Raw genomic sequence first — 72,089 nt, forward strand, 5'->3', positions numbered from 1 at the left:
GCAATTTTCTATCTATCGTGAAAGCGCTTACTTTCAATAAATCTTTTATTGTTTTAAACAGCCGTGGTCAGTTTGCTTCTTCTTTTCTTTTTACTAAGAAAAAAATTCTGTTGGGAAGCTCAGAAAGACTTGCTAAGAGACACTGTGTCCCTAATGCATGGGATTATGCTTTGAGGTACCTTAAACTGTTTTGTCATTCTGCATGACTATTTGGGAAGAACCCAGTTTTTTTTTGTTTGTATTCAATAGAACCACATTGTTTTACAGATTGTACTCTCTGCTGCATTTATATGTTTCACATTTGTGGGTACAGCAGACACATTTTAGCATTTTGTTTTTTCATACTGAAATTCATGGGTTTAAATCCTTAATTGCCTACAAAAAGACAATTTGTTTGAGCATATTTTCCCCACCTTGAGGTACAGCATTCCTGTAGTGGATGTTATGAGCAGACCTAGTGGATCAAACTGATCCCATCTAAAGGTAAAGCAGTCTTGTGGTGTGTGCCAGGAGCAGTTGTGTGCCGTATTACTGTGCTTGTCTTTCTGCCAGTATAATTACTATGGAACAGCTGCTATGGACCATTAATGCTGGAGCCCAAAAATGGTAGCAGTTGCCAAATCAATTTTAATGCCAAAGACAGCTCCACCAATGAAATAACTAGCTGCTCAGCCCAGCAAATGAGGGAGCCTTTAAAATCCCTCATGGACATGGAAGAGACTAAATATGAGCACCATGAGAAAATTAAAAAAGTTATTGTTAACCAGAGCTTTTGTTACTTCTGATACACAAGCTCAAAAATTTCACGGTTGGACATTTTCTCCAAACAAAATTCTAAGATTTCAATTATGGAATTTAAACATATAATTAAATTGTATTCAGAACCTGAGAGTCAACAATCTAAAAGGGTCATTGCTGTAAGGGGTCAATAGGCCAGTTCACTTACCTGTGAACAAATAGTAAATAAATAAATAAGAAAAGTAAAATGTTAGCTACTGATAAATTTGAAAGAACTTTGTCTGCTACTTTAACAAAGTGGGTGCTTCAGATAGACCCTAGGAAGAGGAACACTGAATTGTTTGTTGTACTTGTAAAGATATTTATTTTAATTTTTTCATAACAGACCATGTAAAAAGAAAGGATTTACAAATCATCTTAATAACTAAACTGAATGTTACAATATGTAACCACCATGACAATTTCATTTTGATATTCATTGCTATCTGATTTATCAAAAAGATATTTTTAATCTCGTCTTAAAACCAGGTAAAATAGATTGTTATGTAATAAAACTATATTTAAAACTGGTCAGTTTAGATCTATGGTAAAGCCTGTGTCAAATTCTGGTTAAAAAGGAAAGTACCAACCGTAGACATATCCTGTTTTAAATTTAGAAAAAGGGGTCATATAGCTGGATTTTTTTACTACTAATAGTGTTACACCTTTGAAAACTATACTCACTGAAAATCCTGCTACTCATGATGTCTGTCTACGGAATTAGATGAATTGTCTGCAAGATGGTTGTGTCAGCCTTCTGCGGTTGTACTTCTACAAAGATAATTCACTGCAATTTCTTAATTGATGGTAGAAACTGAAGGGACTACTAGATTCAGATAGCATGGTCACTGTTATAAAATCACAGTATGTATGTAAGAAGACACTACAATGGCATCTGAAGTACTCGGTATTCATGGAGGGAGGAAAGAGTATCCAATTACTCAAGCAGAAATACAAATTGTGTTCAGAAAGGTAATTCATCCTGTTGCTGTAGTTTTCTCACGACATCATAAAAGGCAAAAATGTTACCCCACTTTAAAGATATGTGAAGCCAACAAGAAAAAGATAATCCTTTTGACAGACCTCTTATCAGTCTGGGAAGGGGAACCAGCAAGTAAATAAGCATATAGACACACCCTTTCCTAACATGGAAAAGAGGGAGAACCACCAGACACATTTGTATACATGTTTAAGAAAATATCAAGCAGCATTGTTAAAAAACTCCAAATGTATTGTATCTGACTAATAATACATAGAGGAGCAGAAACTATACATTCCCAAAAACTCATGTAAAGAGATGTACCAGTACATACAAAGAACAGAACAGCATGCAGGGAAAGAGACTGTTGAACAAAGACCATTATGTCATAAATATTGCAGTCTGAAATTGTTACAAAGTAACAAAGAATGAAATGTCACTGCAAGTGTTGCACAACAGGGACAATAAATTAATATTAAATCTAAACAGAAGGAATAACTCGCTGAAAGAGTGTATTCCAGAGAAATGACTAACATTAGTCGGGTCTCTCATACTTAGACAGGAGATGCACCTATAATGACTAAGATTAGTGGGGTCTGTCAGTACTTAGGAGATGTCAGACAGACCCCACTAATGTTAGTCATTATAGGCATATCTCCTGTCTATATGTGCCTATAATGACTAACATAAGTGGGGTCTGTCATACTTAGACAGGAGATGTGCCTAAAATGACTTACATTAGGGGGGTCTGATAGTACTTATGAGATGTGCCTATAATGACTAACATTACTGGGGTCTGTCAGTACTTAGGAGATGTGCCTATAATGACTAACATTAGTGGGGTTTGTCAGTAATTAGACAGGAGATGTGCGTATAATGAGTAACATTAGTGGGGTCTGTCAGTACTTAGGAGATGTGCCTATAATGACTAACATTAGTGGGGTCTGTCATACTTAGACGGAGATGCGCCTATAATGACTAACATTAGGTGGGACTGTCAGTACTTAGGAGATGTGCCTATAATGACTAACATTAGTGGAGTCTGTCAGTAATTAGACAGGAGATGCGCCTATAATGACTAACATTAGTGGGGTTGGTCAGTACTCAGACAGGAGATGCACCTATAATGGCTAACATTAGTAGGATCTGTCAATACCTAGACGGGAGATGCGCTTATAATGACTAACATTAGTGTGGTCTGTCAGTACTTTGGAGATGTGCCTATAATGACTAACATTAGTGGGGTCTATCAGTACTTAGGAGATGTGCCTAGAATGACTAACATTACTGGGTTCTGTCAGTACTCAGGGGATGTGTCTATAATGACTAACATTAGTGGGTTCTGTCAGTACTCAGGGGATGTGTCTATAATGACTAATATTAGTGGGGTCTGTCAGTACTTTGACAGGAGATGTGCCTATAATGACTAGCATTAGTGGGGTCTGTCAGTACTTATGAGATGTGCCTATAATGACTAACATTAGTGGGGTCTGTCAGTACTTAGGAGATGTGCCTATAATGACTAACATTAGTGGGGTCTGTCAGTAATTAGACAGGAGATGCGCCTATAATGACTAACATTTGTGGGGTCGGTCTGTACTTAGACAGGAGATGTGCCTATAATGACTAACATTAGTGGGATCTGTCAGTACCTAGACAGGAGATGCGCTTATAATGACTAATATTAGTGGGGTCTGTCAGTACTTTGGAGATGTGCTTATAATGACTAACATTAGTGGGGTCTGTCAGTACTTAGGAGATGTGCCTATAATGACTAACATTAGTGGGTTCTGTCAGTAGTTAGGGGATGTGCCTATAATGACTAACATTAGTGGGGTCTGTCAGTACTTAGGAGATGTGCATAGAATGACGAAAATTAGTGGGGTCTGTCAGTACTTAGTCAGGGAATGTGCATATAATGACTAACATTAGTTGGGTCTGTCAGTACTTAGGAGATGTGCCTATAATGTCTAATATTAGTGGGGTCTGTCAGTACTTAGGAGATGTGCCTGTAATGACTAACATTAGTGGGGTCTGTCAGTACTTAGGAGATATGCCTATAATGACTAAAATTAGTGGGGTCTGTCAGTAGTTAGATGGGAGATGTGCCTATAATGACTAACATTAGTGTGGTCTGTCAGTGCTTAGACATGAGATGTGCCTATAATGACTAACATTAGTGGGGTCTGTCAGTAATTAGACAGGAGATGTGCTTATAATGACTAACATTAGTGAGGTCTGTCACTTCACAGGCCACAATCTTGAAGAAAATGGTAACACATTTAAGTCATGTGGCGGGTGTCATGTGGTCCACACTGATGGGCATCCAGGTCACCATATACTGATGGCACCTATGTGAATGACATGCACAAGTGCTGTTTGGTGTGTGGAAAACATGCTGCCTGATTGCATGTAGCTGGTGCCACGCACATCTTACTCCATGATTGTGCTATAGGCTCTCAAGGAGCTGTGGCATGGCTTAACATACCCACATCCCTGCAAGGGTAAGTGACCTGCTTGAGGCAAATACAATGTGCTTTGCAATCTTTCATGCAGATGCACTTTAAGTTATGAGCGTTATTGTGCAGCCTTGCTCCAAAACATATTGCATAAAACATGCAGCTAGGAGACTGTAGTTAGTTAATTAGCATAATTTCCACCATATGAGCCTTGAAACTGTGCCAAAAACACAGCTGCAGCCATTTGTAGTACTCATCATGCTATAGAGGTTTGTAGCTAGAAAAGGAATTGGATGCTGCTGAAGAGGCACAGAGCAACAGCTGCTGTGGTAAATGTACCAGGGACAGTGATGTTGAGGGAATGTGTGGGTACCATTACTGCTGTTTTGCTGTTGTGGGGGGTTGCCCATCATTTACCTGCTGAGAGGGGGTAGGGGCATAAGAGGCTTTGTTATTGAGTTTTGCCATTTGTTTCCATGGTTCTTAACTTATTACAGAATATAATGTACCATAGATGGAGGCAGAACATATAAGCTATATACAGCGGGGAGGGGACTTTATGTTCTAAATATGTCTGTCTGTTTTTTAGTGGGGGTTGGGTAGGGCAATTATATGGACTGAGGGGTACTGCATTTCAAGCATATAGTTTTGGGAGCTGCAAAGGGATTATGTTAATGACATTAACATGTTCCATATTACCTGGGGTCAACTTCACAGGCTGCACATGACACGTTCAAAAATGCCATGCAGTAGGCCTCACTCTGCTGTTATGCTGAGTGCCTGCAAAGGCTAGGGTGCACACAACAGAGGACAATGGCCATAATGTTACCATTCCTGCCTATTTTAACCTTTTTTTTTTTCTTGAGTAGGTGGTAGGCAGGTACTTAGCTAACACATGTTGTAGACCACTGCTGAGGGGACAGACAGTACATTTGAGGAGAGCTGTAGCCATTTACATGTATGGTGGAAGCCAAATGTAGGATGGTATGGGGGCATACTACATGGATCACATGTATGAATGCAGTGGCGGCCACATACACACTTCCACTGCTGGTATCTCCAGGACATATTGGGCAGTGTAGAGCAGTTGAGGCATATCTGTGATCAGCATACTGGTAACTGCTCCATGACAGCATCCTGTGAAGGTGGCCTGTGCCTCTGGGTGGGTCAGGTGTTGCACAGTCTGTGCTCACTTTGAACAATTTGGACAGTAGAGTGGGAGGACTGTACTGTGGCTAAAGCAAATATCAGTGATCAATTATTTACCATATCATGTATTTACATTTACAAACTGAGATGGCTCCTAAGGAGAGAAAAAGAATGGGGAAGTTTTCCCATACAGATTCAGACATCCTGATGTAGACCCTTTCTGAACAAGAATAAATCCAAAAGGAGTGCAGTCCCTTTCTGAACAAGACTACTGGATCCTCCTAACTGAGAAGACCAACTAGGCATTCTGAGACTGTGTATGGTGCAACCTTGTTACAAATGTAAATCCTATTAGTGGCCATAATAGACTGGCATAACAAGTGCTCCATAGGGCTACTGACATGACCTACCATGTTCACAACAAGGCAATTATCTTTACACAGGAGAGGATAGCCAGGGGTGGATGGTCTACCTACACAGATATAATATTCATAGGCACAGAGAAGGTCCTAGGATCTCTGTCTGGGATGACAGACTGGTCCATCATACACAGTGGATGAGTGGACATCGTAGGAGAACTTCACCCATTACAACAGGTGCCTATGTGGGATACCCCAAGTAGGTATGCCCTTAAATATGCTTTCATTTAGTACAATATGCCAGAATCATAACCTCCCCAATGCTACAAATGGTCGTATCATCCCTACAGACACTTCAGGGTTTTAGCTGCCACATAAACCTGTGCAAGGTACCTGGGCTTATGTTCTTTGTGTACCATACAGTTGAACAGTTGTTGCAGCACTGGAATATGGGATTGCCAATACGTAGAAATGTTAAACTCAGTTTTTCCATCTGCTTTCACAAGTGATTTGGAGTGTGAGTCCTCTACCGTGGATGTTGGCCTCAGAGCCAGAGGAAAGTCATCTTACATCCTGTTCAGTTCTGCAGAGTGACACACCCTCAACCTAAAGTTGAGGAGAAAAAAATAAAAGCAATTTTCTCAAAGATGAAAAAAAAAGCTTTCCCATGATGTAAGTTTAGCGAGGTCCTTGCTACAAATGTACTTTGATGTAGTTGCAAGCATACAACCACAATATTCTCATGGCTTCTTAAATGAATGCCGGTACTGTATGCTGTACTCACATTTCATTAGTACCTGATGATCATGCCTACTAACAACTTGCACCTGGGGCAGCTGCCTCTTTCACGACACCCTAGTTGCCGTACTGGATGGCTTTCCTGATGTCAGAAAAACATCTGAGTCTGGCTTTACCAGAAAGGCTCATCCAGACTCTGCTACACTTTGCTGTGAAGGAAAGGTTAGTTTGCTTTTATTTTTTGTATTACTGTATTGCCTTTCTATATTTTGAATACTGTAGTTTGTTTTCTTTACCTTGTGTTTTGCTTGCATTCTGTTTTAACAGCATATTAAAACTTCAAAAGAGACCACAGCTCTCTCTGTTCTGAGTCAGGCAGAAATAAGAACTGATTAATTAAGGACTCATTCATAAGACAGAAGAGGTCACTTAAGGTTAATCACTTGTTAACAGAGGGGTGGAGCTAGGAACTAAATTTTCTATTTAAGGAGTAAACTAAAACATTTCAGAGCTTTACCAGAAAGGCTCATCCAGACTCTGCTACACTTTGCTGTGAAGGAAAGGTTAGTTTGCTTTTATTTTTGTATTACTGTATTGCCTTTCTATATTTTGAATACTGTAGTTTGTTTTCTTTACCTTGTGTTTTGCTTGCATTCTGTTTTAACAGCATATTAAAACTTCAAAAGAGACCACAGCTCTCTGTTCTGAGTCAGGCAGAAATAAGAACTGATTAATTAAGGACTCATTCATAAGACAGAAGAGGTCACTTAAGGTTAATCACTTGTTAACAGAGGGGGTGGAGCTAGGAACTAAATTTTCTATTTAAGGAGTAAACTAAAACATTTCAGAGCTTTACCAGAAAGGCTCATCCAGACTCTGCTACACTTTGCTGTGAAGGAAAGGTTAGTTTGCTTTTATTTTTTGTATTACTGTATTGCCTTTCTATATTTTGAATACTGTAGTTTGTTTTCTTTACCTTGTGTTTTTCTTGCATTCTGTTTTAACAGCATATTAAAACTTCAAAAGAGACCACAGCTCTCTCTGTTCTGAGTCAGGCAGAAATAAGAACTGATTAATTAAGGACTCATTCATAAGACAGAATAGGTCACTTAAGGTTAATCACTTGTTAACAGAGGGGGTGGCGCTAGGAACTAAATTTTCTATTTAAGGAGTAAACTAAAACATTTCAGAGCTTTACCAGAAAGGCTCATCCAGACTCTGCTACACTTTGCTGTGAAGGAAAGGTTAGTTTGCTTTTATTTTTTGTATTACTGTATTGCCTTTCTATATTTTGAATACTGTAGTTTGTTTTCTTTACCTTGTGTTTTGCTTGCATTCTGTTTTAACAGCATATTAAAACTTCAAAAGAGACCACAGCTCTCTGTTCTGAGTCAGGCAGAAATAAGAACTGATTAATTAAGGACTCATTCATAAGACAGAAGAGGTCACTTAAGGTTAATCACTTGTTAACAGAGGGGTGGAGCTAGGAACTAAAATTTCTATTTAAGGAGTAAACTAAAACATTTCAGAGCTTTACCAGAAAGGCTCATCCAGACTCTGCTACACTTTGCTGTGAAGGAAAGGTTAGTTTGCTTTTATTTTTGTATTACTGTATTGCCTTTCTATATTTTGAATACTGTAGTTTGTTTTCTTTACCTTGTGTTTTGCTTGCATTCTGTTTTAACAGCATATTAAAACTTCAAAAGAGACCACAGCTCTCTCTGTTCTGAGTCAGGCAGAAATAAGAACTGATTAATTAAGGACTCATTCATAAGACAGAAGAGGTCACTTAAGGTTAATCACTTGTTAACAGAGGGGCTGGAGCTAGGAACTAAATTTTCTATTTAAGGAGTAAACTAAAACATTTCAGAGCTTTACCAGAAAGGCTCATCCAGACTCTGCTACACTTTGCTGTGAAGGAAAGGTTAGTTTGCTTTTATTTTTGTATTACTGTATTGCCTTTCTATATTTTGAATACTGTAGTTTGTTTTCTTTACCTTGTGTTTTGCTTCCATTCTGTTTTAACAGCATATTAAAACTTCAAAAGAGACCACAGCTCTCTCTGTTCTGAGTCAGGCAGAAATAAGAACTGATTAATTAAGGACTCATTCATAAGACAGAAGAGGTCACTTAAGGTTAATCACTTGTTAACAGAGGGGGTGGAGCTAGGAACTAAAATTTCTATTTAAGGAGTAAACTAAAACATTTCAGAGCTTTACCAGAAAGGCTCATCCAGACTCTGCTACACTTTGCTGTGAAGGAAAGGTTAGTTTGCTTTTATTTTTTGTATTACTGTATTGCCTTTCTATATTTTGAATACTGTAGTTTGTTTTCTTTACCTTGTGTTTTGCTTGCATTCTGTTTTAACAGCATATTAAAACTTCAAAAGAGACCACAGCTCTCTCTGTTCTGAGTCAGGCAGAAATAAGAACTGATTAATTAAGGACTCATTCCTAAGACAGAAGAGGTCACTTAAGGTTAATCACTTGTTAACAGAGGGGGTGGATCTAGGAACTAAAATTTCTATTTAAGGAGTAAACTAAAACATTTCAGAGCTTTACCAGAAAGGCTCATCCAGACTCTGCTACACTTTGCTGTGAAGGAAAGGTTAGTTTGCTTTTATTTTTTGTATTACTGTATTGCCTTTCTATATTTTGAATACTGTAGTTTGTTTTCTTTACCTTGTGTTTTGCTTGCATTCTGTTTTAACAGCATATTAAAACTTCAAAAGAGACCACAGCTCTCTCTGTTCTGAGTCAGGCAGAAATAAGAACTGATTAATTAAGGACTCATTCATAAGACAGAAGAGGTCACTTAAGGTTAATCACTTGTTAACAGAGGTGGTGGAGCTAGCAACTAAATTTTCTATTTAAGGAGTAAACTAAAACATTTCAGAGCTTTACCAGAAAGGCTCATCCAGACTCTGCTACACTTTGCTGTGAAGGAAAGGTTAGTTTGCTTTTATTTTTTGTATTACTGTATTGCCTTTCTATATTTTGAATACTGTAGTTTGTTTTCTTTACCTTGTGTTTTGCTTGCATTCTGTTTTAACAGCATATTAAAACTTCAAAAGAGACCACAGCTCTCTCTGTTCTGAGTCAGGCAGAAATAAGAACTGATTAATTAAGGACTCATTCATAAGACAGAAGAGGTCACTTAAGGTTAATCACTTGTTAACAGAGGGGGTGGAGCTAGGAACTAAAATTTCTATTTAAGGAGTAAACTAAAACATTTCAGAGCTTTACCAGAAAGGCTCATCCAGACTCTGCTATACTTTGCTGTGAAGGAAAGTTTAGTTTGCTTTTATTTTTTGTATTACTGTATTGCCTTTCTATATTTTGAATACTGTAGTTTGTTTTCTTTACCTTGTGTTTTGCTTGCATTCTGTTTTAACAGCATATTAAAACTTCAAAAGAGACCACAGCTCTCTCTGTTCTGAGTCAGGCAGAAATAAGAACTGATTAATTAAGGACTCATTCATAAGACAGAAGAGGTCACTTAAGGTTAATCACTTGTTAACAGAGGGGGTGGAGCTAGTAACTAAATTTTCTATTTAAGGAGTAAACTAAAACATTTCAGAGCTTTACCAGAAAGGCTCATCCAGACTCTGCTACACTTTGCTGTGAAGGAAAGGTTAGTTTGCTTTTATTTTTGTATTACTGTATTGCCTTTCTATATTTTGAATACTGTAGTTTGTTTTCTTTACCTTGTGTTTTGCTTGCATTCTGTTTTAACAGCATATTAAAACTTCAAAAGAGACCACAGCTCTCTCTGTTCTGAGTCAGGCAGAAATAAGAACTGATTAATTAAGGACTCATTCATAAGACAGAAGAGGTCACTTAAGGTTAATCACTTGTTAACAGAGGGGTGGAGCTAGGAACTAAAATTTCTATTTAAGGAGTAAACTAAAACATTTCAGAGCTTTACCAGAAAGGCTCATCCAGACTCTGCTACACTTTGCTGTGAAGGAAAGGTTAGTTTGCTTTTATTTTTGTATTACTGTATTGCCTTTCTATATTTTGAATACTGTAGTTTGTTTTCTTTACCTTGTGTTTTGCTTGCATTCTGTTTTAACAGCATATTAAAACTTCAAAAGAGACCACAGCTCTCTCTGTTCTGAGTCAGGCAGAAATAAGAACTGATTAATTAAGGACTCATTCATAAGACAGAAGAGGTCACTTAAGGTTAATCACTTGTTAACAGAGGGGGTGGAGCTAGGAACTAAAATTTCTATTTAAGGAGTAAACTAAAACATTTCAGAGCTTTACCAGAAAGGCTCATCCAGACTCTGCTATACTTTGCTGTGAAGGAAAGTTTAGTTTGCTTTTATTTTTTGTATTACTGTATTGCCTTTCTATATTTTGAATACTGTAGTTTGTTTTCTTTACCTTGTGTTTTGCTTGCATTCTGTTTTAACAGCATATTAAAACTTCAAAAGAGACCACAGCTCTCTCTGTTCTGAGTCAGGCAGAAATAAGAACTGATTAATTAAGGACTCATTCATAAGACAGAAGAGGTCACTTAAGGTTAATCACTTGTTAACAGAGGGGGTGGAGCTAGTAACTAAATTTTCTATTTAAGGAGTAAACTAAAACATTTCAGAGCTTTACCAGAAAGGCTCATCCAGACTCTGCTACACTTTGCTGTGAAGGAAAGGTTAGTTTGCTTTTATTTTTGTATTACTGTATTGCCTTTCTATATTTTGAATACTGTAGTTTGTTTTCTTTACCTTGTGTTTTGCTTGCATTCTGTTTTAACAGCATATTAAAACTTCAAAAGAGACCACAGCTCTCTGTTCTGAGTCAGGCAGAAATAAGAACTGATTAATTAAGGACTCATTCATAAGACAGAAGAGGTCACTTAAGGTTAATCACTTGTTAACAGAGGGGTGGAGCTAGGAACTAAAATTTCTATTTAAGGAGTAAACTAAAACATTTCAGAGCTTTACCAGAAAGGCTCATCCAGACTCTGCTACACTTTTCTGTGAAGGAAAGGTTAGTTTGCTTTTATTTTTGTATTACTGTATTGCCTTTCTATATTTTGAATACTGTAGTTTGTTTTCTTTACCTTGTGTTTTGCTTGCATTCTGTTTTAACAGCATATTAAAACTTCAAAAGAGACCACAGCTCTCTGTTCTGAGTCAGGCAGAAATAAGAACTGATTAATTAAGGACTCATTCATAAGACAGAAGAGGTCACTTAAGGTTAATCACTTGTTAACAGAGGGGTGGAGCTAGGAACTAAAATTTCTATTTAAGGAGTAAACTAAAACATTTCAGAGCTTTACCAGAAAGGCTCATCCAGACTCTGCTACACTTTGCTGTGAAGGAAAGGTTAGTTTGCTTTTATTTTTTGTATTACTGTATTGCCTTTCTATATTTTGAATACTGTAGTTTGTTTTCTTTACCTTGTGTTTTGCTTGCATTCTGTTTTAACAGCATATTAAAACTTCAAAAGAGACCACAGCTCTCTCTGTTCTGAGTCGGGCAGAATTTTTACCCGCCCTCCCACCCATTTAAGTTGTCTTGTTAAATACCACTGTCTTTCTAGTTGCCCGCCTCTTATGTTAATCTGACCATATATCTCATTTCTCTCTACTTTCACTGGCTTATGTGAGTAATCACAAAATCATCATTTTTGAAATCCCACCCTTCAATTATTTAAATTTATTGGCCATCCTACAGTATTTCATAGTACCAAAATACAAAAGTGACCACCCCTTTCAATCAATCTTGCTGTTTTAAAAATAGTAACTCTCCACTAAACCTTAACTTTTTAAACAGGTAAAACTCAAGTTACCTACTTTCACATCTAACTTCTCTAGTGCACACTGCAGAGTGCATTCTTTTCAATCTTACCTTTAAGCATCCCTGTGACTAGCACTTTCTCTAATACCTGCTGGAAAGCACTAGGAAGCCTTAAACTCATACAAACACTGAACTCTCCTTGTTAACAAGGAGAAATTAATAGTAGGCACTAAACAGCCTATAATTGTAAAGTACCTTGCTAAGGAAACAGCTCCTATACTTTACAAAGAAAAAAAAAAGCCCCAAACCAGGCATGTCCAAGGGTCAGGTTCCGGTGATTTCTCCTGTCCACCTGGTGAATCTGGGCATACTGGGGCAATGCAGCAATTGCCTCATGTACACAGACAACCTTCTCCTCCTACCACCCAACACTACAACCTGTGAGAGATGCACTTACATAGCCAAAATGGAAGCAAAGCTCTCTCCACCCAAGATTGTGCTAAACAGTCAAGAGGAGAAGGTTAACACCCACACTACACCTCAAGCAACACATAGCCCTTCTAAACCCGCACCACCAACACCCACATATAGCAACACTAAATCCACATATGCAGAGGCCCTTAACTGTAACCTGCCCAAGCAACAAAGACCTCTGAAGCTGAAATGCAAACAAACACAAATCACAACCAGTGTGTCACATAGTTCACAACACTAGTGTGCCACACAGCAACAGCCCCTAAGGCAAGACAACGTACCTAACACTTTAGTCATAGGTGACTCTATAGTCCGGCATACTGATGTCCCTCTCACCAGGTTGAATAAGGAGAAAATTACAGTCAGCTGCCTGTCGGGTGCCAGGATCCGCCACATAACACATGCACTCAAGTCACTCCACAACAAGTACAAATATGACTCTGTCATTGTCCATGTTGGAGTGAATGACTTGAGACGTACCTCCCTGGACTACATGAAAAGAGACATGGAAGAGCTCTCGGATCATGTGGCCCAGGCAGGTATGACCCTAGCCCTGAGTAGCATCCTGCCTTCACCCAGAATGATACCACAATATAAGGATAAAATGATTGACTTCAACAATTGGCTAAGCTTATGGTATCATTCAAAGGGGATCCAGTATCTCTGCCTGGGATGACATGATTGACAGACCACGATGCTTTGCCAGAGATGGTCTGCACCTGTCGCCCTGGGATTCAGGTTACTGGCTAAGGCTCTTGCCACCCTATAGTGCCTTTTTAGGCAAACTTCAAAGGACAAAACCACCACTGTAACAGGTACAAGCATGCAAAATCTGAAGGTAATGCTACTCAATGCTAGAAGTCTAAACCTCAAAATGCACTCTCGAGGCACTCCTAAAAATGGAGAACATCGATATCTGTGCAGTAACTGAGACCTGGTTCAAGGCTCCAGAGAGCACCCCTGCAATACCAGGCTACAACTCTTACCACACTTTTCGGCCACCAAACCAGGACCGAAACACTAAAGGTGGAGGAGTGTCAATATTCACCAAGGATATTCACACCACCAGGCTAGTTAGCCAACACAATGTGTCTGAAATTCTCCAAGTGCAACTAACACTAGGTAAGACTGCAATCCAAATTGTAGCTTGCTACAGATCCCCCACCATACCCCAAGATTCTCACTACACCTTTCTAAACATACTGGAAAATATTAAGATAGAACCAAACACCCTAATACTGGGTGATTTTAACTACCCTGCCATTAACTGGGAAAACTACTCATGTCCCAACACCTTTGCGCAACGGTTCTTGGAATTCATAAATTCCAACGCCCTGGATCAACTAATCCATAGTCCCACCAGGGGCTCCAATATCCTAGACCTGGTCATTACCAACATGGGAAATCAATGCTCCATACCTATGGTCACCCCCTCGTTAGTTAGGTCTGACCATAAGCTAATCACCCTTAACATCAACATCCCACCCTCACCCCCCAGTAAAGAAACCACCATAAAAAACTTCTCCAAAGCCAACTTCATGCTACTCAAGTCAGAAGTGACAAACTTCATGACACCCATGCAGACGGGAACTGAAAGTTCAACTGCTGAATCCTACACTAAGGCACTGTACGATCACATCCACTCATGCATGAATCGTGCCATCCCAAATAGAACCAAAATGCTCTCATCCAAAAAAAGGAAGCCAATCTGGTGGTCCCCTGCCATAAACAAACTTTACAACAAAAGGAAGTAACTTTTGAAGAAAAGAGGAATATCCCAGGATGCAAAAAACTCCCTTACTAGCCTCAGTAAGAAACTGAGATGCCTCATAAAATCCTCCAAAGCTAGTTACGAAAATAAAATTGCCAAAGATTCCAAAGACAATCACAAAGCATTCTATAACTATGTCAAGAATCTAAATGGCAATGCTCAGATCTGCTCTGAGCTAAAACAGAATGGCATTAAATATACTGATCTGAAGGATATTGCCAATATCCTGGCAGATCGATTCAGTGCCATCTTCACCCCCCTCTCACCCCCTAAATGGCCCATCTCAATACCGGAAGATTGCCAAATTCCAGTAATAATGGTCACACAGGTACAAAACAGACTCTCTAAAGCCAAGAATACAGCATCCATGGGACCAGATGACATCCCGGGCTGTGTACTACATGAACTACAATATGAACTGGCACCTCACCTAAGTGTCATGTTTAATCATAGCCTCACCTCAGGTTTCGTGCCCACTGAGTGGCGCAGAGCTACAGTTATCCCAATCCACAAGGGGGGATCCACCTTGGATCCCGGAAACTACCGTCCCATCAGTCTGACAAGCCTTATCTGCAAGGTCATGGAGCGTATTATCATGGAACTTATAAACAAAGACATTGGCAACCTTCAAACACTGGACCCCACCCAGTTTGGGTTTGTGAAGGGCCGATCTTGTCTCCTGAACCTGATTGACTTCTTTGAATCAGTCTCCAGAGCCATGGACAAGGGTAAGGTGGTCCACACAGCCTATCTAGACCTTGCCAAGGCCTTTGACACCATCTCCCACTCTGGAATCATAGATAAACTTACTAAGTTGGGCATTAATCCCTATGTCACCCAATGGGTTGCTAAATGGCTTACTAATAGAACCCACACTGTAAAAGTAGCTGACTCCAAATCCAGCTCCAGACAAGTGACAAGTGGAGTACCTCAGGGTTCAGTCCTGGGGCCGCTCTTGTTTGGCATCTACTTCTCTGAAGTACAGGTCAACACTAAGGGACTCTGGCTAACAAAGTTTGCAGATGACTGCAAACTGGGAGCCATTATTGAATCCCCAAATGATGTGGATACTCTACAAAAGGGCCTTACAGAAACAGATGCTTGGTGCCAGAGCCATGGGCTCAAGCTCAATGCCAAGAAATGTATTGTTATCCCTTTGGGAAAAAACATGTATCCATGAATTACCATATAGGTGGCAGTACACTAAACACAGAAAGTGTGATAAGAGACTTAGGGACACAGGTGGACAGTGGTCTCACCTTCGATAACCACATCGCCACAACAGTCAGGAAATCCTTCTATGTGGCACACCTCATCATGAAGGGCTTTTCATCCAGAAAAAAGGAGGTCATTGTCCCACTGTACTCATCCCTCATTAGACCCATTATAGAATACAACGCCCCATTTGGTATGTACCTCTCAAGACATCTGCAACAACTGGAAAGGCCTCAGAAATACCTCACTAAAAGAATCACAGGCCTAAAGCAGATGCCCTACGCTGACCACCTTAAAAAACTCCAGCTATACTCTGTCACATATTGTCTACTCAGAGGCGATCTCTGCTTAACATACAAGGCCATGTCAAACCCAGAGCTGTTGGACATGCTACACTTAAAGAAATCCCAATCCCTCAGAGCTACACGCTCCAGGGATCTAAACCTTGTCATCACAATAAACAAAACATGCTGGAGGGATAGGTTCCTGACCCAGAGACTCCCCAGACTCTGGAATAGATTGCCCATACATGTCAAGCAGAGTGCCTCTTTGGACCTCTTCAAGAGGAACCTTGACGATTGGATGGGAGAAAGGAAATTCACCCCAGGGATCACGTCAGTCGCCCTGCTAGACATGGGTCCAGGAAAGTAAATAATGTGGGAAGAAATAGCCAGGGAATTGTTATAGCTAGGCTTGTATAGGCCCTAGGGCTGATAGCCTAGTACCAACCTATGAACCTATGAATCTATGAATCTATGAACAGTGATGGCAGACAAAGCATGGCACAGTCAGTGGCCATAATGACACTGTCAAGTAGGAGTACATTTGTGAGCACATTCCTCTCCCCCTCCACTGACACAGCTATATTGCCTGTATAACCCACCCCTCAATCTCAGGTGACCACTGTAGAACAGGAACTGATCAACACAACAGCCCAGAGTGTACCTTTAGGCCCTTTTCCTCAGGTAGCAGGGGGTACTGCAGACTACAGTGAGTATAGGGACAGCAATGTGAGCAGTATTCTAATAGCCAGGAATGTTGTGATTCCCACCCCACACTCAAGTGGAATGTCACCATGACCATTACATAATGGACAGGTAGGGAATTTATATAGGCACATGCTGTTGATTGATGTAGCTCATGGGCTGCAGGATGACATCAGAGAGAGCTTTGCCTATCTAGGTTGCATTTTTGAATTGCACTGGGGAGATTTGTACCTTCCAGGAACCTGTTTGCTGTCACATACCAGGACAATGCCATTCAGGTAGTCATCCCTCTTCCACCTCTATTGAAGAAACTCACCATGCGATAGCTAGGCCATGGTCAAGATCCCATAGGATGGACACACATGCATTCAAGATGAATGTACTAGACATCCTCATGGCATGTCCTGCTTTTCTCTCAAGCAAAGTACACCATCCTTTGTGCCAGTTAATAATTGTGCAAGCAACATTCTTCAGAAGGGATGCCCCATGTTGGCCCATGTACTTACTGAGGGTGCCCTGGACATGTCAAAGAAAAACATGCACAGTCATGTAACATCTGCAGGGGCTGTGTCCACCCACACACAATCTGGCCAACCTCCACCCAAATCTGAGCACCAACCCCATGCTAGAAGCCCTATCTATTCCCGGCACAGTCTTTCAAGCTTGACAAATTTACCAGGCCATAATGTAGATAAACACCCATATCATTAATCACCCCAACAGTGCCCATTTCCAACCCTTGTCACTTGGGCACTCCTCACCTGTGCATATGATGGCAACTGTGCCATGACCTTAGTGCTATGTTACCTGGTTAGCTTTGTCTGATGCACAGCAGGGCCAGCTCATGCTGTGTATAGCATAGCCTGGTTGTGTTAGTCTTTGTTATGTCTAATCTGGTTCATAGCTGGGAACCACACACTACCTCTTAACCCACCTTCACCTCTCACAATCATCTCCTGAAGGCTGGTCCTCCATAAATTCCACAGCTGCCCCTTCCTCCACTCTGGTTCTGCCAAACACTCCTCCAATGGCAATACCTTGCTATAGCTGTCTGCATATCAACATATTGAGCAACACTGTGCATGTGGCATACATCTTTCTGTTATTTATTTGAGCTTACTGAACTGTGCTACCAGAGGCAACTAAGCAGAAGATGTGAGCCCTTATCAGTCCAAATGCACTTTTAGAGATGTTGTGAGTCTGTAACAATGTGGTGTTGTATGCAGTCTCTGCTGTGGCCTGCTGGTTTTGTATGGGTGTCACTAGCTATGGCTCTACAGCATTTTTAGCATCATCAACAAGATGTCCCTAAGGGTAATCATCCAGCACAACTGCTAACATAAGTCTCATTTGTGCTCACTGTGGAACTTATAGGCACTGCATGGGTAGTGCACTGACAGTGTATATTAAACACAGAGCATTGCAAATCAATTGGCAGTTGATGGAATAGAATCCTTTATGGCTGATATACCATTATCCCTGTGTCCCTGGTGGGGCATTGATGGTGATGTGAAAGCAGTCAATGGCACCAAGTACCTCAGGGAAATGGGCTATGTCATAGAACACCTACAGTACATGAAAATCACATACAGTCCTCCACTTACTGTACCATGGTATCTAGAAATAGGTGTAGTATCCATGAGACAAATGCCTGGGAAACTCCCACTGTATTCCCAGTCAGGCACTGGATGGGCCCTGTGGCAAGAATTGTAAATGCTACACTTACCCTGGTATCCAAAAGAATAGGCATTTCATGCATCCCACCAGCCTGCATGTAAGAACAGCACATGTATACCAGCTACTATATGATGTCTCTGTCAACATGGTAGCTGTGTTCTATTTCTCTTGTAGAGTTTATGGAATGTTAGGCGTGGTCAGGTTCTTCAGTGGTGGACAGGATGATGACAAGCACCTTCATGGTTATTGGCTGAAAGGAAGGCCACAAACATGTACATTTCTGCTAATCTTGCTCTTGCCCGTAATATTGCAGCATGGTCTCTAGCCGATCTGTGGCACAGAGGGATATGGTCTCTGGCCAGTCAGTGGCACAGAGGGATATGGTTTCTGGCCAGTCTGTAGCACAGATGGATAAATCTCTGACTATGTTGCAAGTAACAAATGTTTGAATAGCAGTTTGGGTGCCTGTGGGAGGTGGCAGGGGTAGATGGCAGTGAATGATGACTGCTGGCTAACCCATCCTGGGGGAGGTACTTCTGGCTTGAAAGAAGGGTGACACCTTTTGGGAGCAATCTCTGTCTATGCTGTGGGGTCTGAGACTATATGTGTAAGATGCACTGTGAGCAGAGTGAAAATTAGAGTGCGAAGGCACACTTTCCATCAGACAGCAGCTATAACAGTGCTTGAAAGAACAGCTTCATGGGAGGGAGTGCTGCTCAATGGGGGTAGAGGGTTGGCCACTCCACCCCCACAGGAACAGCTGGCCCATTCCCTGCCTCTCAACTCTCACCACTAACAGATGAGCTCATCAGGGATTCCTCATCTGAAAAAAAATGAGATGGTGAGCTCTCACCTACACAGGAATCCTCAGCTCCCATGACTGCTGAATGAACGTGCCAGCTTGGTGTAGCAGAGGGTCCATCGGGCATCGTCCTGCGGAGATACAAAAACATCGTTGTATGGTCTCTATCCCTGTCCACCATGATTTTATAGTGTTCACCTACAATGGAGGTCATGGCTCATCTTGAAGTGTTTAACCATTTCTGAATATTTGTATCCTCATTTGCATTCACCATTGGCTTCATTTCACGGACTTGTGTGACCACGCTATGTCTGTGAATTGCCTCTATCCTGAGCACTGCTACTCATCATACAATTTTTCCTTACACATTGCACTATTTGTGAATCCCAGCTGCAGTCAGTGTGAGCCTTATTGAGATGTAAATACTTATGCTAAATAAAGTACTGACTTCTTTTATAAAAAAAAAAAAAAAAAAAAAAAAAACTTCTAAGACTGTTGTAAACTGGGAATTATTATTACTGTCTTTTCTAACTTGAAAAAAGTCCAATAAGCTCTCGGTTTAGTTCACTAATAAATTACTTTTCATATTAATACACAACTTATCAAAAAAATGTAAAAATGTTCATCTCAGCATGCGTTTGCAAGGATGTACAAATTATATTTACTTTTAAATTCCACATCTGTATTTCTGAGATGTCTGCTGCTGAAATGGTGCACTTCTTTCTGATCTATGGAATTGTATATGAGGTTATCAACAACAGAAAATGGTATTTTATTCACTTTCTCACTGCAAATGCACATCTACATAAGTGAAAACACAGACACAGCTCAGAAAAGCAATTTTCAAGTTGTTAAGGAGTGTCTGACCCATAGACTGAAATTCTGGATGCAGCTGTGAATAAACATAAATAAAAAAAATAGGTTATCCTTGAAAGAGTCATCCAGTCTTAATACGGCTATGTACTTATCAAAATTTAGATAGTTAAATGAATAATTTAACAGCATTGCTGTTTATCAGCGTATCAAAACAGTTATCATACACTGAACTATGCAATTCTTTCTGTTTTTTTTAATTCCTTTCTTCATTTTAGTAAACTACTTGCAATGGCCCATCTGTATTCAATTATTATCATCCCCTCATTACTTTATGGTGCTCCCATCCTTACTAAGCTTCAAGCATCACAAAAAGCAAAACTTGGACAATGCTATAATAAAGTAGCTAAATTTGCAACAAATACCCAATTCAGAACCTACCACTGTATAGCACTAAAAGGCATAAATTGGTTAGAACTACCTTAACAACTAAAATACATGGCTTCTTATCATCTATAAAATTATCCAGCATCCATCTGCTTGTCCAGCACTAAATACCATTCTATGCAATTATGTTCTAAATTGGACATTACAATCCGCTGACCAAAAACTCCTCTCTGTCCCCAAACCTATCATTGTCTGTTCCTGTACCATGTTACTCAGGCCTGGAACTCCTTACCTGTGTCCATCAGGTCAATACCCTCTCCCCATTCCTGTAAAAGCATTCTGAAAGCTTCCTAGCCAAACACTGGCTCTGTTCTTGCTCAGCCCAGGATAAACTATATCCCTAAATATGAAGAAGTACCTCTTCCTACTTTAGACCTCCTTAGAAAATGTGAGACCTGTAAGTCACCACTCTGATTGGAGAATGAACGTTCTCCAGCAGGGTGTTAATAGGCAGGTAACGCCCACTGAAAAACTAGTCTGCCGCTTCACAGCAGCACATTAAGCTGTTGTGGAGCTCGGACTGTAACAGAGCTGACGGCAAGCATTATTTTACACTCACTAAGCAACCCCTTTGCTGTATAGCAAGTGTAAAACTGAAAAAAAAAAAACTTAAAAAAATATAAAAGTGTGTGTGAGATATGTATGCATGAAAGTGAATGAGAGCAATCGAGGCATTATTTTACACTTGCTAAGCAACGCTTTTGCTGTTTAGTGAGTACAAAATTAAAACAAATGGATAATAAAAAAATTAGAAGAATGTGTGTTTGTGTGTGTATGTATGTAGGGATGCTTGTATGCATGAAAGTGGGAAGTTGGGAAGTGTGTGTGTGTGTGTGTGTGTGTGTGTGTGTGTGTGTGTGTGTGTGTGTGTGTGTGTGTGTGCGTGTGTGAGAGAGATCGCTTCATAGGTTCATAGGTAGGTACTAGGCTATCGGCCCAAGGGCATATGTAAGCCTAGCCAACAAGGTTCCCTGGCTTACGCCACCCAAGAAAGTTATTTTCCTGTGCCACTGTCGAGTAGAGACACAGAAGTGATCCCCGGGGTGTATTTCCTATTTCCCATCCACTCATCAAAATTTTTCTTGAAGAGTGCTAATGAAGAACTTTGCTTGACATAGATGGGTAGCCTGTTCCAGAGTATGGGAAGTCTCTGGGACAGGAATCTATCCCTCCAGCATGTCCTGTTTATTGTGATGACAAGGTTTAGGTCCCTAGAGTGTGTAGCTCGGAGGGATTGGGATTTCTTTAGGTGTAGCATGTCCAACAGCTCTGGGTTTGACATAGCTTTATATGTTAGGCAGAGATCACCTCGGAGTAGGCGATATGCTACGGAGTAAAGCTGGATTTTTTTGAGGTGGTCAGTGTAGGGTATTTGATTGAGGCCAGTAATCCTCTTTGTGAGATACTTCTGTGGCCTTTCCAGTTGCTGCAGATGTCTTGTGAGGTACATTCCAAAAGGGGCATTGTACTCTATAATGGGTCTAATGAGTGTTGAGTAGAGGGGAAAAAAATGACCTCTTTTTGTCCTGGATGAGAACCCTTTTATGATGAAGTGTGTCACGTAAAAGGACTTCCTGACTACTGTGGCAATGTGACTATCAAAGGAGAGACTACTGTCCACCTGGGTCCCAAGGTCTCTTACCACACATTCGGTGTTAAGTAGATTGCTGCCTCTGTGGTAGTTCACGGGTACAGAGTTTTTACCAAAGGGGATGACACTGCACTTTTTGGCATTGAGCTTGAGGCCATGGCTCTGAAACCAGGCATCTGTCTCAGCGAGGCCCTTCTGTAGGATGTCCACATCATTTGGGGACTTGACTATGGCTCCTAGTTTGCAGTCATCTGCGAACTTCATTAGCCAAAGGCCTTCTGTGTTAGCCTGTACTTCAGAGAAGTAGATACCAAACAGGAGAGGTCCCAGGACGGAACCCTGTGGTACTCCACTTGTCACTGCTTTGAGGTCAGATTTGGAGTCTGCAACTTTTACAGTTTGGGTTCTGTCAGTGAGCCAGTTGGAAACCCATCTTGTGATGTAGGGATTTATACCTAGTTTAGTGAGTTTAGCTATAATTCCAGAATGGGGGGTGGTGCTGAAAGCCTTGGCGAGGTCAAGATAGGCTGTGTGAACCACCTTACCCTCATCTACAGCTTTGGTGACTGCCTCAAAGAAGTCAATCAAGTTCAGGAGGCATGATCTGCCTTTCACAAACCCGAACTGGGAGGGATCCAGAGTTTGGAGGTTACCAATGTCTTTGTTTATGAGTTCCATGATGATACGTTCCATGGCCTTGCAGACTAGGCTTGTCAGGCTAATAGGTCGATAGTTCCGGGGATCAGTGGTGGCTCCCCCTTTGTGGAGTGGGATAACTGTTGCTGTGCGCCATTCAGTGGGCACAAAGCCTGATGTGAGGCTATTATTGAACATGGTGCTTAAGTGGGGAGCCAGTTTATTCTGAAGTTCATGTAAAACGCAGCCTGGGATGTTGTCCGGTCCCATGGATACTGTGTTTTTGGCTTTAGAGAGTGCAGCTTTTACCTGCATAGTTGTGATTACAGGGACTCTGCATTCTTCCTGTATAGATATGGGCCCTTTAGGGGGTGGGGGGGTAAAGTTAGCACTGAACCTGCCAGGATGTTGGCAATATCAGTTGGTTCTGTAATTTTCATGCCTTTGTGCTGTAACTCAGAGCAGGTCTGGGTGTTGTGTTAAATAAAAAATCAGAATTCAATACACAGGAGGTTCAGATTCAAAAGTTTACTAGTGTACACCAGGAGGCAAAAAAACATACAAGTACAGAATTTTGTCTGACATGAAGCAGGAAGCACACAATTTTATATAGGTTTAACATTTAGCTATGCCCACCTTACTGACATGATATGTCACAGGGCATCTACATCACTTTAGCTTACAAGCCTCTATTCTTTTAATCTGCTGATGCAGTATGTTTTTAAAAACTTTTCCTCTAGATACAATACGGCCTTGCTATCCAGCTGGTCAGTCATAATGTCGTTCTGTAAAGTTACTTATTCAAGGTTTCATATCAGTTCGAATACAATGGCAGCTTCAGTCTTTTAATGCATGTCTTTGTTCTGTTACACTTTCTCACACAGCTGCGTGATATCTAAGTAACACATATACAAGGCCATCTCATTCTTACAGGAGGAGCAGAAGATTATTATTTCACACATTTAATTTCCTGACCCAGCAGATAATCACTTGTGAAAAGCATAAACATTAAAACTTGCTAAGCTAGCATTCTGTCAGGGTCAGGGATCAGCTTTTGCTTCAAGCCACACTGCAGTTTCAAAACTACTTCACATTTAGACATGAATTAATTTTACTACTATATGATTAATAGAATAAAATGCATTATATACTACTTTGCTTTTAAACTAGCATTTCTCATGTATTCAAATACACATTTTTCTAACATTTTCCCCCTATTAATACTTTTTATTCTATTTTGAAGTATGCATAGTGTCATTTCATCTCCTAGCCTTTTCCACTCAGGATTTTCAGCTAGGTGAGTCATTTAATCTATACTTCAGAGAAAGTGTCATCTGAAATCAATCTTTCAATTTCAATATCTTGGTAGAAAGTTTCAGTAACAGATATATCAACAAAATCTTTGATTAATCTTTTCATGCAGGGAATTCCACAGCAAACACATGCTCCTATTAGGAGTATACCCACACAAATAGCAATTAGAATGTTCATTAGGATGGAACCCCACCCCCCAAACAGATTCTGGAAAAAGTCCATCAGTGGGTTTGGGCCTGGTTCAGTCATGGCTGATACTTGCTGAATTACCTCTAGGTGATTATTTATCTCGTGGCGATTGTCAGGGATAAAAGCACAGCATTCTTCTTTGATAAGTGCGCATGTACTACCTCTCGCCGCTAGGGTGAAGTCAAGAGCCATCCGATTTTGTAGCACAACAGTTCTCATTGCATTCAGTTCATCAGTCACTAGTTCTAGGGTGGAAAAAGTTGCATTACTCATTACTTCGAGAAGTTTCGACAACTTCCTCAGCTCCCAGATCGATTTGACTGCTCCATAGACTGGTAATATTCCTGCCCAGGATATAACACTGCCACTCAAGTCCATATGAGTCAATTCGCTTTTGTCTTTTACTGAATTATGGTCTTTCCAACCAGCTTCGATCTTCCCAACTGGATTCACAGGTTTCTTAACTGGACCTTCAGATTTTCGAGCTGTTTCCCTTACGTTTCGTATCTTACCCAAAGGTAACTCTGCAGTATGTCTTATTGCCGGAACCAAGTAACCCAAAAAACAACTGCCGGACCAATTCTCAGGTAACCATTTATATGCCTTTTTCCCACAAATAAAATAACAGTTTTCTACTTTAGTACTAATACGCATCAGCCCTGCATGAAACATTTTTGATCTATAACTGACAATTGTTTAAACAAAACTGGATTTTTTTGAATGTCACTCATAGTTGTTTTCAATGAGTTTAAATACGAGTCATAATTAGTATTGCAAAAAGTATTGCCATTACTATTCTTAATATAACATCGGTAAGATATGGTTATATTGCAATTGCTCCAGCCCACCTGGAGAGTGTCATTTTTATAGAAACATACAACTCCTTTTTGTGTGACAGGTAAAAATAAAGCTATTTTGTCCTGTGATCTCACAGTTCCTGTGTTGAAAAGTAAATTCTCCCAAGTCTCATTTATCCCCAAAGGGACAGCGGACATTACCAGTCCTCCATATGCTGTTGGTATAGCTGTACAAACCCAGCAATTTGAAATGTTCATAGTCTCTGCATACACACGTTTCATGGCCAGGTATGTATTAAAATTTGGATGCCAGTCTATAGACGTTTCATCACGCCTTCCCACTTTCACTTGTGTGGTTGTGTGTAGGATAAACCACAGCAAGAGGAAAATTGTCACAATTATAGTTAATAAATGTACACACAACAAAATGATTATGCAACATCTCTGGGGTTGATCTAAACTTCTATTCACTTTATTTTTGGCCATCTCGGTCTGGTTGTGTATCAGTCACAAAGTTTTTATCAAGTTGAAAGTTCTTTACCAGTTTACAATGCATTAAATGAACCCAGGACGTCCTCTCGGCCACTCTAACTGCAGTAGGCGTTGCCAACAAAACCTGGTACGGACCTTCCCACTTTGGACTCACCCAGTTTTTCCTTTTTGTCACTTTCAGCCACACCCAACTTCCAGGGCCCACGACTGCTTCCACCGGTCTGGTCTGTTCCTTATCTGAAAGAGAGTTAAACTGCAAAACAGACTTATTCATTAACAATTTCTTCATATACTCTGCTAACGAACTGTCAGCCTCTTGTTCTGCAGGCATGAGAGCTTTCCACTGAGGCACATAGTATGCTCTCCCAAAAATCATTTCAAAGGGAGTCAAACCCTTTGCATTTGGAACCGTTCTCATACTCAGCAATGCTAAAGGCAGACAGTATATCCAATTCTTTTGGGTCTTTTCTACTAGCTTCCTTAACTTGTTCTTTAGGGTACCATTGTACCTTTCCACCAGTCCTGCTGACTGTGGGTGGTAAGCACAATGGTTCTTCAAGGAGATACCAAAAAATCTCCCAAGCTGGTGAATCGTCTGATTCACAAAATGTGTGCCATTGTCACTATAAATCCTCTCCGGAATGCCAAATCTAGGGATTACTTCTTTTATCAGGGCTTTCGCCACTGTTGCTGCATCCGGGTTTTTGGTTGGAAAAGCTTCTACCCATTTAGAAAACATGTCTACAATAACTAAACAAAACTTCTTCCCTTCACATTTATTCAATTCTATGAAATCCATACAGATAGTATGGAACGGGTATGGTGGTATAGGAAAACTTCCTTGCTTGGTTTTAAATGCTCCTTGTGCATGATGCTTGTTACAAGTATGACAAGCTGCACAAAATTTTTTTGTGTAGTTTATGTATCCGTATGTTTGGAATATTCGATTTACTAACTGTACCATCCCCCCTGTTGAGACATGGCACTGCCCATGGCTCAACAAAGCTGCATATCTAAATAAATTAGACAGCAATATCGGTTTTCTTTCTTTGGAAATGTACAGTCCATTCTCAAGAATTGCACCTCGTTTTACCCATTTTGTTTTTCTGCTTTTGTAGTAAGCATCTGCATTGTTTTTAACATGTCTAAATCTAAAATCTCAGAGGGTTGTAATTCCTCATTTAAAAGTAAAGTTTCTGAGTCTGAGGCTGCTTGCTTTGCAGCTGCATCAGCTCGTGCATTGCCTTTCGAAATCTTATCTTGTTGTTTTGTATGAGCTACACATTTACAAATAGCTACTTTGGTAGGTAACTGAATAGATTCTAATAACTCCAAAATAAATTGCGCATGATTAATAGGTTTTCCACTAGATGTTATCATTCCTCTATTTTTCCATTGTTGTGCAAATACATGTACTGTAGAAAAAGCATACTGACTGTCAGTATATATGTTTACACACTTGTTTTTTGCTAAAGTACATGCTCTCGTCAAAGCTATCAACTCTGCTGCTTGTGCAGATAAGTTGTGTGGTAAGGATTGAGCTTCTAAAATTTCAGTGTCTGTAACTACTGCATATCCCACCAGATTCTTCCCTGTAGGACCCCTTCTGCATGAGCCGTCCATGTAATATGTCACCTCGGCATTATCCAAGGGCATATCTGTAAGATATTGTCTAGGTAAAGCTAACTGTTCAATTTCCTGAAGGCAGCTGTGTGGTGTGCCCTCCGCAGGAGTTGGAAGTAATGTTGATGGATTCAATGTCGTACATCGTTCAATTGTCATATGAGGTTGGCTCAGCAGTATAGTCATACATGAAAGATGTCTAGCAGGAGAAAGGTATGCCATTTTCTCTTGCAGTAAAATTATTGCAACTGCATGAGGTACTCTCAATGTGAGAGGGTGGAATAACACCACTGAGGCCGAAGCCTGCACTGCCATTGCGGCTGCAACTACTGCTTGTACACAGTGAGGCAAAGATTGCGCCACTGGGTCTAACTGTGATGAATAGTAGGCTATGGGGCGTTGCTTGTCCCCATGTTGTTGCGTCAATACTGACGTCATATATCCTTGCTTACAATCTATGGTCTGAAAGAACCGTTTGTGATAATTTGGAAGTCCTAAAACTAATGAAGAAGCTATCAACTGCTTCAACCTGCAGAAAGCCGTTTCCACTTCAGTTGTCCATTGTAAAATATCTTGTGCTGCCATTGGTGTCTTATATATCAAGTCAGTTAATGGAGCAGATTCCAAAGCATAATTTGGTATCCAGCTCCGACAAAAATTAGTTGTACCTAAGAAAGACATCATTTCTTTCTTGGTTGTTGGTTTGGGTGCTTGCAAAATTGCTGTTTTTCTTTCCTCATCTAGTATTCTACCTTCATTGGATATTACATATCCCAAGTATCTAACTTGTTTTCTCCAAAGTTGTAACTTATTTTTGTTTACTTTGTGTCCTTGTATTGCTAAAAATTTCAATAATGCTACTGTATCCTCCCTGCACTGTTGCTGGGTGGGGGCTGCTAGCAAGATGTCATCAACATAAAGTAGAATTTGACTACCTCCCGGTGGGGTAAATCCTGCCAGGTTGCTAGCCATTTCTTGTGAAAAATTTATTGGGCTCTCACAATATCCCTGCGGTAGCCGAGTATACGTATACCTTTTACCCTGAAATGTAAATGCAAACCAATATTGACTATCAGGATGTATAGGTATTGAAAAGAAAGCATTGCTAATATCTACCACAGAGAAATACTTCTGTTGCGGTTCTAAATCATTTAACAACGTATGTGGGTCTGGCACCGTGGGTGCTCTAGGTATTACTGCACTATTTACAGCTTGTAAATCTTGACCATCCGCCATTCCCCGTTTGCTTTTTTAACAGGAAATAGGGGTGTATTACATGGTGAATCAGGAGATTCTACCAGTATTCCTTCTTTGAGTAATGCTGCTATTATAGGCTTAATTCCTATTTCTGCATCCTTTCTCAAAGGGTATTGTCTTTTCTGTGGTCTGAAAGCTGACTTTGGGGTAATTGTAACTGGTCCTGCTGTTCGAATAAGTCCTACATCTGACTTGCCTGTTGACCAGAGAGTTGTTGGAATTTCACAGAAGGTCTTTTCTTCTTCTTCTAATAAAAATGCTAATCAGCTGTCCTCGCTAGATTGCAAGTGTACAGCTGGATGTGTCTGTGTCAACCAATTCAGTTTTTGTTTTTGTATCCCTTGTACTGATAGTTCTAAATCAGTCTGTTTCTCCCATCTTGTTACTTTTTCTCCTAAATCTGCCCATTTGACACTTTTGTTCTTTGTCAAGCTGACATGTGGCAACCGATTTGTTCTATACAATGCAAGGAATTCTTGAGGTAATGAACAGCTAACTACACTGTTCCCCTCAGTATCCCAGTACAAAATACGCAAAACCAATCTAGTTGCACGATTTCTGAACAGTTCTTGCTCATACTCTCTATCAGGTCCTGGTGTGGTACAGTAATATAGAGTACAGTGTAACAAATGCTGTTGATCAGTGTCAAGGGAGGGGGCTTTACTGATGGCTACATTCATCAGCTCCTCGGTCACTGCCCCTGGACCAGTCGTGACTAGGTCCTGGCTGTACCAATAAAAGGTTTCACCCTCCGATCGCACTACAAAGGTATCCATTTGTCTCTGTGCCTCCATACCTTGTACAGTTGGAACTACTGCTATGCCAAATATCTGCATAAGGTCCCTGCCCAATAGGTTTACTGGACAATTTGCAGACACAACTATTTTACTTCTCTGGGTCATACCTGAAACAGGGTCAGTTATTGCTATATCATGGGAAAGTGGTTCCCTGTATAGCTGTCCATTTGCAGCTTTTACTAGTATATAATCAGGTGATTCTGAATGTTCTGGAAACTTGGAGGGGTGTATCAAAGTCCGTGACGCTCCTGAGTCACACAGGAATTTGACTTCCCTTCCCTCCACCAGAAGTGTAACTTCCGGTTTCGTATCTGCCAAGTAGAGCTCTAAGCTCAACAATGCTAAGTCCAAAATTTCACTTTCTTCATCCTCCATATCTACTTGCACTTCCTCTACTCCTTCTATCACATTTACATTTGCTTTCTGTTTATTAAGTTTTCCTGATGATTTCTGACTTTCACTTGATGTATCCTCACTATCATATAGTCAGTCCTCATCTCCTTTATCTTCCGTAATTACCTTCTTGTTTTGCCTACAATCCCTTGCTAGATGCCCTTTTTTCCCGCATTTGAAGCATTCACCTCTCTTTTTCCTCTCTTCAAAATCTTCTGATCGTTTGTTAGACTGTTTGTTTCCCTGGGCATTCTTCTTGCCCTTTTTACCTGACTGTAATACAAATACTTCAGCTCCATCTTCAGCAGTTCTTTTTACTATTAAAATGTCTCTCAGCATGTCTAGCGTATTCGAGTAAGGCTTGTAGCCTCCCTGTTCGATGATCTATCATATGCTTCGTAATGAAGCTACTAATAGGTGCAATGCAACCTTTCAAAAATGCATTTTTTAATTGTTGTTCATACAGGGAATCATGCGTTTGGTTCTCAGGAACCGACATACCGCTATGATTATTAAAACATTCTAATAATCTAGCATAATATCCATCTATTGTCTCATTTTCCTGTTGTATGCATTGATTAATGCAAGTCCAGTCTGCTCTAGGTTTCCATTTCTCAGAGATTCGGTCTGTCAGACCTTTCACTCTGTTGTCTAACTCTGCGTCACTATGTGGGAGTGGTCTGAGCTCTGCATTACGAGGATTCCAGGCGCCACAAATCATGTGCCAATCTGGACCTATAATTTGTCTCACTACTTTTTCTACTTCTTCCCCATTCAAGTGGTAACTTAACCTCATGCCTTGTAAATCTTCTAAAAATTTCGTAAAATTAACTTTCGGATGGGGGATTCCCTCAGTAGCCTTCCGGATGTCTTCCGGTGTCCATGGTCTATATACTAAGAGTGTTGGATCCTGCTCTTCCTGTCCTGCCTGAGGATTTGGAACTTCTATAAGTGGGCATATTTCTTCCTCACTCTCATCCTGTAGATTTCTCTCTATTTGGTATGATTCTGTGTCCCTATGTGTTTTACGTGTTCAGGACCTAGTCTCAATAGGATCTCTAACAAATGGTTGTGGTCTTACTGAAACTTCAGGATAACGCGGAGGCGGACCAGCCTGTCCACTCGCTTCATATTTTGAAAAGGGTAAGGGAGGGGGTAAGGGAGGAGGAGGAGGAGCTGTAGCTATTACCAAGTTATTATCCTCTTTGTCTAAAAATAATGTTTTTGAATTTTTAAGCTTCTGTTCCCTACGATTTGCTTCCTCAATCCACCTGTGTGCTTGAGGAATGCCTAGTTGGCGTTGCCTTTTTGCCTGACCTCCTGCATCAGATTTAAGCTGTTTAAGGAGTTCAACTAGTGAAGGTTTATCTAGTTTACCATCAAATTCATATTTATTAACCCATTTCATATAATACCTAACGTTATCAGAACGCTGTAATTCCATGTATTTTGCGTCTTCGGTTAGGGGCGGATCTCGCGAGGTTTTAGTGCACTGATTACCCATGTCAAAGAAAATGTTACGTAACCCTTTTTTATCACGTGATATCAAATTCTTAATTCCTGTTTACAGTTTATCTAGAATAACTGTCTACCTTATTCTGTTACCCTGATCTATGACCAAATATACAGTACTTCCTTTTGTCCCTGATCTGCAAAACAAATCTTGACAACAATATACTGTACCCTAGTCCCTGATCTAAAACAGAAAAAAGGCAAATTCTTCCTACCTGAGCCTCCTGGTTTTGAAAAACGTTCAAATTCCGCTCTTCGGCCACAGATCAGAAAGTGGCCAGCCTCTTTACACACGACAATTCAGTTGGAGGTCTTTTCACTCAAGAAGAACCATTTCGGTAACTTCTCCTGCGCAGTATTCGACCACCGATACGCTCTGATCTGCAGCTTACCAAGGGAATTCCATCTCGAAAGGACCAAACTGTTAAATAAAAAATCAGAATTCAGTACACAGGAGGTTCAGATTCAAAAGTTTACTAGTGTACACCAGGAGGCAAAAAACCATACAAGTACAGAATTTTGTCTGACATGAAGCCGGAAGCACACAATTTTATATAGGTTTAACATTTAGCTATGCCCACCTTACTGACGTGATATGTCACAGGGCATCTACATCACTTTAGCTTACAAGCCTCTATTCTTTTAATCTGCTGATGCAGTATGTTTTAAAAAACTTTTCCTCTAGATACAATACGGCCTTGCTATCCAGCTGGTCAGTCATAATGTCTTTCTGTAAAGTTACTTATTCAAGGTTTCATATCAGTTCGAATACAATGGCAGCTTCAGTCTTTTAATGCATGTCTTTGTTCTGTTACACTTTCTCACACAGCTGCGTGATATCTAAGTAACACATATACAAGGCCATCTCATTCTTACAGGAAGAGCAGAAGATTATTATTTCACACATTTAATTTCCTGACCCAGCAGATAATCACTTGTGAAAAGCATAAACATTAAAACTTGCTAAGCTAGCATTCTGTCAGGGTCAGGGATCAGCTTTTGCTTCAAGCCACACTGCAGTTTCAAAACTACTTCACATTTAGACATGAATTAATTTTACTACTATATGATTAATAGAATAAAATGCATTATATACTACTTTGCTTTTAAACTAGCATTTCTCATGTATTCAAATACACATTTTGACATAGATGGGTAGCCTGTTCCAGAGTATGGGAAGTCTCTGGGACAGGAATCTATCCCTCCAGCATGTCCTGTTTATTGTGATGACAAGGTTTAGGTCCCTAGAGTGTGTAGCTCGGAGGGATTGGGATTTCTTTAGGTGTAGCATGTCCAACAGCTCTGGGTTTGACATAGCTTTATATGTTAGACAGAGATCACCTCGGAGTAGGCGATATGCTACGGAGTAAAGCTGGATTTTTTTGAGGTGGTCAGTGTAGGGTATTTGATTGAGGCCAGTAATCCTCTTTGTGAGGTACTTCTGTGGCCTTTCCAGTTGCTGCAGATGTCTTGTGAGGTACATTCCAAAAGGGGCATTGTACTCTATAATGGGTCTAATGAGTGTTGAGTAGAGGGGAAAAAAATGACCTCTTTTTGTCCTGGATGAGAACCCTTTTATAATGAAGTGTGTCACGTAAAAGGACTTCTTGACTACTGTGGCAATGTGACTATCAAAGGAGAGACTACTGTCCACTGGGTCCCAAGGTCTCTTACCACACATTCGGTGTTAAGTAGATTGCTGCCTCTGTGGTAGTTCATGGGTACAGAGTTTTTACCAAAGAGGATGACACTGAACTTTTTGGCATTGAGCTTGAGGCCATGGCTCTGAAACCAGGCATCTGTCTCAGCGAGGCCCTTCTGTAGGATGTCCACATCATTTGGGGACTTGACTATGGCTCCTAGTTTGCAGTCATCTGCAAACTTCATTAGCCAAAGGCCTTCTGTGTTAGCCTGTACTTCAGAGAAGTAGATACCAAACAGGAGAGGTCCCAGGACAGAACCCTGTGGTACTCCACTTGTCACTGCTTTGAGGTCAGATTTGGAGTCTGCAACTTTTACAGTTTGGGTTCTGTCAGTGATCCAGTTGGAAACCCATCTTGTGATGTAGGGATTTATACCTAGTTTAGTGAGTTTAGCTATAATTCCAGAATGGGGGTTGGTGCTGAAAGCCTTGGCGAGGTCAAGATAGGCTGTGTGAACCACCTTACCCTCATCTACGGCTTTGTTGACTGCCTCAAAGAAGTCAATCAGGTTCAGGAGGCATGATCTGCCTTTCACAAACCCGAACTGGGAGGGATCCAGAGTTTGGAGGTTACCAATGTCTTTGTTTATGAGTTCCATGATGATACGTTCCATGGCCTTGCAGACTAGACTTGTCAGGCTAATAGGTCAATAGTTCCGGGGATCAGTGGTGGCTCCCCCTTTGTGGAGTGGGATAACTGTTGCTGTGCACCATTCAGTGGGCACAAAGCCTGATGTGAGGATATTATTGAACATGGTGCTTAAGTGGGGAGCCAGTTTATTCTGAAGTTCATGTAAAACGCAGCCTGGGATGTTGTCCGGTCCCATGGATACTGTGTTTTTGGCTTTAGAGAGTGCAGCTTTTACCTGCGTAGTTGTGATTACAGGGACTCTGCATTCTTCCTGTATAGATATGGGCCCTTTAGGGGGTGGGGTGGGTGTAAAGTTAGCACTGAACCTGCCAGGATGTTGGCAATATCAGTTGGTTCTGTAATTTTCATGCCTTTGTGCTGTAACTCAGAGCAGGTCTGGGTGTTGCCATCGAGATTCTTGACATAGCTATAGAATGCTTTGTAGTTGTCCTTAGAATTAGTGGCGATTTTATTTTCGTAGCTAGCTTTGGAGGATTTTATAAGGGATCTCAGCTTCTTACTGAGGATTACCAGGGAGCTACTCCACTCATGGGATTTTACTCTCTTTTGCAACAGTTTCTTCCTTCTGTTGTACAGTTTGTTTATGGCAGGGGACCACCAGATTGGCTTCCTTTTTTGGAGGATAGCGTCTTGATTCTGTTTGAGATAGCACGATCCATGCACTCGTGTAAGTGCTTATAGAGTGCATTTGTGTAGGATTCAGCAGTTGTAATTGTATTGTCCATCTGCATGGTTTCATGAAGTTCACCACTTCTGTCTTAAGAAGCATGAGGTTGGCTTTGGAGAAATTTTTTACCATGGTTTCCTTAATGGGGGGGGGGGGGTCGGGGCAGGATGTGGATATCAAGGGTACAACTCTTTAAAAATTAAGAGGTATGCATACCACTCAACCTCTTAGCTCAAAAAATCCAGATAAAGCCTAAAATAATGGGGGATTAAAAATAGGGACAGATTTTAAATATTGCTCTTATAAAATTAGAATGTTGCTATAATAACCGGATTTGTGTTAAAGTGCATTTTCTGAAAGATATGACATCCTGATTTGGACTCACATTTTAGTTCTGCTTCCCAAAACTGGTTATTTGTGAGGAAAAGGTGGTGAAATACATTTAATTAACAATGACAATTAATAGAGTTATAAACTTTTTTACTTTTAAAAATTTGCATTCATTCACATTGTCTTATTCTGTCATTGTCTCACATTAACAGTACTAATATTTTTAAAATGACCCTGATTACGTCTGGATTTGTTCCTGATTAGTTGAGACCTATGATAAAGTCTGGCACTCAAATGTAACTCATTATTTAGCGACTTCAACCACCAATGATTTGCCAGCATATACTACAGCATGTTTGAAACAGTAGGTGGAGGAACTATTTTACATATATATATATATATATATATATATATAGTAGTTAAAAAAAAACAAACAAATATAAAACAGTTTTAACACACAGCCCATTCTCTAAGCCCAATAATGCCCTCCAAAGTGTGTGCGTTATTGTGTAAAAAAACGCCCTTCCAGGGGTGTAGAGGCCCTCCACCTGTGGCATCAGGCCTCAGAACAGCCCCGGGTGGGCGTTATTTACACAATAATACACACCCTGTCAGGCATTATTGCTTGTGTACTCCCTCTTCTTCACTCATTTCCTTACTTAAATCTATTTCTCTCCCCTGACATTCTGTCTAAATATGAAACAACCCTTTTTTTCTCCCACTTCAAATTGCATTTCCTGTTTCTATTATACTAACTTACCTTCAGTTTCTCTAAACTGGCTAAAATTTCTCTAAATATTAAATCATTGTCATATATGAGTTCTATCTATTCTAAACCAATATTTTCACATTATGCCTAATTTGGCATAAACTGTAGATGTTTTTATTGTATAATTTTTGAAGATTGTAAAATTATTGCTCTTTAAACATTTTGCAATTTGGAGCTTTTCTCCCTGGCTGTCTGCTAAAAATGGGCACCTACTCATTCAGACTTTCCCAGCAATCAAATGTCAATAAATAAATAATTATCTAATAGCCTCCCATCCTAAAAATTTGCTTGCATACATGTGGGCATGCATTCCCACACACGCAGATGCACACATGTACATACACACATGCACGCACACACACACACACACACACACACACACACACACACACACACACACACACACACACACACACACACACACACACACACACACACACACAATCAACATTAAGGAATCGTCAGGTCGCACTGTAGCAGTAATCGTAAATGAACTGCACATATTTTCTCATTCTTCGTCAAGAATTTACTATTTATATCTGTCTACCCATTGCAGAACGGATTGGGAATGTGAACAGGAATGTGTTTACGGGTGGCATATTACTGCAGTTCTTGCTGCTGTATCCATGCCTGAACCGTAACTGTGAAAGTAAGCAGGTCAAAGATTACAGGAAGGGCATTGCTGTACTGGAATTACTCCTTTGCTTGGCTCCTATGAATATCATAGATAAAAGAGACACATTTTTTATATCCCACCCTACCCTGGCCTGAACAAATACATTTTCCTCCTTTGGTGACTTTTCAGAGTTTATTTAAAAGGTTCACAGGCTATGTCTTTTTAATTACTAGAATTATGTGCATTCTTAGTGTCTGTATTATTTTTCATATCTACATTCATGCCGTTTTTCAGTTCAGAGTACTGCCTCACTGCTTCAAGTCCCAGGCGCCCCAACCTGTATAGATCACAAAATGAATAATTCATGAAAGGGCTTGCTCTTTTGGGAAGCAGGAAAAAGCCATTGAGCTGTAATGCCAGAAAACAAAAGTGGAGCCTGTCAGCAGTTGCAATGCAAGAGTCTCCTAGAATCCTCATTGGCTGGGGGAGGGGATATGGACATACGAAAGCAGAAAGTATTCATTTTTTTCTGCTTGTGTACAAAGACATGTATACCCCCTCCCCCTTTATTAAAACATCATGGGAAATATGTAAATTCCAACTAGACAATATATTTTATTTTTAAGCTAATGGTACTTTTGTTGTCAAATGATAAAAGCATGCAGAAGCAGTGTCTTAAAGTGTCAAAATGTCAAACAAGTTATTTACAATATGTGGAGTATGTAGCAGAGGCAAGCAAATATTCTCTTGAGAAAATGTTGCCACAGACTGATTAAGCCAAATATAATCTTGACACTTTAGGTAAAGATCACATTCTAAGGATCTAAATAAAGCTACAAGGACCTAAGAGCTAATCAGTGAGAAACTGTTCCATTTTGTAATTCTCAATCAACATCTCAACTTCAGTAATTCACCTCTTATTTCTCATAAGTACGTAAATGCTGATATTGAACAAGCCTACATGTGAAGCATCTTTCTGACCTGGTTAACTGTTATTTACTTATTTATGTTTATTTTTTTAACTAGGTTGCCCAGCTGAGCAATATTCATTTCTATGTGGGGGAGCATGGAAAGACGTTTGAACAGGTTACTTCAATATACTATACAATTTATGAGACAGTAAGGCATAACTTTCTTTTTTGCAGTAAAAGCATATAACAGATTAAAGACTGGTGATGTGAGAAGAACATTTCCTTTGCCCTTGTTTATTATATACATTAAATTAATCTTGTGTTTTTTGGGGGAACACCTAATGTTATTTCTCTACAGTGTTTCCCCTACACTTCAACAACGTTGTTGTTATTTATGTATGCATTTATTAATTATGAGATAACCTGCTTAATCCACTTCTGAAGCTTATGCCAGCACCTATTGGGTGCAAACCTGTGAAATGATTCTAAAGGGGGCAAAAATCTACAGCAGGATGCACAAATGCACACGCGCAAGCACCCACACACGCATACACACACACACACACACACACACACACACACACACACACACACACACACACACACACACACACACACACACAAACAATGGTAATTTGAAGAATTAACAATTCAGATGCACTACCTCTTTGGGATGTAGGAGGAAACTGGAGCACCCAACAAAACCTGACACTGCAACACAGTGGTTCTGCTGACACCATATTTTATCAAATTAGTGTGATGGATTTGATATTTTTATATCAAAACATTTCTTTTTATGATATAGATGTTAGATTTCAGGAAACATTTTTTAATGAATATTTGATTTGTGTTGTAGAGACTGTTTTAGTTGCTGTGTGGTTGATTTGTGGCTTGCATATTTCTTTGATGTAGTAATATTTTGATCAAAGGGCATTTTCTGTGGCTGAACATTTTTTCTCTCATCTGTTTTTAAGGTGTGTGTTTTAGATGAAGTGTAAGGAAGTGTGGTCAATTTTGTCTGGTATTTTTGCTTTTTACAGAGTCATAGAGATTACAAGGCAGAGTCAATCCATGGACCATATTGCAGCATGTCCAGAGCAGTAACATTTTTATATCAGAGCTTATGAAATCAGATATAATGCATTATGTGACACCCATGCCCTGGCCCAGCAATCAAGGAGCCTCAATCCTCACCACTAACACCAGTGAGGGGCATCCAGATAGGGAAAGGATAACTAATATTTACAGTAAAGTACAATTTCCCTTAAGAGCTCACAGTCAGTTTGGGGCTGGTTTCTCCTTTTGTCTCCAGGTCCCCAATAAGACTCCCCACTGGCACATCTATAGAGTCCAGATCTCACCCTAGTGGGCAAGCTAAAACCTCCAGCACCCTCTCTGTCCAACCAGTTCTTTGTGTCCTTGCCCAAGTAGTGGACACACACACACACTTTCAGATAAGAGTTATATACAACCACACAGACACTCCTGGGGAAGGCTGGCACACGTTCTCCAGCTGTGCCCCTTTTCTGCCCAGTCTAAAAGGTAGTACTAGCTTCCACCATCCACTAATATTTATCAGATACTCAAAGGCCCTTAAAAGGGTGTACAATTATTACTCTGCAATATTATTATCTAAATGGTAAGTGCAACCTAACAGTCAAGACTTATTTGGAGTGACTTGGTACAGTATCACTATATACGTGCAATGTAGTCTTAGAGCTTAAATTATCTCTACACAAAACAGCCACAGTTGAAAGGTTTAAAAATATTTAATAATAAATAATAAAATCACAAGACAATACTTACTACACAGTGCCAGTCAAGAGTTTAGAGATCACAGAAAAATACTTAAAATAATACCATAGAAAAGTTCTGACATCACAGAAAAAAAAATTAGTCTATTTCCTAACTATTTCTAAGAGAAAACACAGTTCTAAAATCCTACTGACATACAGAACAAGACAGTACTGGTGAGTTGGATGTTCCCAAGACAAATGCTCTCATTCTTTCTGTCCTTAAATTGATAACACAGCACCACTGATTCATTTCAGATTATATCATCTCTTTCTGGTTCCCAGGCTAACAGACTCTCAGAGGTTAATAGCCTCTTTGATCTTACAGCTGGTCAGGAACCAGGGCAATAAAAGAAATTATACATGCAAATTCTATCAATTAACTCTGGTTTCAAGACAATAGGCAGAATGCCTTTCTCTAAACATCTTGGCTCCAAATGTTGACATCAAAGACAGTCATAAAATGCTTGACTTGGCTTTCTACAGCAGAGTGCACTGTTGTTACATTTTTGCAGTCCCCATCTAACAGCATTTTTTACCATTTAAGAGAACAAGACTGTGGTTTATATTAATATTTACAAATTACATAATTATCTAGAAATTTCTATCTAGCTAGGCTGGCAACCTTTACCTATCTTCACACATTCCATGGCTTTGCAAATTAGGCTTTTTAGGCTGATTGGTCTGTAGTACCCATCCAAAGATCTGAGTTGGAACACCCTTTGTGGAGGGATATAATATCTGTTTTCCTTACCTTAAAAATATATCCTGTGGCTAAGCTTAAGTGCTGATTATGTAACTAGAGATGGCATGTGTGTGTGTGTGTGTGTGTGTGTGTGTGTGTGTGTGTGTGTGTGTGTGTGTGTGTGTGTGTGTGTGTGTGTGTATGTTTGTGTGTGTGTATGATATATATATATATATATATATATATATATATATATATATATATTTTTTTTTTTTTCATTTTTTTGTCACTGCTACCTGCTGATCACCAGTCATCCTCTATGCCAGACCCATTTGTTCTCTCATAACCAAAGATGAGAATCAGCCAAGAGAGGCCATCATTTAGGCAGTCATCAGGAGTGGGATAAGAGATTTTCTTTTTTCCATCAAAGCCAAATGCCTGGAAACAACCTATGGTTGGGATATGCAATGGGCATCAGAGATGTACTACTCCTCCCTTGTGAAAGGAGCTGATGTCAGCAGGACTGCCCCACTCACCCACAGGCAGCACTGCTTGGCTGTTTCCCCAGTCTCCACCAGGGAAATCAACCCAAGCTTGTGTGCTCTGAATGCACATGATGCCTCCCCCCCACCCAAACACACACACATACACACACACCTGCTCTGTTAAGCATCTGAACCACTATTCCAACTGAAGTTACTTGGGCCATAGTCAGAGCTTTATCCCCATAATGCCACCAGCACAGGCTTAGTGGTGGTAGTGGTGGTATTTTTACTTTTAGAGATTGCAGTTAGGACATGTTCCATAATAATCTTGCATGGAAGGAAGAACTTTGAAATTTCTAGAATTTCAGTTACTTTATCTGCATTATCTTTAGAATTGCAATGGTTGCTGAGTGCTATGTTTTAATTGTTGGATATAGTTAAAAAAAGATCAATGATTGTCTTTGACTTTGGATGCTAATTTCATTTTGTGTTCCATGCTGACATTTCCTTATGGCAACTTTCAGATTTTTTCTGATCTTCTTTATAGAGTATTTAATGCAGGTAGAATCTGATTGATTGTAGGACTTAATTTGTGTAATTATTTTTATATTAATGTTGCCATTTCAATATAGTGGTTTATTTTACATTTCTCAATATATTTGGTTCTGTTTGGGACCACTTGGTTTATGTTGCTTGTTACTTGGAAGTAAAATTCATTGGCCTAAGCAACAGCTGAGGCTACAAAGGAGCTGGAAAACTTTTCAGTTAATTACTAGAGCTTATCTTAAGAAGTGTGCCATTTTTAAACTCCTTGAATTCAGAGGTGTTCTTTGTGGTGGATTTAAATCCCTTAACGGAGAGGATCACTGATCTGTGATCACATCTGACCAGACATTACTATAGGAGTAGTCAAGTAGATGCAATGTTAGTGAGGATACAGTCAAGAAGATTTTGACGTATCAGATTTAGTTGAATTTTTTTCATTTACTATGTTCACAAATCTTTGACTGTAAATATTGTTGTGATTATTTTACAAATTGAAAATCCAATAAAAACTTAAAAAAAGAAGATTTTGACTCCTAGTGATTTGCTTAATGGGCAAGGGAGTTAACACATACTGAGTCTAGGAATCTTTGGGTGCACTCAACCTGTGTTGTATAGGCAGTCCAGATAGTCAGTGGGTTATCCATACATCAGAAAGGTATTCTTATGTATGGGTAGTTCAGTAAGCACATTTAGAAATCATGGGGACATGGAAGGTGACCTATAACAGGCTATGAATTAATAATTTGTCTTGTTTAGGGTAATTTGAATTTTAATAAATTCTGTTTGTGCATCATTGGGAATCTGTCTAGAGATAATTTAATCTCTGAAAATATTGATACTCAAGACTATTGTGCAGTGTAGGAGGAGTTTGAGATAAAAATGGTGATGTATAAATAATTAATGGGGAAGTCTTCGGAAACAGATGGCACTCTGTAGAAGTTTGGAAATTAGAAGGGAAGAAAATGAAAAAGATCTGGAAGGTTATTTTTTATAATATTTTGAAAAGAGGGCAGTACCATCATGGAAAACAGCTTCAGTGGCTGTACTACACAAAGAGGGCAAATATCCTTTAAATGCAACTTCATATAGACCAACTTCCACTTTGAGCCATGATTAATGCATTTATGTCTACACAAGCTAAGAGAATGGTTAAGGTGCTGCTAAAACTGACAGGTATGGATCAGTATGTGTTTTGTGGGGTAGCAAACATCTGACAACATTAACAGAATGATGATGATCCAGAGCAAAGGAGAATGCAAGAAGACTCACTATTTGGAGGAGTCTAGATTCAAAAAAGGCATTCAATGGAGTTTGTTGGGATTCATGAGTAGGGCAATGGCAGCATTTGTGGTTCGCGATAGAATAACAGGGTTAATTAGAAAGAGCTATGAAAGTCAGAGGTAGGAATCAAGATGGGAGGCTTCCCTCTGACAAGTTGTGCTTGAAGAGAGGAATCAGGAAGGGGTGTCACCATTCACCTTTATTATTTGCCTTATATTTAGAGCCATTGATGAAGAAAATATTGGGGTTCACAAATTCATTGACATAATTGGAACAGTAATCAAGAAAACGATCCTTATTTGGAGATGACATTATTTTGTATTGGATACTTCTGGTAAAGGCTATTTCAGTGCTGTGGAACACTATGAGACAGTTTCTAACTTTTGCTTTTCAGGATATAAAATGAATGAAGATAAAACAAAGGCTATAGCACTAAACTATGTTCCTACTCATGAATTGTTTGGAATAAAAATAGTCTAGTGGGACAACTAGGATATTTGAGAAGAGAATAACCAAAAGATAATATAAAAATTGAGAAGCTGGAAGCTCTTGGCTATAAATATGGATAGTAAGATACAAGTACTGAAAATGTTTCTATTCCCTTAAATATTGCATACAGTTCATGCATATTTTTATAAACCAGGAAGAAAATATTGGCTATAATTAATAAATAATTAAAGGATTTATATGGGCGGTGAAACAGGGCAATAGTAAATTGGAATAGGTTGTTTCCTCCCCACAGAACCACAGAAAAAATTGGTTCAGAATTATCAGATTTTAAGGGATACTTTAGAGTTATACAGATAGTCCTCATATCTTTTGTTCAAGACTCCGAGAGTGTGGACAGCTCCAAACTTTGAGATAAAAGCTTTTCATCAAAAGGGAAGATAAAGGTTTTTATTTAAATTCTGCTTAAATATTTTAAGTTGCATTTATAATGACTTGAGTGGTAATAATTTTTATATCATTCTACTTTTTATCCATGTTTTAGCCAAAAAGTTATCTGTTTGCATTTTTTAATTTGCTCTGGGACCTCAGTCTTGTAGCTTCATTTGCAGCTATGGGAAGATTCTGGATTACTGCAAGATGTAAAAAGTAGCTTTTTTATTTTTAACCCACTCTAATGCCTCAATGTTGTTACCTATATTCACAGTTATGGCAGGACTGTGATCAACAACCAGATATGAGCCTTATTTGGTTATTTATTACATTATTTTTCCATAAACAGCATTACTGGTAAATGACTGTATATTCTGCTGCTTTAATCTGAGGTGGGATTCTAGTATTTATTTTTATTTATTTATTTGACATTTCTTAACCGGGTTGGTCGAACTGAGCCAGTGGCCCATTTTCAGTGGAGACCTGAGGAGAAAAGCTCCAGAGATTTGAGAAGAGAATAGCCACAAGATAATATAAAAATTGAGAAGTTGGAAGCTCTTGACTATAAATATGGATAGTAATAACAGTATTCTGAATTCTGCACCAGGATTTGCACTTCAGTAATTTTTACAGATGTAATATATATATATATATATATATACATACATATATATATATATATATATATATATATATATATATATATATATATATATATATATGGGTCTATTTTACATGGTCGACTTTCATATGGCTGAGACCATATGATCGACTTTTCAAAAGCCGACCATGTAAAGTAAGCATAAAAACACAACACTTACCTTAAACTGTTAGCAGGGGGGCTACACACCCCTGCACCCCCTGTGGGGGCCATATTAAAGTCGACTTTATGAAAAGTTGACCATGTGAAAGGAACCCATATATATATATATATATATATATATATATATATATATATATATATACACACACACACACTTAAAGTTGCATTCCAGTGCCACCTTGTTACTGGCTTTTCCCCTCACTTCTTTGAATCTGCCCCAGCCCCCACTGAGACATTAAGCTAAATGTTTCTGAAATTCTAACTGTAAGACTTGCGTTCCAGTTCGAATTCATTTCTCAACCCTACCACCCTTATCCTGTTGTCATTTTAAAGGTCTGTGTCACTGGCCTCCACCTTTACTGGTAATCTGACTGACAAAGTCCTTCCCTTCTCTCTTTCATTGCTATTGCCTGTTGTGTACCCTATTTTAGAACTTGACAACCCATTTCCCACCCAGTAAACCAATATTGCACTTACGTAAACTTCCGTTACTACAAATCGTCTCCTGCTCATTTTCCCAGAGCTCCCATTTTCTTAGTGGCCTCACCACTCTCTGAGGGGGTCCTGATTTAATCCACTCTATCCTTGGCAGATAAGAAATTTATTTTACTGTTTTGCACTTCAGTTAACTATTTAGAGTGCTACTGCTTTATTTTTTTATTATTTGTTGATTTTGCCTTTAAAGCATTCTAAACACCCCTAATACATGAAACTGTCTTGTCAAAGTAGTGTGTTTAACTTGTTTTGTTGTAGCATTAACCTCACAAGCAATTTTTTGGTATTTTTACAACAAGAGGTTAGCAGTGCCCTGTACAGACACAAACACGCAGAAAGTAAATTTTATCTAGTATTATAACTGAAACCTTTAATTTACTGATGTTAAAACAATGCCATTGTGTAAAGGCAAGCTTAGATCGCATAGTTTGCACATTAAAGAACACTATCAAATCTAACCACAATCTAACATAGTCAAACCTCAGAGACACCCAAGAAGACCTCTGTATAACCAAATCCACAAGCTACAGTAGCCAACCCCAATACAGGTCTGGACAACATGGATATGCAATTTCTTAATGTCTCCATAATCAGCTCATTTGATATAGGCATCCTGTGAAAAAGTTGTCTCATGTTCACAGACATTTAATGGCTTTCTTTCTTTTTTACTTTGCTGCGGAATGTTCTACATTTCTGCTTCTGTTTGCACTGAGGTAAATGTTTATTTGGTAGCAGATGCTAGCAGTGTTTCCTGGGTTTGTTTTATTTTGTTTTATTTTTAACTTTCTGGAGGGTTGTTGATGTTAATGGGGCTGTGAATGTTCCCATCCAATCAGACAGGAGCTTGTACTACTTAAAATCTCTTGTCCGGGAAGAGCAGAAGCTTGCATCTTCGCAACACATGATTACTTGATTGAGTGAGGAACAAGGAAGGGGTACGCAAGTCTTAAGCTTTAAATCTGTCACACCTAATTTTACAAGGCATTTATGTACATACTGTATTTGTTAAACATTCAGCCAAATATGGATTCACTAAATTTATATGTTTTGGAATACCTCACAAAATTAAATTATATCAAAGAATGCTTGCATTGTGAAGTGTATTATAAGCAAAGTGAAGTTGATACTTGTTCAAATTGTACTAACCTACTGGAACTTTTGAAGGTCATTGATAGCAGGTCCTTTAGTGATAATAATAAAGATTCTTGTATGTGTCATTTTGGAAAAGCATTTAGTACGATTTCTGAATACTTAATTGATTGGAAATCGACTTATGAGTGCTTGGATTGCCATAAACAGAATGTTAATCAGAAATTACTTCTGGGTAACAGTGTGAATTGGGAGTTTAGTTAAGTTAAAGAAAGAAGCTAAGTGTAAGGAAAGGAACAAGGTGACAAGACACTGTTTTTCAAAAAAATAGTAAAAATACTGGATGTGATATGGCAGAGAAGCAGGTGGTGGATGTTATTTCTGAAGTCCAATTCATAGGATCATAGGAGGTTACTAGGCTAATGGCCCTAGGGCCCTTACAAGCCTATACAAGTACAACCCCTGTTCCCAAGAATATCAAGGTATTAAGCAGAACTGAGTCCACAGCTAATGCCCCTGTCCAAGAGGGATACAGGTAATACCCCCACAATGAATTTGCGGTTTCCTATATAATCATCCAAATTACACTTAAATAGGGTCAGCGAGAGGCTCTGCTTCATCTGAATTGGAAGTTTGTTCCAGAGGAGAGGTAACCTCTGTGAGACATATATGTCTCTTCAGAAAGTCCTGTTGATGTGACATACTAGGTTGAGTTCCGTAGAGCAAGTGCATCTTATGCCATTTGATTTATGAATGCGTAGCATTTCCATTACAACAGGATCTGAGATTGCTTTATATGGAAGACAGAGGTCACCTCTGAGCAGTCTGTTAAGACACAGAGTATAGTGACAGTGATTTCAGACATATGCTGAAGACCCTGAATTTTTTTCGTAAGAAACCTTTGAGGTCTTTCCAGTTGCAGTTGCTGCAGGAGCCTGTTAAGGTACATACCAAATGTAGCATTATATGCTATTATTGGCCTGATGAGTGAGGAGTACAGGGGAGTTATAACCTCTTTTGTTCTGGATGCAATGCCCTTACTTATGAGGTGGGCAATGTAGAAAGCCTTTCTTACCACTGTGGAGACATGGTGATCAAAGGAAAGGTTGCTGTCAACTTGTGTAACAAATCTCTCAGGACTGATTGCATGCTTAGGGTGTTGTTGTTAATTCAGTAATCTGCAGGGACATCATCCTTGCCGAAAGTGATGATAATGCATTTTTTTGCATTGAGTTTTAGCCCATGACTTTGGCACCAGTCATTTGCCTGTGTAAGCCCCTCCTGTAGAATGTTGACATCATTTGGGGAGTCTATGACTGTATCCAATTTACAATCATCAGCAAAATTTTTGTAAGCCATAGGCCTTTTGTTTTAGCCGGTGCATCCAAGAAGTAGATTCCAAACAATAGGAGCCCCAGCACAAATCCCTGTGGAACACCCCTAGTTACAGGTGTGATGCCCCTGTACAGGCCCAGTAATCAGGGAGCCTCAATCCTCACCATCAGCAACAGCGGGGAATGTACACACTGGGAGGATGACAAGTACACACACAGTAAAGTGCAATTTACCTTAAGAGCACACAAAATCCACAGTCAGTCTGAGGGTGGTTTCTCCCTCTTTCTCTAGATCCCCAATAAGACTCCCCACTGGCACAGCTATAGTGTTGAGTCTTTAGCCAGGGTTCCAAGCCAATTCCACCATTACTCTGTCTGTCCAACCAGTGCTTTGTGTCCCTGTCCACATAGCTGACACACACACTCATGGAGATTTGTTTTACACACACACACACACACACACACACACACACACACACACACACACACACACACACACACACCTGGGAAAGGCTGGCACAGGTTTACTAACTATGCCTCCTTCTGCCCAGACTATAAGGTCGTTACCACTGCCATCATAACCCCTTATCAACTACCTGAAGGCCCTTAGCAAATGGTTTCCAATCCTACTGCGTAATGTTACTATTAATTCAAATGGCAGTCTGACCAAATAGATATGCAAGTATCCTAAGAACTTAAATATCTCTAAACAGACCAGCCACAATTGAAAGGTTTAAGTATATTTAATAATAAATAATAAAATAACAATAAAATACTCAGTAAGTAATCAGTTACATTTGGAATTTATTCCAAACTGATAAGTACACTTTTTGCAACTTAATTTGCACTGTGCTGTATTTATACATTTGCTTATTATTTATATAGTTGCTGTACTGTTTTTTGTCCTTTGTTGTCTCCACTGTGTTTTTTTTCCTCAGGGTAGCTCAGAAGCTAGTTTCAGGTAGGCGGTTGTTGAGCCAGCTCACATCCTAGCTGTTAGTCATTTCCTGAGGTGTATTTTCTCTGTTGTAATTCCAGTACAGATTGTATTTCTGTGAATTTATGCCAAAGCTGATAGATCTCCTGGCTGTGAGCAGAGTTGGAATCTATTCCAAACTGATAAGTACACTTTTTGCAACTTAATTTGCACTGTGCTGTATTTATACATTTGCTTATTATTTATATTGGTGCTGTATTCCAACCTACCCTCCCTGTTGGTATCTTGTTCTTATACTTGGTGACTTTGCAGTTGCCCTCCCCTACTGTAAATTTCATTTGGAACACTCCCCCCAGTCTAGTGTCATTAGCTCATTTTACCTATTACAGAGAGAACATTTGAGAAGGCCAACCCACTTAGTTTGTTAAGCTTGAATTATCGTTTGCTCCTCCTTTCTCCCTTTCCACTTTACTAAAAAAAAAAAACTTTGCTAGAATCTCCCTGTGTTCTGACTGAGTGTGCTTCTCAGCTGATAAGTATATTTTTGGCACTTTTTAACTGTTAAGAGTTGAATAAAACACTAATTGAATTCAGTTCAGAATACATTTGAATAAATTGCATTTATTTAAACAGTATTTGCTTTAATACTGCTACACAATGAAGTGTGCTAGCTTGCACTGCACTTGAATTGTTTTAGTGCTGTTTTAGCTACTTTTCTGTTTCCCAGCTTTCCTGTAACTAGTGTAGTCCAGATACAGATTTGCTGTATCCAGGACTGCATGTAAGCTTCTGAGCCCCCCGAGCCTTAATGTGTTGGAGGGAAGCCTTCTAGCTTATCAGTGGGAGTGGTAAGCACTAGGTAGCCTATCTACCACAAGAGGAGTGGTTTCTGGCCCAGAAATTGTAGTTTATTGGCTGTCTGAGCAATTTTTCCATCTCTTTCAACTTCTGTTTTAAAAGCCCACATTTGCACTTGTTTCCCACCTTTCCAGTAACTAGTCTAGTCCAGATACAGATTTGCTGCATCCAGGATTGTTTGTAAGCTTCTGAGCCTCCCAGGCCTTTCTGTGTTGGAGGGAAGCCTGCTAGCATATCAGTGGGAGTGGTAAGCACTAGGTAACCTATCTACCACATAAGGTGTGGTTTCTGGCTCAGTAACTGTAGTTATTGGCCGTTTGAGCAGTTTTCCATCTCTCTCTCTCAACTTCCTGATTTAAAAGCCCGCATTTCCACTTGTTCCTCCCCTTCCAGTAACTAGTATAGTCCAGATAAATATTTGCTGTATCCAGGACTGTTTGTAAGCGCCTGAGCCCCACAAGCCTTTCTGTGTTGGAGGGAAGCCTGCTAGCGTATCAGTGGGAGTGGTAAGCACTAGGTAACCTATCTACCACATAAGGTGTGGTTTCTGGCTCAGTAATTGTAGTTATTGGCCGTTTGAGCAGTTTTCCATCTCTCTCTCAACTTCCTGATTTAAAAGCCCACATTTCCACTTGTTCCTCCCCTTCCAGTAACTAGTATAGTCCAGATAAATATTTGCTGTATCCAGGACTGTTTGTAAGCTCCTGAGCCCCACAAGCCTTTCTGTGTTGGAGGGAAGCCTTCTAGCTTATCAGTGGGAGTGGTAAGCACTAGGTAACCTATCTACCACATAAGGAGTGGTTTCTGGCCCAGAAATTGTAGTTATTGGCCGTTTGGGCAATTTTTCCATCTCTCTCAACTTTCTGATTTAAAAGCCCACATTTGCACTTGTTTTTTTCCTGTAACTAGTCTAGTCCAGATACAGATTCTTAGTTTTAGCACTTGAATTTGTTTATTCTTGCTCAGCACTTGTTCAGAAGTTGTTGTAAGCACTAAATAAGCTACAAATTACTACGTCACTCAACCTTCCTCATTACCTAGAAGAAAACAGTTTTTGCACTTATTTTCCTCACTTATCTAGAGGAAAATGGATTTTTATTCAGGCATGTCCATGGGTCAGCTCCTGGTGTTCTCTCCTATCTACCTGATGAATCTGGGCATCTTGGGGAAATGTAGAAATTGCCTCATGTACACAGACAACCCTCTCCTCCTACCACCCAACACTACAACCTGTGAGAGATGCACTTATCTAGACAAACTGGAGGTAAAGCTCTCTCCAACCAAGAATGAACTTGACAGTCAAGAGAAGAAGGTAAACACTTGCACCACACCACACTCATCATATAGTCCCACTAAACCTACACCACCAAAATCTACACATAGAAACACAAAAACATTCACAGAAGCTCTCAATAATAATCTGGCCAAGCAACAGAAACCTCCACAGCAGAAACAAAAGCAACCTCCACTCCTCAACACAACCCAAATGACACATAGCCCACAGACACGTGTCACTCAACCACAGCCCATAAGGCAAAACAACGTACCCAACACACTAGTCATAGGTGACTCTATAGTCAGGCACACTGATGTCCCACTCACCAGGCTAAACAAGGAGAAGGTTACTGTCAGCTGCCTGTCAGGTGCCAGGATCCGACACATAACCCACACACTCAGGTCACTCCATAACAAGTACAGATATGACTCTGTCATTGTCCGCGTTGGTGTGAATGACCTGAGATGTACCTCCCTGAACTACATGAAAAGAGACATGGAAGAGCTCTCCGATCTTGTAGCCCAGGCAGGTATGACCCTAGCCCTGAGTAGCATTCTGCCATCGCCCAGAATGATACCGCAGTACAAGGACAAAATGATTGACTTCAACAATTGGCTTAGCTGCTGGTGTCATTCTAAGAGGATCCAGTATCTGCCTGCCTGGGACAACATGGTCGACAGACCACGATGTTTTGCCAGATATGGCCTGCACCTTTCGCCCCTGGGATTCCCGATACTGGCTAAAGCTCTTGCTGCCCCTATAGTGCCTTTTTTAGGCAAGGTTCAAATGAAAAATTCACCACCATAATAGGAACAGGCAAGTAAAAACTGAGGATAATGTTACTCAATGCTAGAAGGCTAAATCTCAAAATGCACTCACTAAGGCACTCCTTAAAATGGAGAACATCGATATCTGTGCAGTGACTGAGACCTGGTTCAAGGCTCCAGAGAGCACCCCTGCACTACCAGGCTATAACTCATATCACACTTTTCGGCCATGTAACCTGGATTGAAACACCAAAGGCGGAGGTGTGTCCATATTCATTAAGGGTATCCACACCTCCAGGCTAGTTGCTCAGCATAATGCATCCAAGGCTATCCAAGTGCAACTAACTCTGGGCAAAACTGCAATCCAAATTGTAGCTTGCTACAGATCCCCCACCATGCCCCAGGATTGCCACTCCTCTTTTCTTGATATACTAGGAAATAAAAGGGTTCAACTAAACACCCTAATAATGGGTGATTTCAACTACCCCACCATTAACTAGGAAAACTACTCATGTACCAACTCCTTCGCTCAACGCTTTCTGGAATTCATAAATTCCAATGCCCTGGATCAACTTATCCACACCCCCACCAGGGGCAACAATATCCTAGACCTAGTCATTACCAACATGAGTGACCGGTGTTCCACACCTGAAATCAACTCCTTGTTGGTCTGATCCGACCATAAGTTAATCACCCTAGATATACACATTCCGCCCCCACCCCTCCTTAAGGAACCATGGTAAAAAATTTCTCTAAAGCCAACTTCATGCTTCTTAAGACAAAAGTGGTGAACTTCATGACACCCATGCAGATGGACAATCCAGTTATGACAGCTGAATCCTACACAAATGCTATAAGCACTTACACGAGTGCATTGATCGTGCTATCCCAAACAGAACCAAGATGCTATCCTCCAAAAAAAGAAAGCCAATCTGGTGGTCCCCTGCCATAAACAAACTGTACAACAGAAGGAAGAAACTGTTGCGAAAGAGAGTAAAATCCCATGAGTGGAGGAGCCCCCTGGTCAACTCAGTAAGAAGCTGAGATCCCTTATAAGATCCTCCAAAGCTAGCTATGAAAATAAAATCACCACTGATTTTAAGGACAACCACAAAGCATTTTATAGCTATGTCAAGAATCTCAAAGGCAACACCCAGATCTGCTCTGAGTTACAGCACAACGGCATGAAAAATTACAGAATCAATTAATATTGCCAACATCCTGGCAGATAGGTTCAGTGCTAACTTTACCTCCCTCTCATCCACTAAAGGGCCCATATCTATTTATTTTTTTTAATTTTTTTTATTTATTTAACATTTGTTGACCGGGAAAGTCCGACTAGGTTCCACAGAGCCTGTTTTCAGCGGAGGCCCGGGGAGAAATGCTCCAGATGCATGTCTTTAGAATGTGGGAGGAAACCGGAGTACCCGGAGGAAACCCACGCGAACACAGGGAGAACATGCAAACTCCACACAGAAGGCACCCCAGCCGAGAATTGAACCGGAGAACCTCTTGCTGTGAGGTGACAACGTTAACCGCTGCACCACTGCACCGCCCCAAGAATACAGCAAGAATGCAGAGTGCCTGTAATCACAACTACGCAGGTAAAAGCTGCACTCTCTAAAGCCAAAAACACAGCATCCATGGGACCAGACAACATCCCAGGCTGCGTTTTACACGAACTTCAGAATGAACTGGCTCCCCACCTAAGCACCATGTTTAATCATAGCCTCACATCAGGCTTTGTGCCCACTGAATGGCGCACAGCAACAGTTATCCCACTCCACAAAGGGGGAGCCACCACTGAACCCGGGAACTATCGCCCTATTAGCCTGACAAGCCTGGTCTGCAAGGCCATGGAACATATCATCATGGAACTCATAAACAAAGACATTGGTAACCTCCAACTCCAGACCCCACCCAGTTCGGGTTTGTGAAAGGCAGATCATGCCTCCTGAACCTGATCAACTTCTATGAGGCAGTCACCAAAGCCATAGACAAGCGTAACATGGTTCACACAGTATATCATGACCTCACCAAGGCTTTCGACACCATTCCCCATTCTGGAATTATAGCTAAACATACTAAACTAGGTATAAATCCCTACGTCACAAGATGGGTTGCCAACTGGCTCACTGACAGAACCCACAATGTAAAAGGTGCAGACTCCAAATCTGACTTCAAACCAGTGACAAGTGGAGTACCACAGGGTTCAGTCCTGGGACCTCTATTGTTTGATATCTACTTCTGTGAAGTATAAGCTAACACAGAAGGCCTCTGGCTAATGAAGTTCACAGATGACTGCAAACTAGGAGCCATAGATGAGTCCCCAAATGATGTGGACATCCTACAGAAGGGCCTTGCTGAGACAGATGCCTGGTGTCAGAGGCATGGCCTCAAGCTCAATGCCAAAAAGTGCATTGTCATCCCCTTTGGTAAAAACTCTGTTTAACTACCACATAGGCAGCAGTCTACTTAACACCGAATGTGTGATAAGAGACCTTGGGACCCAGGTGAACAGTAGTCTCTTCTTTGATAATCACATCACCACAGCAGTGAGGAATTCCTTCTACATGGCACACCTCATCACAAAACGGTTCTCATCTGGAAAAAAGAGGTCATTGTTCCTCTCTACTCGACATTCATTAGACCCATTATAGAGTACAATGCCCCTTTGGGAATGTACCTCACAAGATATCTGCAGCAGCTGGAAAGGCCACAGAAGTACCTCACAAAGAGGATTACTAGCCTCAAACAGATGCCCTACACTAACCATCTCAAAAAACTCCAGCTTTACTCCATAGCATATCGCCTACTCCGTGGTGATCTCTGCCTAACATATAAACCTATGTCAAACTCAGAGCTGCTGGACATGCTACACCTAAAGAAATCCCAATCCCTCTGAGCTACATGCTCTAGGGACCTAAACCTTGTCACCACAATAAACAGGACATGCTGGAGGGATAGATTCCTGTCCCAGAGACTTTCCATACTCTGGAACAAGCTACCCATCTATGTCAAGCAAAGTTCCTCATTAGCACTCTTCAAGAAAAATCTTAATGAGTGGATGGGAAATAGGAAATACACCCCAGGGATCACCTCTGTGGCTCTGCTCAACAGTGGCACAGGAAAATAACTTTATTGGGTGGCGTAAGCCAGGGAACCTTGTTCGCAAGGCTTACTTAGGCCCTTGGGCGGATAGCCTAGTACCTACCTATGAACCTATGAGTTTAAAATCACAGGAGATATTTAAAACAGCATTGCAGGACAGTCTCAAATAAAGAAAGAAAACATCTAAGCTATACTTTACTATATTCTTATCTGAATCTAAAAGAGTTACTATGCCCTAAAAACGTACTTACAGACCAACAAGCAAGCAGAAGTGGTGATGAGTGGATGTTGTCAGGTCAAAGACAAATACAAAATGCTCTGTTTCTCTCTCTCAGAGAGTTCTTTAATTAATATCAAATATTACTGCTGGGTTAGCTTGCATGACATCACTTTTTATCACCTGACTTTAGTTCCCATGCTAAACTACCATTGTCAGATAGTACAAGCATTATTATCATCTCCCTGTGTAAAATGCATATCTCTCAGATGTTTGCAGATCCTGGAAAGTCATAAAACAATAAAACATTTCTACATCCCAAACCTAGTAATTAATTATTTTTCAAGACAATAGAAAAAACTTCCAACTCTAGACATTGTATCTGCTACTGGACTGAAACTGAAAGATAACATCTCTTTTATTACGTGGTTATGAAACAATTTAATTTCAACTATTTTCTCTGAATTTTTTCAAGTTAACCACCTGTGTTCCAGTTTCCATTATACATGTACAGCTAAACAGTCATAATAGTGCAGGTACATTCCTGTTCTATTCCAATAGGGCATGTTGTGGTTACATTTTAGCTCAGTACTTTACACACACTTCTGTATAAATCATATCAATATTCACAAATGACATAGATTTATTTACAAAATTCCAGATAGCTAGGTTGGCAATATTTCCTTCTGTTACATTTCTATATAAATCATATTAATATTCATAAATGACATATAATTATTTATAAAATTCCAGCTAGCTAGGCTGGCAGTATTTCCCTTTTGTCACAACAGGTCTGCTGATAGAGGTAGTCACCTATTTTTTTTTTTTTCTTTTTTTTTTTCAAAACAAGTTTATTGTTTTAACATATAAGAGAAATATCATAACAATTTTATACAAATAATTAAAAATAGGTATTATTATAATATTCAACAAAACAACTAAAGTATTTACAAAGACATCCACTACAATCAGATCAATTAATTAAACTAAAATACTGTGCTATTGAAATTAGAATTTTTTTAACAAATTTTGTAAATTATCCCATACAATAAAATGTGATGTTTTTCTAGTTGTTCTCATTCTAATTGTGCTTATTTCCATATGACACATTATATTCATAACATTTTTAAATTCATTGAACGAAGGAGGTGTATCTGAAATCCAATTTCTAGTTATTATTTTCCTAGCCACTGCTAGGATAGACCATAACAAGGGAAGCTTAATCTTTTAACACATTGAGGTACCGTGTGTTGAATAATATAAGAGACTTAGAAATAATGAAATTATCTGTAAAAAGAGCCTGCAAAATTCATTAATTGACTTCCAGTATTCTTTCAACTTCATACAGTCATAAAACATATGAGCCCAGTCAGCATTAATTTCTACATTACATCTCTTACATAGATTATCTTTATTATTAATTTTATTCATCATCAAAGGTGTATAAAAAGATCTATGTAAAATGTCCATGTATAAAGTCTCCAGACAATGGAAGATGTAGTTCTATAAGCAGATTCCAATATATATTGTTTATCTTGTTGAGTTGGTGGGTCCCCATTAATAGAGGTGAAATAATTCCAGTATGAATCTACATTGTAAAAGTTTCTTGTCTGATAATTTTATGTATATATGAAAGTTTACCTTTATCAGAAACTTTATGCTGTAAATTTATTATCAAGTAATCAATCAGTTTTGGAATAGATTCTTTAACTGTTATAGACATTAGATCTATTCTATCAATGAGATGTTGTCTAAAGATCTGAACCTCTAACCAGCAAGTTTCTCTTAGATCAAATTCTTGTTTTAAGAAATCTAGATTTTTAACTTTATTATCAGATATCAGCTGATACCAGTACTTTAGATTATTATCTATAGCTAAATGAGCTCCTTCAGAAGTAGATGACATAAGCATACCCTGAGTATAAATTATAGGAATACAATAAAATTCCATTCCCTATACTTAGGGTGCATGAATATAAAGTTACGATAACTAATAATAATATTTAATGGGTAACAGACCATATGTTTAGGTGTAATAGGTGAAGTACAAAATTCCTTTAGCAACCACAACATGGAGTTATTTATAATCATATTTTTATGTGTTAAGGAGATTTTCATGAAGTGCATACTAATTAGCTCCCAATAATCTTTCCATTTTGCGACATATGACTGATCTATTCATAAAGTAATAACTTTTATAATAGAAGAGATAATATATAAATTAAAGTCTGGAAAAGAAATACCCCCTTGAGACCAGCTATTAGTATGTTTCTTTAATGCAATCCTAGGTCTATTAGGTGCCCATAAGAAATTTAACATTAGTGTATTCAGTTTCTTGATAGTTATTTTGTAGGTGAAAGTATTATTGATTGTATTAAGTATAAAATCTTGGGGAATATTATCATTTTAATAATTGTCAGTCTCTCCTCAATGAGTATACTCATATAATTCCAGGTATTAAAAAGATTTTGTATATTAAGAAAACAGGTATTATAGTTATTATATATAATAGATTTAATATCTTTAGATAGTATTATACCTAAATAAGTTATCTGACCTGAGTTGGGTACATATTTAGTAAAATCACTAATGAGAGTATTTTTTCGTATATATAGGTAGTATTTTAGTTTTTCTTCATTGAATATTAAACCAGAAATACTTTTAAAATTCATCATTTTATCAAATAAAGACTGCATAGAAGAATTAGATCCTGCTGATGTAATTAGAACATCATCTGCAAAAGTTGAATTTTTGATGTTGTATTTTCTTCTATTTCAAAACCCTCTATGTCAGTACTGTTTCTAATCAAATTAGCCCAAGGCTCCATTACTAAAGTGAATAATAGTGGAGAAAGTGGACATCCTTGCTTTGTACCTTTAAGAATGGGTATTTTTGTGAAACATATGTTCCTACCTTAATATAAGCCAGCGTTCCTTTGTATAAATGCTCAATTAAATTTACAAATGCATCAGAGAAATTTGTGCATTTCAGTAAGGTAAACAGATAGTCCCAACTTACTGAATCAAATGCTGAACCTATATCAAGACTAATAAGTGTTAAATCTTTCTTTTTCCTATTTGCAAAATCAATTAATGTTAAAGTTCTTCTTATATTATCAAAAGTATTTCTATTTAAAATGAAGCCCGTCTGATCTATGTCTATAATGCCGGGGATAATTGTCTTCAATCTATCAGCAAAAATACTCATAAACATTTTATAATCAACATTAAGTAATGAGATGGGTCGATATGAAGAACATCTAGTTGGATCTTTATTAGGCTTTAAAATTGGTGAAATAAATGTATATTGCCAAGATGGGGGGATTATTAACTCAGTTTGGGCCAGAATAAAAACCTTATGTATTAATGAATATGTAGTTTTAGAAAGGATTTTATATATCTCTGGTATAATACCATCATTACCGGGTGCTTTGTTTGATTTAAGCTTATTTATTTGTGTAATAACTTCTGTATATGAAATACTTCTGTCCAATAGTTTAATATGTTGTTTATTAAGCTTTTTATTCATGTTTGTGGTTATAAACTCCTTTATTTTATCTTTAGGTTCCATGTTAATGTTGTTATGGTTAATCTTGTGAAAGTGATTTCTAAATTCATCCAGTATTTCTGGTATACTAGAAACATTCTTCTTTTTCCTTAGAGAAAAGATTTCTTTGATATGGTTTTGTTTATTCAATCTTTTTGTTTTATTTTTAAGTCTATGTAAGTATTTGGGGCTTATTGAATAAGACAAAAACTTGTATTTCTCTAAAGTTATTTTAACTTTATGAGTTAAAATTTCTTTGTATTTCTCATTTAGTTTGTTTATTTCTTCAATAACTTTCTTGTCCATAATATTTTCTTTATTATTATGTTTATAAGAGTCTAGTTTACTTTGAATATCTAACAATTCCTTATCCCAAGATTTCCTTTTGTTATTATACCATCTGATACTTTGTCCATATAGATATGATTTTAAGGCATCCCAAACATAGACAATGGAGACTTCAGGAGTATTATTTATGTCTAGAAAATGTTGTACTTCTGAAAGTATATATTCTTTATAGTCTTTTAGCTGAGTTAAGTATGCTGGTATCCTTTTGATCTGAACATTATGAGTATTTTTATCATGAATTCAAAAACAATTGAGTTATGATCAGATATAGGACATGAAATGATTTTGGAATTAATTAAATCTGTTACCATCTGGTTAGAAATAAAGACCCTATCTATTTTTGAATAAGTTTTGTATCTGTTAGAAAAAAAGGTGTATGGTAATGATTTTGACTCTATCTGATTATTAATATCATTCAAATGATAAGAATTAGCAAAATCATTTAAATGTTTTGCATTAGATGTAATTCTTCTTTTCTTTATAGTGGTAGTATCACTTTCATGTAGTATACAATTAAAATCACCAGCTAAAATAATATCCCCTACAGAGAATGATATGATCTTATCAATATGATGTTTCACTGTATTAATACCAATTCCAGGTATCCAATATACATTAATTAAAGTGTAAGTCTTCCCATTAATTTGTATTGTAACCATACAAAACATTCCTTTGTCATCCTGATAAGACTTAATGGTTTTAGGAATGGGCATACTTTTATTCCATAAAATAGCCACTCCTCTTTTTTTCTGAGTGTGCTCTGAACTAACCAATACTGTATACTTATTAGTGGCTAGTTTATCAATATCTTTTTCAAGAGATGGGTTTCTTGCAGGAAGACTAGATTGGCCTTGTGTAGATTAATGTATCTTATTAGGCTTGCCCTTTTACACGGATTATTCAATCCATTAATGTTTAAAGAAATTCCTTTTAAAGATGTCATTTGGCATTTTTAAAACTCAAGAATCTTATGATCGAAATAACAAATAACAAGATAAATAATGTTACATCTCCTCTTTTAGGTGTACCTTTAAATATAGCTGTATTTATTAAATCTCTTATGGGATTTTGTATAGGATTCAATTTTGTTTGTAGTGACAATGAGTGTACAAAATATATTGTGGATGTCAAAACTATATACATATAACAATGAACAAGTGAAAATAATGTAAGGATTAAACCTTGCATCCCGCCTGGAGTTGAAAACTCCAACTTAGAGCAGTATTTACTACTCAAGTTAACCCCTACCCTAAGCAGCAGTACCTCAGCTACCACCTTATCAATTTAATACTAGTTATATTTAACTGAGGTTAACAGTTTTCAATTCAATTATCTATCAAGACAAAACTACACATTTGGTAAAACAGCATCATATAAACTAAAATAAACTTTTTTTTTTTTTTTTTTTTTTTTTAAACTGTTCATACTATTATATAGATCTATGTAATATATAACACTTGTATTCTAATAACATTCAAATAATCTTAATGTTAGAAATCAAGAGGAGAGAAAATTATGTTCTAACATTCATTTAAATCAAAAACTTTGGCTAATATGATTCAGACATTACATGCATTAAGATGCATCTATTTTCTGTCATGTGAATTCTATCAACAGCTTCCAAAAAAATCTTGAATTGTTTGTATATGAGCATTTACTTAAACTCATTATTGTCAATAGAGTAAAATATTGTATTCATAAAAATTATTATAAATCATATTGCATAGTTATGCAGATTCTCAGAAACACCTGTTATTACCTAAAAAAAAAAAGCCATCACACATAAACACAGACACACACACATACATATACACACACACATATACACACACACACATACCCACACACACACACACACACACACACACACACACACACACACACACACATACATATACACATACACATATATACATACATACACACACACACACACACACACACACACACACACACACACACACACACATATATATATATATATGATCTCACTGAGTTGTGTCTTTGTAGAGCACTATCCTACTTGCTGTCCCTAGAATAAATCTGTCTGCTTTATACAAAATAATGCACAGCAAACACATATTAGTAACCAGATTTTACAATCATGCTAACCTACTGCTTTAAAATATATCACATGACATTTCTTCCAGAATAGAGTTATAAGATTATTTATGCTTGTCAATCAGATGAATTAAATGAGTTATAGTAAAGTATATGTTTGGGACACAAGTGTTAACACAGATTATTATGCTACTGTTAAGTAGATTTTCAAAAACATTTAAATAAATGTTTCATTTTCTATGCCTTCTAAAATAAGATATTTACTTGCTACAAGAAACTACATCATCTAAACTCATCATAACTGACACATTTTATGAATAGAGTATTTTTCCTGAATCTGTGGTGTGTCAGTGTGATAACCTTGTCAATGTTTATACTAATTGCTTTCAGTTTCTCTGTGAAAATTCTGTGAGTGAAGCTTCTGAGGAAACTCATGGACACTGTGCATGAGACAGCCCACATCCCAGATTGTCTCCCTTAACATTTTGGCGGGAAACTTATTAAAACTTGTGGCAAACATTAATTTTGTCAATAGAGTAAAATATTGTATTCATAGAAATTATTATAAATCATATTGGATAGTTATGCAGAGTCTCAGAAAAAAGCCATCACACTCACACACACACACACATACATACACACACACACACACACACACACACACACATATATATATATATATATATATATATATATATATATATCTGATCTCACTGAGTTGTGTCTTTGTAGAGCACTATCCTACTTGCTGTCCCTAGAATAAATCTGTCTGCTTTATACAAAATAATGCACAGCAAACACATTCAGTTTCTCTGTGAGAATTCTGTGATTTGAAGATTCTAAGGTAACTCAAGGACATTGTGCATAAGACAACCCACATCCCAGATTGTCTCTCTTAACATTTTGGCGGGAAACTTATTAAAAACTAGTGACAAACATTCATTTAGCAGTGTAAATGCATCTAAACATGACAGAACCTCCACAATGTATTCCACAGATCATCACAGCCTCTATGCAAGTGAAATTAAACTCAAAATTACCAACAAGCAATAAACTCAGCATTCTTCTCCCAACTCAATTTTCATACAAATCCTATTATTCACTGTGCCCACACAGTCAAAAGCATTTCTATATATTAATAAAGAAAAGAAAAAGAGAGTAGAAAATAAAAGGGAGTGAGGCAGAAATAAAAAATGTAAGAGAAAGCTGTAAGAAGTATATACAATGGAATGTTACTTACTGTTTATATTAATAGAGTTAAAATAAAACATATTATTTACTCTTATTTAGTTCTGATTATTATTAGTTAAAGCATGACAGATTATTTACAAACAAGCATAAGCAGTATAATCAAGAAAGTATAATTAGAAATAGCATTTGAAGAACTTATAAACTTTTACAAGAAATAAATATGTTATTATTCTACTAATGATATTTTCATTACTGTTCTCTCCCTGCCCTCCCCCACCTTTTACCCACTACATAATCTAAACAGAATGTCATTGTTTAAACAAAGAAAATAATAAAAGAAGAAGGAAAAAAAGATAAAGATAAAAAAATGTATCAAATTACTAACCTTACTTTTTTCAGAAAGAAAAACAAATCGAGTCACAGCCTGCCATTAAATCCTCAGGCATTTTGACTGGTTATGAAACAAAACATTTCTTTGCACATAGAGAATAACTTTGATTAAATCTTTTCCAAAATATTTGTGGCTTTCTGGAAATGCAGGAACTATATTCAAAAAGATTAATAATGAACTAAAATTATGAGAGAGAAAAAAACATATAACAAATCATTTGTTTTTTAGTCTCTTCTTCTTCTCTGAAGTCTTCCAGGAAGCTTCAGTTGCCAATCTCTTTAATGAAGAACTAGCCCATTCCATTTCTTCTATTTTATCCAAAATCCTTTTTTCTTTGACAAACAGTAAAGCAGAGTCTAAATCATCGAAGACCTTAGGACCATCAGGATGGAAGATTTTAAGCTTGGCAGGAAACAGAAGGTATGTTTTAAACTGTGCTTTTTTGAGCTCCCTTATTAGTGGCAGAAAAACTTTTCTTTTAGTAATTACCATGGAAGAATAGTCATTGTCAAAACGCACAGTTGTCTCATTAAACTTAGCAGGAGCTTTACCCAAGCAGATTTAAGAACCATCTCTTTATCAAAAGATGATAGAAATCTAACTATAACTGATCTAGGATAGTTTTTGTTAGAGTTAGTATTAGCTATAGATCTATGTGCTCTTTCGATACCAAAAGAGAATGCTTCTGGTAAATCTAAAGTTTTAGGGAGCCATGTTGTTAAAAAAGAAGTAATATTGTTACCTTCAATATTTTCTGGCAGTCCAAAAATCCTAATGTTATTGCGCCTAGATCTATTTTCCAGGTCATCCAGCTTTGTTTGTAAATGTGTATTTTGTTTCAGCAGAAACTCAATGTTGATTTCCTCTTCTTGTATTTTATTTTCCATGTCATTCACAGCTTCTTCTATGCCTGTCATCTGGATCTTCTGTTGTTGCAGGTCCATATGTAACAAGTCTATTTGTTTTGTAGTTTTTCTATGAAAGTGTCTATTTTAGTATCCATTTTATCCATCTTAGCAGTAAGTTGCTGGACTATAATTATCAGAGACTGAAGTTCTTTCTTGATGCTGGAGTCTTGAGAATTTGTCTTACTGGAACTCATTTCAGACTGATAAACTGACAGGAAAATTTCCAAAGTAATTTCTGACAGGAATATTATTAAGATTTCCTTTCTTTTTTAGATATAGTTCAAGAACTATATAAAACAAACATATTTAGAAAGAAAATTACTTCAAGAATTAATTTTTTAAATAATTAATTCCTGTCAATGTAATGAAATTGGTGGAGCTGAAGAAATCTGCTGCTATCCTGTGTTCATCCTTGGCCACGCCCCCGGTAGTCATCTATTTTGACCATGTGCATTATATCTGTGAGCTAATTTGTAACCCACCTGACAATATACGGGTTGATCTCCAGCTGGATGAGTTTATCAAAGATGCTTGAGTGGGAAATAGTGTCAAAGGCCTTGGCCAGGTCCAGATAGGCCATATGCATGGATTTGCCTTCATCCATGGCTTTGTTGACTGTCTCAAAGAAGTCCACCAAGTTCAAGAGGCAGGATCTGCCTTAATGAAGCCAAACTGGGCAGGTTGAGCATTTGGAGGTCTCCCATATCTTTGTTGATAAGGTCCATGATTTTTCTTTCCATAGCCTTGCAGATTAGTCTGGTTAAGCTTATGGGTGTATAGTTCCCAGGGTCTATGGAGGCATCTCCTTTATGTAGCGTGATGATGGTTGCTGTTTTCCGTTCATCAGGTACAAAACCAGGGCTTAGACTGTGGTTAAAAAGAGTACCCAATGGAGAGCATTTATGACCTGCTCCTTGGAAATACTAGGTGGAGGGTAGGTAATAGGGTTGCTTTGAGTAATATGTGGCAGGGACAAGGGGTAGACATTTTCACTGAACCTGTCAGTTGGCAGGTTGGCTATTTCTGCAGGTTCAGTATATGTGGTGCCATTAGCAACCAGTTCTGCACAGATCTGGGTTTTTCCTTTAAGGTTTTTGACATAGCTAAATAAGGCCTTATGGTTATCCTTAGCAAATATGGATAATTTGGATTCATTGTTAGCTTTAGAATGCATTAGAAGGTGTCTTATTTGCTTGTTTAAGCCGAGGAGGGGAATGCTTCCATTTCAAAGACTGTTCCGTCCTGCTCTTAGACAGCAATTTCTTTCTCTTATTGTATAACTTATTAATGATGGAGGACCACCAGGCAGGCTTGCTCTTTCTTGAAGATCTTGTTTTGATCCTATCAGGTATGGCTGAGTCAATACATTTGTATAGATGCTTATACAAGGCATTAGTGTAAATCCCAGTATACGTGTCCATGCCATCAGTGAGGGTAGGGGCTATGAAGCTATTAATGCCATCATGTATTAGGTCTAATAGGCTTTGGAAAAGTTTTTAGTCTAGTTGCTGCTAATGGGTGATCAGATGTTTTTGTTACTTCTAATGAGACAGATTTATGATTAGACCTCACTACTAGTGAGGGACGCACACATGGGGTGGTGCAATGATCACCCATGATAGTGAGCACCAGATCCAGAATGCTTGGGCCCCTTGTGGGGGTGTCAAACAACTGGTCCATGGTATTGGAGTTGAAGAAGTCCAAGAACCTTTGGGCAAGTTTCTTAGTACATGTATAATTTACCCAATCTATGGATGGGTAGTTAAAGCCACCTAAAACCAGGTATTTGGTTGTATCTTGAGTGATTCAAGTAGATCCAAGTATGTAATGTGGGTATCCTGATTTATGGAGGGGTCCTATAACTGGCAATAGCTTGGAGAGGGGTCTTAACTACAGTCAAGTGGACCTGAAATAGTTCAAGGGAATCATTTTGTTTAACCAATCTAGAGGTGTATTTACCTTTGATGAATATTGATACTCTACCTCCTTTAGTGCTCACACTTTCAGTTTGTGGTCTGAATGTGTGGAAGGCATTATAACCTGGTATGGCCAGGGTGCTTTCCTCAGCCTTAAACCAAGTCTCTGTGACTGCACAGATATCAGCATCTTCTAAGGTAAGAGCTACTGCCAGACAGTGCAGTTTTAGGTTTAGACTCCTAGCAGCATAACGTTGAGGTTGCTTTTTGAATATATTTTTACATCAGGAATTTTGTTGTTGTGACATTGCTAAAAAAGGCAGTATGGGGGAGGCAAGAGCCTTAGCCAGTAACTGAAATCCTAGAGATGACAGATGGAGACCATCTCTGGTAAAGCAGCATGGTCTGTCTACCATGTCAACCCAGGCTGACAGGTACTGAGTCCCCTTAGAATGACACAAGACACTAAGCCAATTGTTGAATTCAATCATTTTTTGTTTATATTGTGGCATCGTCTTAGGTGAAGGTAGTAGGCTGCTGAAGGCTAGGGACATACCTGCCTGGGACATGTATTCAGATAGCTCAGTCATGTCTTTCTTCATATAGTTCAGTGAGGTACATCTCAAGTCATTCAGGCCAGCATGAAGTATGACAAAGTCATAATGGTACCTTTTGTGGAGAGACTTGAGTGTGTGCCTGATCCAGTGGATCCTGGCACCCGACAGACACCTGACCATAACCTCCTTCTCCTTTTCCAGCCTGGTGAGTGGGACATCTGTGTGTCTCAGTATAGAGTCGCCTATGACAAAAAAATTGGTTAAATGTGCTTTGCCTTATGGGCTTGTTTGGTGAGACAATTGTGCTTGTGGTTTTGTGTGTATTGAGTGCTGTAGATGCTCTGTTAGGTGTATCATGTTCGTGTTTTGGAGGCCTGTGATGTTTAGGTAAATTTCTGGTGAGTACCTCCACGTATGATGGTTTATGTGTTGAGAGCATGGTTTGTGCAGGAGGTATAGTATGTGGGCTGACAGCCTGTTCAGTGTCACTGTTCTGTGACTGAGAGAGAAAAGATTCCAAATTCTTAGTGTATCTGCATCTCACAAATTGAGTTTGAGTGGTTTACACAGTGTACATGAGGCAATTGCAACACTGCCTCAGGATACCCATGTCAATCAGGCTGGCAGCAGAAAAGGAGGAGAACTGACCATCCATAATACTAGCTGTAAATTTGCTTACTTTAATGAGGAAGGATGTGGTTTAATTGGGGGCTTAATGCTGGATCAATACTATTGGGCCTCTCAAGGAGTACAAGTGTATTAGGGATTAGGAGATTTCAGTTAAAGTGGCAAATGCTGTAGAAAGCCCAGCTGAGGTGCTCTCTGAATTTATGGGAGTCCTTGAGTGGAGCACGGGCAGTTTCTGAAGGAAAATAAATCTACTTTAGCTTTTGTGTCTATAACTGCTATTATACAACTCCCCCCCATTAATATTCAAAAACGTGCACGCTGATTGGTCAGCATGCACATTGTGAATCAGAGTTATAGTAATGGAAAAAGGTCCGGTCGCCCGGACTTTTTCCATTACTATAACTCTTTTTTCACACTGTTTTGATATGTTAAACGAGTTTAACATAGCGAGACAGTTTGCAAAAAGCAACGGAGATCTTGCTTTCTCCATTGCTTTTTTCAAAACTGTCTCGCTATGTTAAATGGGTTTAACATACCGAGACAGCTTTAAAAAAAGAAACAGAGATTCTCCATTGCTTTTTTTAAAGCTGCCTCGCTATGTTAAACCCATTTAACATAGTGAAAACAGTTTGTAAAAAGCAACGGAGATCTTGCTTTCTCCATTGCTTTTGCCCACAGTTCTGATGTACTGTGTAGGCATACGCATGCGCAGTACATCAGAACTGCCGCAGAATACCAGACAGCTGCGGAAGGGCAGCAAGGAGGCATTATACAATGCCATTATTTAAGAAAAGTAATTATTTTTTTCTTAAATAATATCATTGTATAATAGCAATAACCACTATGAAACACTGAAACAGCAAAACAGTTAAAATGGCTAAAAACGGTTAAAAGTAGGTGGCAATTCAGTAACACACAGTTTAAGAGTGCAGTACATTGAATAAAAATACTGATTTTTCTGTAGATTTCAAAGGATGCCTTTGGACTTTGCTACTGATGAGTTAGCTGACACAGAATATGGAGAAAATAATTGTGTAGAAAACCTTAGTTCAGATGAATTACATGGCCCCTGGATAGCGTTGATTCAAGTTCATTTGTACAAGAACACAGGCCTGTGCATCTTTACCCATAAGTCATTGTATCTAAATGGAAGGAAAATTAATGATACAAAGGCTTTAAGTGAGGTTAGGAATAATCGCATTGTAAATTTAGATTATGTAACTATAGAGAGTTTTCCTTCTGTTTTATTGGTACCTGAATCAGATGCATGTAAATAAAAATATTACTATCAGGAGACATATTAAAAGGTTAAGTCAGAGAGAACCTCATGATACATTCACTTGTGGAGATGTTAAAGGAAGTGAAAAGATAACAGCGCAAGGGCTACTTGAATCACACAAAGTGTTAATTTTAGGCAACTCAATACTGAACCCTGTTATTAAAGAATTATCAGAAATGGATAAGTCCTGTCTTACTGTATCTGTTCTCTTGGGGTCAAGATTAGTGGACACTCTTAAGCCTTTGCAAAGACTGAGACTAGTGAAACTGGAGTGTAGTCTGTACATAACACATGTGGGGACTAAGGATTTAAAACACACACCCTTGAATCATATGTTGAACTCAATGTTGAGTATAAAAGAATATCAAGAAAGTATTAATATCCATTATATCCCCGAGTGTGATTTTTCCATCCTTTTCTTGGACAGACTACTTTTGCATTAAGGCTTATGCAATTAATAATTAATTAAGAGAAACTTCACTGATGTTTAATGTACAGTTAGTAAAGTACTGGGAAGACAGTTTTCATGATCAATGGCTATTTATTCAAGCAATTTTGGCCTAAGTACCTATGCGGCAAGCTTCGTGGATAGTAAAATTATTGACAAGAACAAAAAGGGAATGTAACGTTACACAAGAACCAGTAGAATGTCTTTAAATAATGCTAGAAGCTTAGGAAATAAGTTCATTGAATGAATCTGTTTAATAGTTGCAGAATAATATAAAATCATAGCAATAACAGAAGTTTGGGATTCTTCTCTTTTTCACTTAAAAGATTTTGTTAAATGCTTAAGGCAAGGTTCAAGACGTGGTGGGGTAGTTTTATGGGTGCATAGCTCTACCAGATCATCCCTTTTTAAGAATATGCATATGTATGAAACAACGACTGTTCGGATTCATACAGGTAGAACAAGACAGCTACATATAGTACTGTCATATTGTATGCTAAATATGGACACTACTTTGCATAGGGAGTTAATTCAGATGACTGCCTGAATTGTAAAAGTGACATACTGTTATTGGGAGATATGAATTACTCTGGAATATGTTGGCAGTCTGTACCAGGCTTCACCCTCATGATTAAACCAAATCAACCATGGGTAAATCTTCGATAACCCACACCACATTGTCGGTCATTGCTTAATTCATTAATTGGAACTACACCTTTAGTATATATGAATATGGTAAGTTAGATTTAAAAAGTTATGCTGAGCATTATGTGAGATGTGATTGGATGACTATACGTGGTATATCAGATAGGTGCTATGGATATAATGTTTTAGAGAAGCTGCTTCAGGAGGGAGTTACTACTATAGTAAAATAAAAGAGAAATAATTCCACTTTCACAGTTTGATGGAACAAACAATTTTTGAGATTGTACAGGAGGAAAAAGCAAAGCTTAAAAAACTTAGTAAGGTTCCCTTCAAATATGAACAGAAAGAAAGGTAATGTATCATGTAAGTACTTGAAAAAGGTAATTACTAACTGCAAAATACATTTTGAGAATGAATTAATTGACAATACCGTAAATAAAAAGGCTTTTATAGGTATACAAATAAAATGAATAGCAATACTGTTTTCAGACTGATGTTAATTAATGGTGAGATAGTTACCTAGCCTAGTAAAGTTGCCAATGAATTTAATGCATTCTTCTCATGCGTTTGGTGAGATAGTACAGATAAAGATGGTGTCTACAGCTATTTTATAACAGGTCATGCCCAGTGATAACAGGAACGATTTTTACCAGAGCATTTGCCAAGTTAATAAATACAACCTCTATGGGCCCAGATTTGATCCGAAGTCAATTGTTACATTTTGTAAAAACTACTATTTTGCTTACCTTAAGTTTAATATTTAATAAACTGTTAGAATCAATAACTGTTCCAGAAGCCTAGAAACTGTTTTCTGTAACTCCAGTTCATAAAGGAGGCTCAAAGGATCAGATGGGTAATTTTAGACATCAATTTAACTTTCTTATTGGGAAAATGTTTTACAAGATACCCATTAGATCTTATTCAAAATTCAGAAGGAAACAGAAATCCTTGAAGCTAATCAACATGGTTTTATAAAAGGGCAATACACTCTTAGTAATTCGATTAGCTTTTATGAACAGATAACCACAGCCTTAAATCTAGGCCTATATCCTGGAGTTATTTCATTGGATTTTGCAAAGGCTTTTGACAGTTTACCTCACAAGGTAATTATTAAATGTTTACTGGACCATACAGTTAATGCATACATCATAAGGTGGATTGGTAATTGGTTACATGAAAGACAACAACGAGTAAGAATACAACATTCTTATTCTGATTACACACAGGTTAAAGCTGGAGTACCTCAGGATTCTGTCTTGGGACCAGTCTTGTTTAATATGGTGTTTGCTACATTACCCAAGAATTATAAATTCTGGGTTTATAAGTATGCTGATGATTGAAAGATTGGTTTCTCAAGTCAAAATCCCATTGATGTAAATGAGAAAGTAATTATCTACAGTCTTTAAGTTGCTGGGCACTGGAAACAGGTTAAATATTTAATCTAAATAAGTATAAGATAATGTATTTTTCAAATCAACGCCCAAGGCTTCCTGTATATTTGCTGTCTCTCCCATTAAATGAGGTAAAGAAATATAAAGGCTTCGGTATACTTATTACATCTAAGTTGTCCTTTACTGCACATGTAGATCAAATTTCTATAAAGGTAACTAAGTGTATGGGGTACCTGCTAAGGAGATTATCTACTAGGGATGAGCACATTTTGTCTTTAGTATTTAAAACTTATATAGAGCAATTACTAGAGTACAATAACACTTTTTGTATTTATACTCCAGGCAACTGAAAAAAACTTGATGGAATCCCACCGAGATTTACAAAAAGAATAGAGAAATATAAATATATGGATTATGGCCTTTGGTATAAGTGATTAAACTTGTATAGTCTCTGTTATTGGTATATACAAGGAAAGTTGTTATTAGCATATAAGATCTTTCATAATCCTATATTACAAATTACGTATAGCATCAAGTTTAAAAGATATATTAAAACGTACAAATGTAAGAATATGACACGTACTAAAAAGGAAAATCTCAAAATCAGAGAACAGTTTATTGCTGTTAAAAATTACAAGAGTTTGGAACAATCTCCCTATAAGCTTACGTAATTCAAATAGTTTTGGTAGTTTTAAAAGTACCTGGATATTTGGGCAGATGATAAAGGTATGCATGCCATATATTGTGGAATCACTGTTCTTTGATGCCCAGATGGCCTAAACACTGTATCTGAACATATGAACATATTTAATCCTTAAAAAAAGACAAAAACCTTGCATACAAAGTAGGTTGTCAAGAACACACAGACTACATCCACCATACATAGTATCCACCACACACACACACACACACACACACACACACACACACACACACACACACACACACACACACACACACACACACACACACACACACACACACAGACACACACACTGACCAACTTATGCTGAAGCACTAAAAATCAATCTTCCCAAACCTCAAAGACTTTTTAAGCCTATAAATGGCATTGAATATCCTCATCAGTCTCTAAAGCACAAACCAAACGCAACACCAAACACCACACATACACCGACACCCAGTAATGCCCCAAGAGCAAAGTGCATAAGGCAAGCAAACACATTACCCAGGACTCTTGCCATAGGGGACTCCATTGTATGACACAGAGATGCCCCACTCAACAGACTGAACAAGGAGAAGATAATAGTTGCTTATCTGGAGCCAGAATCCACCATTTTATTCACACAATCGAGTCACTACACCACAAGTACCAGTATGATTTTATCACAGTCCAAGTGGGCAGTAAAGTCCTGAGATGTACTTCCTTGGACTATATGAAGAGACACATTGTTGATCTCTCTGAAGGAATGTACCTTGCACTGAGCAGCATTCCACCTTCACCAAGGATGAGCCACAGCATGAACAAAACATGACTGACTTCAATAATAGGTGTAGTTTCTGATGTCTTTCTAGGGGGATTCTGTATTTGTCAGCATGGGAGGACATGGTTAACAAGTCATGCTACTTTACAAAAGATGGCCTACACCTGACTCTCCTAAGCTTCTGAATATTGGCTAAAACTTTATCCACCCCTTTAGAGCCTTTTTTAGGTACTGTCAAATTTGCAAACTTACTGACATAGCAAATAAAACCCAAAGAAACCTAAAGGCGTTACTGCTCAATGCTAGGAGCCAAAACAAGCCACAGAAAGTACTCTGGCAGTGCAAGGCCTTCCACACATTGAGAACATCTGCTGCACAGACAGAGACAAAAGACGGAGGAGTCTCGATCTACTTAGCAACAAGTATGCCTGTAGATTGGTTAAACAGGACAATGTCCTTGAGGTTATCCATGTGCAAATCACCATAGGCAAAGTCCCATACCATATACTAGCAAGCTATAGATCACCCTGTATTTACCAAGAATCCCATAGCTAGTACCTAGAACTACTGGAGACAGTCACCATTAAACAAAATACCCTATTCATAGGAGATTTTAACTGCCCCTCTATAGACTGGGAAATGTACACTGCCTCATACTCACAGACACAAGGATTCCTAGACTTTATTAACCCAAATACCCTTGACCAGATAGTTTGCATACCTACATAGGTTCAAACTTACTGAGGTGGCATTCACCAATGTGAGAGAGTGCTGCACACACTCCAGTGTTACAACCTCACTGGTAAGGTTAAATCACAAAGCTGTCCCCTTCAAAATAAAAATCAACTCAGTAACCTTAGCAAACCCTGTAACAATTTGCAACTATTCCAAAGCAAACTACATCATATTAAGCAATAGTTTGTCAAAACCCAGTGCTCCTCCTAACCCTGAGTTCACAGCATTCTATACATAATTGTTCACACAGACTCTGTACAACTATGTAAATTGTTGTATAAAGGCTGCCGCACCTACTAGAAGTAAGCTCAAAACAAACTCTAAAAATAAACGACACTGGTGGAATCAACCTTAATATTGTATTTAACAAAAGGAAAAAAGTCATGACCAAAGTCAGGAAGAGCAACTCCCATATTGATAAGAACTCACTTATGAAACTAAACAGGAAACAAAGAGGATTGATTAAGTCAACAAGGCCAGTTATATTGTTAAAATAGCCTCACAGGCTAAAGACAAGCACAAGGCCTTCCACAACTATGCCCGAAAACTCAAAGCCAATACACATCAGTGTGACAAACTGGTAGTCAGTGATGCCATCTTCAGTGATAAAAGTGACTGAGCAAATTTGCTGGGTGACACATTCAGCTAAAAGTTCATCCCCCACTCCCCCACCTCTCCCCAATTAATACCTCCTAGCATAACTCCCCCAACTATTAACAGTGAGCAGGTCCTGGAGGCACTCACTAAGGCCAACACAGCTTCAGTGGGCCCTGACAATATCCCAGGTGACCTCCTAAATAGCTTAAAACATGACCAATTAGGACCATTTGAGTCACTTTTCAACTACAGTCTCAAATCAGACTTTGTACCATGAGAAAAGAGGACTGCATCTGTTATCCCACTTCATAAGGGGGAACCATCAACCGACCCTGGAAACTACAGATCCATTAGGCTGACTAGTCTAATATGCAAAGCCATGGAGCAAATTATCATGGAAATGATCAACAAAGACATAGGCAACCTTCAGACACTGGATCCAACCCAATTTGGATTTGTCAAGGGAAGGTCATGCCTACTAAACCTGGCGGAGTTCTTTCAGAAGGTCACCAAGGCAATGGATGAGGGAAAAACAGTGCATACCACTTACTTGGACCTGGCTAAGGCATTCAGTGCAATACATTACTCAAATATAGTCAACAAATTCACTGAACTGGGCATAACCCCTACATAACTCGTTGCACTGACAGCTAGCTCACAGACAGAACCCAGGAATTAAGGACTGGTAAAACCACCAACACTAAGCGACCATTCACCAGCAGTATAACTCAGGGATCTGTGCTGGAGCACTCCTATTTGGCATCTACTTCTCAGAGGTAAAGGCTGAT

This window comes from Protopterus annectens, chromosome 1.part0 (assembly GCF_019279795.1).
Source record: "Protopterus annectens isolate FY-2018-M chromosome 1.part0, PAN1.0, whole genome shotgun sequence".
In the NCBI taxonomy this organism is placed as follows: domain Eukaryota; kingdom Metazoa; phylum Chordata; order Ceratodontiformes; family Protopteridae; genus Protopterus; species Protopterus annectens.